The 71,636-nt window shown below is 36.7% G+C and overlaps 4 protein-coding genes and 1 long non-coding RNA gene across 9 annotated transcripts; 1 reads left to right on the top strand and 4 right to left on the bottom strand.

Moving 5' to 3' along the window:
• Window positions 1-3,602: 3,602 nt before the first annotated feature.
• Window positions 3,603-10,298, bottom strand: LOC105054034 (beta-fructofuranosidase 1). Its single transcript, XM_073245580.1, has 7 exons — window positions 9,658-10,298; window positions 9,501-9,509; window positions 8,516-9,381; window positions 5,482-5,643; window positions 5,160-5,395; window positions 4,923-5,010; window positions 3,603-4,423 (listed from the first exon to the last, which is right to left on the bottom strand). The coding sequence occupies exons 1-7, from the start codon at window positions 10,034-10,036 to the stop codon at window positions 4,229-4,231; spliced, it is 1,935 nt and encodes a 644-aa protein (XP_073101681.1). The 5' UTR covers window positions 10,037-10,298; the 3' UTR covers window positions 3,603-4,228.
• A 3,254-nt stretch (window positions 10,299-13,552) lies between these two features.
• On the bottom strand, window positions 13,553-17,709 carry LOC105054033 (uncharacterized). The gene is made up of 3 exons (XR_833551.2): window positions 17,231-17,709; window positions 17,036-17,141; window positions 13,553-14,030 (listed from the first exon to the last, which is right to left on the bottom strand). It is a non-coding gene; the product is annotated as an uncharacterized lncRNA (long non-coding RNA).
• A 4,586-nt stretch (window positions 17,710-22,295) lies between these two features.
• Window positions 22,296-33,435, bottom strand: LOC105054032 (small ribosomal subunit protein mS47). 2 transcript variants are annotated; one of them, XM_010935409.4, is made up of 14 exons: window positions 33,154-33,435; window positions 32,958-33,038; window positions 32,729-32,797; window positions 32,506-32,569; window positions 31,501-31,580; window positions 31,005-31,088; window positions 29,426-29,510; window positions 27,808-27,893; window positions 27,568-27,689; window positions 24,489-24,549; window positions 22,980-23,078; window positions 22,801-22,902; window positions 22,651-22,692; window positions 22,296-22,570 (listed from the first exon to the last, which is right to left on the bottom strand). In XM_010935409.4, the coding sequence occupies exons 1-14, from the start codon at window positions 33,274-33,276 to the stop codon at window positions 22,451-22,453; spliced, it is 1,218 nt and encodes a 405-aa protein (XP_010933711.1). In that variant the 5' UTR covers window positions 33,277-33,435; the 3' UTR covers window positions 22,296-22,450. The 2 variants fall into 2 exon arrangements, 1 of the variants encoding a protein (XP_010933711.1); XR_012135348.1 differs by lacking the exon at window positions 22,296-22,570 and adding an exon at window positions 23,726-23,805.
• Window positions 33,436-36,413: 2,978 nt separating this feature from the next.
• LOC105054031 (beta-ureidopropionase) lies at window positions 36,414-40,665 on the top strand. Of its 3 annotated transcripts, XM_073245798.1 has the most exons (8): window positions 36,458-36,597; window positions 36,866-36,973; window positions 37,599-37,727; window positions 38,216-38,408; window positions 38,853-39,041; window positions 39,402-39,629; window positions 39,725-39,949; window positions 40,067-40,665. In XM_073245798.1, exons 2-8 carry the CDS (start codon window positions 36,957-36,959, stop codon window positions 40,427-40,429), a joined length of 1,344 nt encoding a protein of 447 aa, XP_073101899.1. In that variant the 5' UTR covers window positions 36,458-36,597; window positions 36,866-36,956; the 3' UTR covers window positions 40,430-40,665. The 3 variants fall into 3 exon arrangements, with proteins under 3 accessions (XP_010933708.2, XP_073101899.1, XP_073101900.1); XM_010935406.4 differs by lacking the exons at window positions 37,599-37,727; window positions 38,216-38,408 and having other exon boundaries at window positions 36,414-36,597; XM_073245799.1 differs by lacking the exons at window positions 36,458-36,597; window positions 36,866-36,973 and having other exon boundaries at window positions 37,645-38,222; window positions 38,360-38,408.
• A 3,878-nt stretch (window positions 40,666-44,543) lies between these two features.
• Window positions 44,544-49,866, bottom strand: LOC105054029 (probable trehalose-phosphate phosphatase F). 2 transcript variants are annotated; one of them, XM_073245971.1, is made up of 12 exons: window positions 49,649-49,866; window positions 47,443-47,600; window positions 46,896-47,363; window positions 46,667-46,807; window positions 46,459-46,530; window positions 46,214-46,342; window positions 45,744-45,800; window positions 45,551-45,652; window positions 45,351-45,428; window positions 45,077-45,217; window positions 44,871-44,963; window positions 44,544-44,769 (listed from the first exon to the last, which is right to left on the bottom strand). In XM_073245971.1, the coding sequence occupies exons 3-12, from the start codon at window positions 47,169-47,171 to the stop codon at window positions 44,716-44,718; spliced, it is 1,143 nt and encodes a 380-aa protein (XP_073102072.1). In that variant the 5' UTR covers window positions 47,172-47,363; window positions 47,443-47,600; window positions 49,649-49,866; the 3' UTR covers window positions 44,544-44,715. The 2 variants fall into 2 exon arrangements, with proteins under 2 accessions (XP_073102072.1, XP_019709409.1); XM_019853850.3 differs by having other exon boundaries at window positions 44,544-44,772.
• Window positions 49,867-71,636: the final 21,770 nt, after the last annotated feature.

Here is a 71,636-nt window from a genome sequence, read left to right on the forward strand (position 1 = left end):
ATCTGTTGCGGCCAACTCCCTGTCGCTTGTCGTCGGTGATGAGCACTTGCAAAACAGCATCCTCACAGATCGAGGTTGTGTCCGGCGAGGACCCTCTGATACTTAAGTTAGAAAGAAAATTGATGAACAGTAAATTTGAAAGTTAAAAATAGCAGAGTTCTCACCCAGAAGTGTCTTACCCGTACTGTTTCCTTACCTTCTTTTTATAGATGAATCTGATGTAACCGTCGAGTATGTGATTCCGCTTTTTATGGTGCTAAATTATCGGACCATAATTATGGAGTTAGTGCGTCATTAATTCTCAGTAATTGCTGTAACACGTAGTTGATAACCGTTCACAACGGTTACAGCACGTTGAGCAGATTAGCCGATTATATGTCAGTAATCCTGGTATATCGATAAAATGTCCGAGTGACCATCGGTCAGTAGCTCTGATATATGGTGGCCTTAGATCAAAGATTGTTTAAATTGTCTGTGCTTTTGATCAATTTGTTGATCGGTAATAGCCGAGTGTCAGTCAATGTTACGATTATGAGTTGATGCCAGCCGATGTAAGGTCGGAGTGGTATGTTCAGTCGGTCGGTTTTTGTTGAGTCGAGTGTGGGGTGATTGACTTGAGTCAGGGATCGATTGACTTTTTCCAACAGGTGATAACAAGGAGATTTGAGAATCTAACAGGTAATCACTCTATTAAACTTTTAAGTGCTCAAAGTGGGAAGAGATTGCAAAGATCTCCTCACCTGTCAAGACTACCATATAACTGTAAAATCAAAGCTCAAATAACTTGCAAAAGGTTTCTAACAGTCACTATCTAGCTTCGTGGACACATCCTTAGTTCGGGGTCGAATCTTCCATGTAAAAGAATAGGATTCACCTTCCTTCATGTGATGATCATCAAATGATAGCTTGAAAATTTGGACAAGCAGACTTTACGCTTTGAGATTTGTGAGGTGGGTGATCCAATGGCAGTTCGCACGAGGGATGGTGAATCCCTCTTTCACGTGAAAGATGCAATCCTCATCGGAGCAAGGATTGATGAAAATCTTTAATCTCTTCCCACTTAATGAATCAGATGTAAGCATGAAACACCACTATTGATAACAATCCATAAAAAAATTACAGAAAAGTATATTCATAAAATTCTAACACAACCTGCTGATAAGTTGCAGAGGTAGTAGGAATTTCCTGTAAGTAGTGTTGTAGAGGGTTTGCACTCGTGAAATGTTTGAATTTTAGAAGCTTATTTAATTGCTTCTTAAAATTTAGATCTATTAAGACTATTTGGCTGGTTAATAGAGCTCTAGATAATCCAATACAAAGCAGAAGAGAATCCCAGGTGTTGTATAATGTAAAATGGTTACAGAGGCGGCTCAACACATATGGAGGCCTAAAGCTAAATATTAAAATATTTTTATTAAAATTTATATAATTTTTTAATTAATTTTTTATTTTTTTAGCTTTTTGAGATGTAAAACTTTTAATTAAATTTTTATAATCAATTGATAAAGAAATAAATAATTAAATAATTAATTAACTAAATAATTATTTAATTGATTAAAAATCAAAGAGGAGGGAGAAGAGTCTTCTCTTCTTCTCTTCTTTTTTTTTTCTCAAAATAGGAGATTCTTTCCCCTTCTCTTCCTCTCCTATGCACGCCCGTGAAAGACCAGGGCTAGCCTCCACGATAGCTCCTGGCAATAGTGAAGCCGTAGCCCCCTGGTGACGCCCAAATGGTGACCGTTGCCGGTTGCCCTTGGGAAAAAATCAGAATCTAGCAAGGTCTAATAAAATCCCTCTTTTACCAAGATCGACAGGAGAAAAACTCGAAAAAGAAAAGAAGAAAAAGGAGCTGAGGCCTCTTACCAAGATCTGGTAGGCATCATGATGTTTTCGGCAAGCTCTTTCTAACAGCAATCCCATGGAAGAACCCTAGAACAACCCTCTAATCACGGTGATTTCTCTATGAGTTCTTAGCAGTGATCTAAGAGGGAAAGAGGAGAGGTCTCGTAGAGGTGAGTCCTAACCTATTTAGGACTCTCACTTGCTATGTTTCCATCAGAGATGCGAAAAGAAGTGGACTTCTTTCGAGAGTCCGTTTCTCTATTTTTTTCTTTTTTTTTTTAAGGAGGTTCAAAAAATCAGGATTATTACACCCTTGCCCGTCTCGAGGCCTTCCTGTGCAAGCTCTTCGATGACCCCACTGTCCAGATTGCCGATTTTTTTGACCTCACTATCAGATCCGGCGTCGGTGAGCGGCAGCATCCTCGCTACCATGGTTTTCACCCGTTGTCCCGACGGGCACCCGCTCCTCTCCGTTGATGGTGCCCTCCGTGGCTCTGTCTCCTCACCAAAAACCACTCCCGTGACCCCGTCTCGTCATCTTCGAGCATTCTTCTAGGCAGCACCATTCGTCTTCTCGTGGGTGGACGCGGTGGAGATAGATGGCTACTACCTATTAGTGGGGGGCGGTGGGGGCCTGAGGCCTAAAACAAAAGGGGGCCTAAAACAAGGATTTTGATCACCTTATCCTTCAGCCGGCCCTGAATGTTTACATAACTATAGAAGTGGAAAGATCTTTCACACACAAAGCATCGTGGGACAATCGACTATCAAGACATTGAATAAGTTTCCAAGATTTTTGACGGTCATCACCTTTCTTATTATTCTATTAAACAATCTGAGGCTTTCAATCTCGAAAGAATCTAGCATTTTGTAGAAGTGATTATAACATAATTTTCTATTAAACATCAGTGGAGCGCCCTTGTACGGCTGCCTAAGGCATCCAATAAACAACAGAAAACTATGTCATCTCTTTTTTTCTCCTACATCATCTCTTTTCTTTTTTTTTTTTTTATCTTGTAACCTATATCATAAGTAGAAATTCTCATGTTGAAAGTCAATGCTCTTTTCCAAAAACATCTCAAAAATGTGAAGTATGACAAACTCTTGGTTTCATCCAATCATGTGAATTGTTGGATAGCTTTTAATCTTCACTAGTGTAGGCAGCAATTATGTGCCCAACTGCATTGATGTTGATTTGTGAATACAAGCTTGAAAGATGCAAAATTTATTACTATCCTTTGGCTATCAAGTAGTTTAGAAATTAGAAATTTCAGGATATAGGATATACATATTAATTTTGCCCTCTATTATTTTTGTCCCACACCTATCAGCATATTTGACTTGTTGAGCACCGACATGATGTGCTTCTCCAACATCTATTGAGATGCGCTGGTTGTGTACTCTTTCAGTCCGAATTCATCTAAATGACAATATAGATCCAACGTCCTCTAAAATGACTACTTAAAGGAATGCATGACATTAATAAGCCCACATTAGCACCTAGCATGTGCACTTGATTTCAATATGGGTTAACAAATCAAATCCAAGCACCATGAAAATTTACCACTATTGGACATTCCATGCTGAAACTTTATGCCATTTGGATTTCTGTTTATGCAATGCAGACGTTGGTTGAAAATAGGCAACTAAATGACAACCTGTTGGATTCTTTGGAGTACACCACTCAAGATTCCAACTCAGAATATCTATTTCTTAAGAAGAGTGGTGCGACTGATGAGGCCGTTCATATGAACATATCCTTAAACGTTAAAATATAATTAATTTCAGTAGACTATGCATCACCATCAAGAATGCTTCAGTCTCATTGGATACAATATTAGAGTGGACACATACAGTTAAACATTTAGGGCACCAAGAAATTAATCTCAAGAATTTACTGTAGACCCCTCCTCTCTCTCTCTCTCTCTCTATATATATATATATATATAAAATCAATACATAAAAATGTCGATCGCCTTTCTGTTTGAAATCGAAAACATCCGAAGAGAGAGATGCCCACCATCAGATCAATTTCTGCGATCTTCACATGACATGAATGTTTTCTCCACCAAGCAAGTAATCCAATCACAACCCCAGACCACTTAGGGCATCTGGAAAGGAAATTGGCGCCATGCTCCGAGTCGTAAGGTCACAGAACTAATAAGAAATATGATCATGGGCTTATAAATATATCACCCTCTACAGCATTGAAAGAAGAATACTCTCCAAGGTTGCCCAGTTGGAACAAATACAATTCCAACACAAGGCCATCAACAAATGAAGTGTAATAACGAACTTAAAATAAGGGGATGTTCTAGGATCAATGGTGGCTGAGTAATAGATAAAGGCTGAGCAATTGGTATTGAATCACCAAATTAACTTCAGCCTAGGCCGCGTATGGATGAATGAATGCAGAATTCATCTGCCATATCTTAATCGATTTGGCGGTCACAGGAGCGCCGGTTGCATTGTTGAAGAGGAAGACTCGTGCCCCGCCATAAATTGCTTCAGTTGGATACACACGCGATGTGATGCATGTCCTCCCCCCTTGAGCAAAGCTCTCTACTATGGAGTGATCCACCTGACATGAATTGCAGCAATGTGAGAAGACTTCATACCATCTATGTCTAGAACTAGTTTTCTTGTTCAGGAAAATGTTATACATGACACATGCATAGAATGCTAGAAATTAAGATCTTTCTTCCGAAAAAGTGGCCTTGGGGATTTGTGGCAAGTGCCTCTATTCCCATAGTGGGCCTGTCAATGATTTGATTGAAACTAGTTGATTTCAACTTCCCAGTGTATTCTTGAATCTTCACGAACCCTAGTGGATCAGACAATGATCCAGTAACCTAACCCATGCTGATGGAAAAGGCTCGTGGGTCAAGGTTAAGACCGTATGATATGTAATGTGTCAGTTTTTGAACATATCATATTGTTTCAAGCACACACAACAAAACGCAGTGGTTAGTGGGGAAAATACTGATACCTAAGCCAAATCCCCAAGCGACTCTACCCATTTAGAACATCAGACGATAATACAAAAGCAAAATTAATTTTTACCACGTATTCCAACTTACCAGAATCCTCACTGTCAAGCTTTCACCATCGAGCACAGGAACCGAGCTACCGTAAACCCTCTTGACAAGGTCATTTGCCAATGACGACCTGCAGTTCAGCAAATTATAGACTCTCAGATCCCACCATTCCGTTCTCTCAATTACAAGAGAACACCGCCACATAAATCTGTATTATATATCAAGAAGGTACAAAAAAAAAAGAAAAAAAAAAAGAGAGAAGAAGTGCAGGAACCATGCCTCAACTCATCCTGGCAGAAGAAAGTACCAAGGCCGCCATCCGTCCCCCTCCCAAGGTAAAAATACACTGCAGTCTGCTCACTTAGGTCCTGGTCGGCCAACACGAGCAATCCAAAAGGTCCCAATGCACCACGCCCAGCGGCACCACCGCTTGTGCTGCAGTTGTACCCCACGTCGGCCTCGATAGCCCGTTCCAAGGCCGACGCATCTATCTCGAACTTGGCCTCGATGTCCAACTGCAATGCAGATTGCCTAAACCGTGACTGGGAGTGACACAAGGAGCAATTCAGTAGTTTTTCCAGCAAGAAAGCAAATAAACTACCTGTGTGGCTTTGCTGATGTCCAATGGCGCTACTGATCCGACGCCGAGTGTGATGTTGCTGAACTCTTGGCTGCTCTGTCTTAGCCTCTCTACCTCGTCGACTGGCCACTGGAGTAGGTTTCTTCCCGTTTTATCATCATAGGTTACTGTCCTTGGAATGGTCTGTAATGTCAAAATCGACACAGTTGAGAATACTTGGTTATGGGGAATTATGGATTTTGGGCAAAGGCAGTTCCAGTTGGCTTGAGTAAATGGATAATTAGTGGGGATTAGACCCTGCTGAAAACCAGCAGGGAACACATCGAGCAGCTCATCACATTTCTTATTTTCCACTAGATTCTTCCGTTACAAAGAAAAGAATAAGTATTTAGATTGAATCATTGAATCCACTTAAGGGCCTTTTTGGATATTTCTGTAGGGTTGAGTTAAAAATCCTTCAAAAATCAGATTTGGCCCATCCAACATATATGTGCTAAACTATGTGCACAAATTGTATTTAATATTATAGAATATAAATAAATTTAAAAAAATATTATAGAATATAAGGCCCGACCCAGCCCACATCAGCTGGACCACTTCTAGTCTATTCCCGTAGGATAGAGAAAAGATCCGATGAAATCATTTTTTTCTTCCTATGAAATTTGGACCAACCCCTTTGAAAAATTTTTGTAAATAATGTGAAACTAGTCTTGTATTGCGTATATTCTTATTTAATTGGGAGGCTGAAGGGTACCCATCATTTATTAAAATCAAAAAATATATACAGAGTCAAGGAAAAGAGTGGACTGGCCTATATTTTTGTGAATCCTATAAAATTGTACAAGATTGCTCTAAACCGGAACAATTTCAGTTGTATGAGGAGAAGACTAGCTGAGTACGGCTATCCATGGAGGTCTATGATATGTTAATTAGATTCAAAAACGATTCAAAGTATAGGGTATGGATATAAAAATTAAACCCAACAAGCTATTAGGTTTGGACTTGGTCCCTCTTTTAGATACACATAATTTTTATTTTTTCTTTATCATTATCTTTTCATATTTCTCAGTTCATAATATGGTATTTTATGTACGTTAACAAAATTCAAAAGAAAAGGTCTAAAAGTATAGCAAAATAACTTGTTGAATATCTAATTTTCATTTGAGACCCGATGTAATACCTGATCCTTTTTTTGGACAATATTGGTTATGGACAAAGAGTTTTAGTTGGATTTGAATTTGGGATTGGACCTAATATACATAATACATGTACTTTGTGTTTGGGTATGGATATGAGTAAAACTGACAGCAATTGACCCAATCCAAGTGCAAGTACCAATGATCTATCTTTCTTTCTCCAACATCAAATTCCTAATTCCTTCTCACCTACAGGTCAGCATTAGCCAGGCGTAGATATATATTATCATTTTGTTACATCATAAACTTTAAGCAATGGACCCAATACATCTAAATGTAAGTATCAATGATCTATCTTCCATTCTCCAACATCAAATTCCTTCCTTCCACCTAAAGGTCAGCATTAGCTAGGTATAGATATATATTATCATTTTCTTACATCATAAACTTTATTACATTAGCATACTATATTTTCATCAAAAAAAGATAGGTTAGCATATTATATTTATTCACTCATCTAATACATCTGAGAAAGTATGTTGCAGATTGCAACAGCTGTTATTAGCTACTAGAATGGCAAAAAATAGATATGTATTTGAATGGTAGCATCATTGATTATTACTTGATCGAATTGAGGCTTACGTAGGTTATATCTCTCTTCTCTGCAGTGATATCAAGTATTGGGAGCTAGATAATTCTAGTGTAGGTGGATCTCCTCTCTTTTTTCAAAAAAATACGATAGAATAAAATAATATTTCTTTAAGATGATATATATGAAGATTTTATTTGAACAAAATATGATATGAAGTTTTCTACTTTAATATGTAATTAAAATCAGATAAATGACAAAAATGTTAAGAATGATAAATATATATTATTTCACCATAAAGAAAATGTTGTTTATATACTAGTTATATTTTGCATATCAGGAATTGAAAGCTGTGGACTTTTAGCCAACCTTCCACTATGTCACATTGGAAGCCTGCAGATTCACTAATGCAAATAAATGACTGCTAGCTATCCTGCATATACAATACAAAATCCTCTGGCTTTAGCACCAAGGCCGAGAATGGTAAGCCCACCTAACTTGAAAAAGAGAAGCATGTAAATATGACAAAATTGATCACATTTCACTCGACTAGAGGAAGTAATTAATTGAGATGTCAGGCTGCCGGAAGTGTGCACATCGGGGCCACTTATCAATATTCTTTGGACCGGACAAATGGCTTTATATATACATCTCATATTCTTTCATCTGTTTATAATATTTCTAATTTTTCCCTAACAAGTATCCACGTCCACGTACGGTCTTCTATCCTATCATAAAATAAAAAATTACGATCCAAAAATCATGGAATCAGAGAATGATATCGTTCAAAAACGAATTTTTTATGATATTTAAAAAATTTTATAAGATATTATGTATATTTTGAAGATGTCCGTCAAAAAATTGGATGTTCATGTATATATAAATATTAAAAAAATAAAAATAAATAAATTTAATAAATATTTAAAGAATTAAAATAAATATATTTTTTTTGATGAATTTTTTGAAACATACGTAACATTCCATGATACCTTTTGAATACCGCAGTCGTTCCTACTTACTCATACATGGCATCCTTGGCATCCTCTCATGTCCCTGTCAAATACCACCGTACTCATAGAACGTAATGACTGGTGCAAAAGAGTGCACGTTTCGCCATCATTATTATATAGGATACGTACGCTTGTCGTCCATGAAGTGCCACGTTAGCATCACGCAAGAGGGTAACCAGTTGAGCAAAATAAGGTTCATGGTGCTTCAAACGTCTGTCTAATCCCCCACATGTGACTTCTAAACATATAACACCCAAACGATCCAACCCCACATAAAAAGTTCTCGACAAAATCTTTAAAAAAAAGCTCGCTTAGTTTACCTGTACGGAGGCCCAGCCCTTGAGGAGGTCCGTCTTCTCGCTGTCGGTCTCCCCGCTCCAACCCCACAGCACGCGCCGCTCCTTCACCGGGTCGTAGAACGTCTTCGACGCGTAGTATTTGCCGTAATCGTACCTCAGCCCGATCCCCACGTCCATCTCTTGGTCGTCCGGCGTCCACGTCCCCTCCTCCCCGTCGTACGTCCCGATCGCGTAGTAGTCGTGCTTGTTGTCGTCCAGGCTCGCCTTCAGCACGTGCTTCACCCCCGGCCCCGGCCCGGTCGACGTGTCCAGCCCCACCTTCGACGCGGTCGACACCGGGTAGAAGTCCACGCACTCCCACATCCCGGTCCGGTTCACCGAGTGCAACAGCCTGGGGATGAGCTCGTAGGTTACGAAGTTCTTGGTCCGGTACACCAGCGCGATTCCGTTGTGGTCCGCATCCTTCGATCCGATGGCGATCCGCCAGGCCGACTCGGTCGGCACGTACCAGGCCGTGGTCGGGTCGCGGAAGTCGGTCAGCCCGATCCAGGAAGGGGGACGGATTACCGGGTTGGACTCAGACTTGTTCCACTTGAGAAGGAGCGGGTCGTCCGGGTCGGCCGGGAAGGCGAGGTTCTGGACCTGGACCGACTCGGTGGTCGAACCGGTGTAGACCATGGCGATCCGGCCGTCCGGCAAGAGCGTCGCGGAGCCGGTCCAGACGCCGTTGGCGTCGTACCAGTGGCTGGGGACCATGGCGAGGGGAAGGTAGAGCCAGTGGATGAGGTCACGTGACACGGCGTGCCCCCACGTGATGTTCCCCCACACCGCCGAGTCCGGGTTGTACTGGTAGAACAGGTGATACCACCCCTTGTAATACATGGGCCCTGCCAACCATTCACAGGCCAATCCAATCCGACGGTCACAATGCATTCCACGATTCCATGCCATAATACACTAAAAAAATAAAACAAGTTCATTTCTTTCTATCAAACATTAATATTACCATCAGGGTCTGAAGCATGGAAGCCAACGCCAGAGAGAGGCACCACGAAGATTGGAAATTCAAAGCGAAGAAGAAAAGAAAAGAATCAGTCGTGAGATCTATTTATTTTATTTTTGAAGCAATGAAGCGAAGGAGAAGGGAGTAAAAAGAAAAGAACCATTCATCCAGTTCTTCTGCGGCTGGAAATGGTAGGCCGTGCGCTGCCAGACAAGCATGGCGTTGGTCCAGGGGTAGACCGGGGTGGCGCCGAGGATCCGTCCATTGGACTTCTCCGACACGCCCTCGGCCGTGCCCCGGGACAAGGTCCATCGTTCCAATGGAGTCGCCGGTGCCCGGTCGGACGCCAATTCTCCTCCATGGTAAAACGGAGAGACGAGGCCCAGCAATGATACAGCTGAGACGGCGAACAAGACTAACATCAAGTACCTCCTCGGAGGTCCAGGAGAGGAGGTGGGAATGGAGGAATCATCGACTTGTTGGGAAGGAGAATAGGAATCTGGGATGAAGATGGGGGACTTGAGATCCGGGACGTCCATGGAAGGGTGAAGAAGAAAACCTTAGAAGGAACTGATCTGAATTTATTTAGAACTACAATATAAAACTATTATTACACTATGAAAACATATTTGTTTTTATACAGAAAGAAGGGCAGATGAGGCATGGACATATATAAAAGTAGTTTCTCGAAAGATGAGGCCGTGGACTGGTTGGTTCTCCGGGTGCACGGGAGCTGGATGAGGAACTGGTTCAGATGTACCTCCTCAACTAGTTTTGCGGTCTATAATCTATGGATTACATGGCGGAGGGTAGAGAGAGGTGGTACCTATGTGTTGAAACTTTGTCTTTGCTTGCTGGAACATGATAATTTAAATTAATTCCTCTGCATGAATGCTGCGGGCTTGCGACTGGTCGACTTTTCCATGGCGTCGCGGCGAAGAAAATAGGCATGTGCTGCATGAGAGGGGTGGGGTGGGGTAAATATTTAGAAACTTAGGTTTGTTTCGCCAAATATATTGGAAAAGATAAGAAAGGCCGAAAATGTAATTTTATGGACCGGCCCTCCCATGTGGTGGTCCTGGAGGCTGAAGATGCCAATTATTGCGTTAGATGGGACTGGACTGATTGCCACTCCGTTGGTCGTCCAGTCAGCAACAGGCCGTCCAATACAGTTCACGTATTCGGGATGGAAAACGGATAAGATATTGATGTATCTAGACTTATATCTATATTTTTAATAAATGTAAATATTAAATGAGTATTAAAATTAATTATAATATAAATAAAAATATTCAAAAAATTTTGTTGTTAATGATCAAGCAAGAAAAATATATATAGATATAGGAATACATATTAGTTATTTATATTTTTAACAATAAATTCTAAAAATATTATAAAAAAAATATATATATATATATATTAAATAAAAAATGATTATTTTTTATTAAAATTAATACTTCAAATATAAAGCATCATAACATGCATCAAATGATTATAATATATATGAATAAGTAAAATAGAGTACCACTGAACATTTGTTATTTGAGTAAAAGGTTAAAATTTGTCGGTAGATATTTGAATTTGTATCAAGATATGATCGGATGCAAAAAAATTTTTAAAAATTTATTCAAATCAGATATGAAAATGGATGTGGTTAGATTTTATCAGGTTCATTTTAAACTCCGTGCGTAGGCTATGCTTGCGCTGGTCTTGATTGCAACCTCATATGCGACTCATCTTGTATTTGTACAAGTTTTTAAATGGCAGTCGAACAAAATATTAAATGTCAAGTTTCCTTCCACATGACCTCCTCTTTCTGTGTACATGTTCTGCTCGTTGGCTGGGTTATTTCTGCAGTTATAATCTTTCTTGATGATTCTAATAAAAAAATAACGATAAAAGTAAGTGCAAGAATATAGGATTTTTTTTTTTTGATAAACCAAAAATGTAGTTTTCTATCAGATGTCATGTTTTTTGATTGGTCAAAATGATGATCCCGATTTACGTGGAGGTCTCTTTTTCTAACAGAGCTTCCGTGGCACTGACAACTTTTTCTGTTCCTTCCAAACTCACAACTTGCATGGATTTGCACATACGTGTAGCATAACTAGAAGAGGGAAAGACAAGAGGCGTGGAAGAATAATCCGGTTCAGAATCTTGGTTGCTTTCACTTGATGGTCAGAATTTTGATTTCAATATCCTTTTACGTAATGAAATTTTAATCTTTCTTTCCGTGCCAACCTGCTGCTAATAAGCCAGCTTTGACTCTAGGCTATTAAATATTAATTTCCTTTTTTTCTGGTAGGAAATATATTATATTAATTTCCTTGACAGAAGGCAAATTAGTCAGAGTTGCCAGGTTGGAATGGTTCAAACATATTTTAAATCCGAAAAATTGAAAATATTCTCAACCAATAAGAATCTTTCATGTTAACTCATTTAAAAAAAAAAAAAGGTCGTGTTGCATGTTTTTAGACCTATGCCGTTGTTTCCGCTAGCTGTGAGCTGTGACGTGGTTACCCTGCAAACTACCATGCATCAATTGCATATAAACCATACAATCATATCCTTGGTTAAGGATTGTTTTTTTTTTTTTTTTGAGGGGTGAAATATTCCATGTCTGAAGATCAAACGTGACAAAGCTGCACGCCATAAGGCAGCAACCGACCTTTTTGACTGATTTGTCAATGATCCTGTCAGGAACACATCAGACCAGAAAGGTATGATCAGGTTTGGTCAGAGTCTATGACCACTTTACAATTCGTGATCTAGATCCAAATCCAACATATCCACTTGGGGATCGAGTCAATTGAAGTTTTCGGTTGGGTCCACGTGTGATCAATTTTACTGTTACATCTAGCCAGATTAATTACTAGATCATATCCAGCATAGCTGGAATTTTTCATCCTACCAGACTACAGGACCACAGGGCTTCAATAAGCCACCGGCTTCTGGCTGCGTCACATATATTTTTGCTAAGAAGAATCCGAGTCATCAATATTAAACAAGAATGAAACCATTTGGAAGTCTTATGAGGATTTTGTTATTCCATTCACGTGTGGCTTCTTCAATATGACCAGCATTTATCTCGATTATTGACCTAGGGTTTCTCAAGATGTATACGCTTTCACCCAACCTTATTGTGATCAATTGAAGCACGCCAACCATGTTTCATCCTAATAAATGCATTCTTTCAAAGAAAATTCAGAGAGAGATGAAAGGGACCGATAGGACTCCAGAAGGCACGCAAAGCATGCCAATTTTTTTTTTTTTAATAAACTTGATGACCCCATCAATCCAAATATTGTTCAAGAGATCCTCATGCCACCAGGATCTGTAGGTGCAGTAACTGTGGATGGTGAAACCTGTTCCAATCTCAAATCACACTTTTTAATGCTAATCTCAATCAAATTAGACGAGGTTAAAGGACTATGTATGATTATTAGCCAATAGAACTTTAGATTTTTAAAATGGTCGAGAACCATGGCTAATTTGTTAGCCATTTAATTTAGTGAAGTCGACAAGGCAACCATGAAGCAGCATCAGGCCGACGAACCCCACATGTTTAATAACTGAAAACATAGGTTTTGAATTTTCTTGTCACGCTATCAAGATTGGAAAATTCAATGAATTGACTCATGACTCAACTAATCCTTCTTTCTGTCTCACTAGTTAAGATCATGCATGACATGGCTAACATTAGAAAACAAACATGACTACCGTAACCGAGCCTATCCTGACTTGAATGACTAATCTGAATTGAAGAAACTTGTTTGAGTCATCTTCTATTTCTTTTAATCAAACTAAAGTTCCAGATGTTAGCAATTTTTTCCTACTTATATGCATAGAGAAGCCAGACTTGTCTGAGTTGCTGAGTTGGCTTGTGCGACTAAAGCAATCAGAAATGGGCATGTCAAGTATGCATAAGAGTTTTCCAACCTTGCAAACTACTACATCATTCCATATATAGAGAAGCAACAATCATGTTTACTTGGTGCATCAATGACAAATGAATCGTAGGCAACAAGTCAAATGATTTTGTTAGGTCATGTTTCTCTTGTGCTCCAGTCTAAAATCTGAACTCAAATCAAACAATTGGAAATAACTGTTTCACCTGTGATAATCTTTCATCTATTGGATAGGAGTTAAAGATGGCCCAAATCAAAGAATTAAAATAAAACATTACGTTACAACAGCGCATTGTGAATTACACCAAAGCAATAGTCCACTGGTAATATGTGGGTGGCAATGAAAAATTTAATCCAGCAGTAGGGATGCTGAATGGCATTAGGATGCAGAGCAGCTCCAGGCAAGTTCCATCTTAACAGGCCAAGCCACTTTATTCTTTCCACTAATATCTCAGAGCTTCCGTAGAAGAGAAGGAACACGTAAGGGGGCAGCCATATCTTCCCAAGAAGCTCCTCCAAGCGCTGTGCTTGGTTCACATACCCTTCCAACAAGGAGCCAAAAGCTCTTTATCACCAGGTCCCACAGATATTGAAAACCTCTTTTAGTCTCACATCACAAGCTGTACTGATAACAAGAGCAACGAAATTTCAGAGCAAATTGTAATCAAATTCTAGGTGCTGACAATTATAGATTCCCATCCAATGAAAGCACAGGCCCCACACTGTAGCATACCAATGAGACATAATCTTTAATTACTTAACCTAATATTTGATGTGTTTTAAATGTGTATATATTTGTGTTAAATGCTTAGTCAAATAATGACCTGTAGCATGTTATTTCGCCAAAACATGTTTTTATTTGTACAGAAAATGAACTTTCACAGCACCGTGACAGCATGGCAGAACAAGTACAGAGAAGCGCAAGTCCAAAACTACTGGATGTTTGGAACTTGTTTTCAGAACCAAAATATTGTGCAGCATGCACGTACAAATAGATATGTAATAACTCACCTTATAATATTGATTGTAATGTTGATTTCAGTAATTCTATGCAAGCAGTGCTGTTAGTGGCATTGTCAAAACAAATAGATAAAATTTGATTGCTGCTGCCATATGTGCCGGTAGTTTGCATTATGGCATTAGCTATGGCAGATGTAGTATGAAGAAATTCAAAAATTTTAAAACTTAAAATATGTTTATTTAAAAGTCAACTTTCATCACTATAATGTCCAGTTATGCAAATATAGGATTCTCCATTATGTTAAGATGTCCAAATATCGCATGTTAATGGTACTTTACAATTAATATTTAGTTAAGAAGATTAACTAAATTATTTTTCATAATAAGATACTCTTTTAAAGCTTGCCTATGGATAGTTTGTCTATTTACCCATTTGTATTGCAGTTATAGTGACTTTTGAATATATGCCTCGAATAGTCGATCATCCGCCATAGAAAAAGGTTGCTCGGCTTGTACAATATAACAAGCTAATGCATTTCGCTAGCATTTTTGGTTGTACTAGAAGGAAGAAAGCGAACCTCCTTGTAAATTGAGGATAGATTGAGCACGATCCTCATGCACCTTGTGACTCTTTCCTTAGGTGACCAGTGCCGGAACGTGAGTCGCAAGTGTAGAATTTCATATATTTTTTACATTGCACTTTCTCCACTCCCTCTACAACTATCCGATCGAAACCTTGCCAAACCTCACTAGTTCTCTTTCTTCGGGAACTAGTGGCTCCACCATCACACTCCCCAATCTCTTGAGTTTGAGACGGTAATGGTCCCTCACAAGGTGGTGGTGAGATTTGGAAGTTGCTCTCATCAGAGGATGTTATTATAATAATATTATTGAAGAAAGTAGAATAGGTTGGAGAAAGTAGAATAGCTTGCGAGGTTATAGAATAGAGAAAATGAGAGCTTGATGATGAATAGCTTGAGAGATTATAGAGTAAAGAGAATGAGAGATTGGATGGTGCGGTGGAAATGGTGAGGATGAAGGGGTATTTATAGTTTTTAGAAGCTTTTCCACTTCCCAGTTTACCCTTGCAAACTAGCCGTTGTGAGAGGTATATGGGTCTTTTGTAAATTCTTTTTATCAAGAAAATTAATTCTTTTACAAAGGACCATCAAACCTTTAAATATGACCGTTTTATAGCTATTGGAGGGGTTAAATAGATAAATTTTGCATAAAAAATGGAAAAATGACCGTTGATTTTCAAAATATAGCCATTGCAGGCGTGGCCCGGCACGCAACGGTCATAGTCGTGCCGGGCCAGGCCCGGCACTAATAGGCCATTGGGCCGAGCTAGGCACAACCCGAAAAATAAACAGGCCGTGCCATACTGCAGACCCAGGATCCTTAGGCCCAGCACGGCCTGTTACTGTAGTTCAGGCTAGGCATGGCCCAGTACTGTAGATAACCGGGCCGTGTTTGGCCTGGCACGACATGAGCTGTGCCGGGGGTGGGGGGGGGGGGTGGTGGCGGGCTCACGGGCGGCCCGGCCCGTTGGCCACTCTAGTTTCCATGTATACATCCTTCATCTTCTCCTACAACTAAGAATAGTTACTTTTCCTTTTGCTATGAGTATCTTATCAAAATCCACCACACCACTGATCTCAATGACCTTTCTATAGCTTCCAAGCAAACAATGGTAAACCAAGACTTACCTCCACCGAAATTATCTGCCAAACAACTGCTTGAAAAATGTGGAAAATGGTTTTGAGATCAATTGTATCGTATAGGACTGATATTACTGTTAATACTGCAATCATTAAAAAAGTAGGCCAAAGATAACAAATCATGGGACCTAAAATCTTATGTGAAAAATCATCTCTCTAAATGCCAGACCAATGATCCTATTTATATAGAAATATAGCATCACTGAGCTTGTATAAGACAAATAACAGTTGAAGACAAAAATAAAAGGCAGTAGACGCATTTGTTGCTGCCTACAATGGCCAATAATTGCCAATAAAATAGTAAACAGAGTTAGTCATCTCATGGAACTAAATTAAAATTAGTATAATTATGATAAGCAAAAGAATGAATTCAAAAAGTTTGGTCGAGTAACTTGATCAACTTGACCCATCCTGGCATGCACTTTAAAAGAGCCCAAAAAAAACAATAACAGTCAGCAATCTTGTGACATGTATGATACTTGAAAAACAAAAAAAGGAAAAACAATGACACAATTGAAGTAGGGTCGGTGGAACCTAAACACAGGTCAGCCTATCACAGGAGACAAGAATTGAAAAATTTTAAAATCATTAAAAGACAAAACAAAAACGAAAGTGATCAGACAAAACTCCTCCATCTTACAAAAAACAAGACACAATCAAGTTAAGAATTATAAGATATGAAATACTGAACAGTCTATCATGTTACAACACTTTGATACTCATTAGTACATAATTAACAATTTACAGAACATACTTAACATGCCACTACTCAGAGAACACAACATGCTGAATGACTAGAATGCCCATCCTGATTTCTTGGCTCACAGAAGAGCTGGCTATTATTTTCTATAAGCAATAAACACCAAATAATGGCCTCTTAGCAATCAATTTGGATTAGTCTCTTAATAAGGGAACAGTAGAAGGAGAATTTCTGGAGTTCTAAGCATACCTTCTGGAATGATACCATGTGTATCGTAACCCAGACAAGCATCCACTTCAGTGGAGACCTGGCAAGGAACTAATTTAACCAAGTCAGCTTCCACATTCACCCTCGCCTGTAAGCCAATGGAATTAAATTTTCTTCTTGAAATCATGAGAAACCAAAAATTACAACCCATCTTATCATGGAAGCAGGACACACTACCATTGGGATTCTGCTGCTCGTAGCATTTGCTATCTGCCAACGAGGTCTCTATACAACTCTACAACTCAAAAATTCAGTCATAACTACTTAAAAAAATAAAAAAAAAAACTTCTTTCCTTTATAAATATTAATAAGATAGCCAATTAGATTGTTTCCGACAGCAAACTTCCAATTATAAATAACTAATTCTAAAAAAGCTTGAACATTGTCCTCACCCTGAACTCAGTGTCAAGAAGATCAAAAATACATAAGAGGAAAAACTCCAACCCACTCCAAAAAAATTAAAAAAAAAAATTTCTTTCCTCTATAAATATAAATAGGAGTAGCCAATTAGGTTGTTCCCAACCATAAACTTTCAATTATGGATAACTAATTTCAGAAAAGCTTGAACATTATTCTCACCTTGAACTTAATATCAAGAAGACTGGAAATATACAAGAAAAGAGAAAACTCCAACCCACTCAAAAAATAAAAATAAACAAAAATCCTTCTTTCCTCTATAAATATTATAAGAGTAGCCAATTAGGTTGTTCTCGATGATAAACTTCCAATTATAGATAATTAATTTCAAAAAAATTTGAACATTGTCCTCATCGTGAACTTGGTGCAGCAAGGCCAAAAATACACAAGAGGACGAAAATTCCAACCCACTTGAAAAAATAAAAAAAAATCTTTTTTTTATAAAAATTAATAGGAGTAGCCAATTTGGTTGTTCCTGACGATAAACTTCTAATTACTGATACTTAATTTCAAAAAAGCTTGAACATTGTCCTCACTCTGAACTTGATGTCAGAAAGGCTGAAAATATACAAGAGAAGGAAAAACTCCAACCCACTTGAAAAAAAATCTTTACTTCCTCTATAAATATTAATAGGAATAGCCAATTAGGTTGTTTCCGATGATAAATTTTTAATTACAGATAACTAATTTTAAAAAAGCTTAAACATTGTCCTCACCTTGTACTTGGTGTCAGGAAGGCTGGAAATACACAAGAGGAGAAAAAACTCCAACCCACTCGAAAAAATTAAAAAAAATTCTTCTTTCCTCTATAAATATTAATAAGAGTAGCCAATTAGGTTGATCCCGATGACAAACTTTCAATTACAGATAACTAATTTCAGAAAAATTTGAACATTGTCCTTATCCTAAACTTGATATCAGGAAGGCCTGAAATACACAAAAGGAGGGAAAACTTCAATGCACTCAAAAAAAATTATATATTTTTTTCTTCTATAAATATTAATAGTAGTCAATTAGGTTGTTCTCCATAACAAACTTTCAATTATGGATAACTAATTTCAGAAAAGTTTGAATATTATCTTCACCCGGAACGTGGTGTCAGAAAGGCCAAAAATATATAAGAGGAGGAAAAACTCTAACCTACTCAAAAAAAATTAAAAAAAAAATCTTTTTTTCTCTATAAATATTAGTAGGAGTAGCCAATTAGATTGTTCCCAACGGCAAACTTCCAATTAGGGATAACTAATTCCAAAAAAGAGCTTGAACATTGTTCTCATCCTGAACTTGATGTCAGGAAGGTCAGAAATATACAAGAGGAGGAAAAAATCTAATCCACTCAAAAAAAATAAAAAAATCCTTCTTTTCTCTATAAATATTTATAGGAGTAGCCAATTAGGTTATTTTCGATGACAAACTTTCAATTACGAATAACTAATTTTAGAAAAGCTTGAATATTATCCTCATCTTGAACTTGATTTAAGAAACATCGGAAATACACAAGAGGAGGAAAAACTCCAACCCACTCAAAAAAAATAAAAAAAAATCCTTCTTTCCTCTATAAATATTAATAAGAGTAGCCAATTAGGTTGTTTCTGATGATAAACTTCTAATTATGGATAGCTAATTTCAGAAAAGCTTGAACATAGTTCTCACCCTGAACTTGGCGTCAGGAAAGCCAGAAATACACAAGAGGAAGGAAAACTCCAAACCACTTGAAAAATTTAAAAAGAAATCCTTCTTTCCTCTATAAATATAATAGGAGTAGCCAATTAAGTTGTTCCTGATGATAAACTTTCAACTATGGATAACTAATTCCAGAAAAGCTTTAACATTGTCTTCATCCTGAAGTTCATGTCAGGAAGGTCGGAAATACACAAGAGAAGGGAAAACTCCAACCCACTCGAAAAACATAAAAAAATCTTTTTTTTCTCTATAAATATCAATAGGAGTGGCCAATTAGGTTGTTTCCGACAACAAACTTCTAATTATCCATAACTAATCCCAGAAAAAGTTGAACATTGTCTTCACCCTGAACTTGATGTCAGAAAGGTCGAAAATACATAAGGGGAAAAACTTCAACCCACTCGAAAAAAATAAAAAAAAAAATTATTCTTTCTCTATAAATATTAATAGGACTAGCCAAATAGATTATTTCTGACGATAAATTTTCAATTACAGATAACTAACTTCAGAAAAAGTTTGAACATTATCCTTATCTAAATTTGGTGTCAAGAAGGCCGAAAATACAGGGGAGAAGAGAAAATTCTAATCCACTCGAAAAAAAAAATCCTTCTTTCCTATATAAATATTAATAAAAGTAGCCAATTAGATTATTTCTGATGACAAATTTTTAATTACTGATAATGATTTCAGAAAAGCTTGAACATTGTTCTTACCTTGAACTTGATGTCAAGAAGATCGAAAATACACGAGAAGAGGAAAAACCTCCATCCATTTAAAAAATTAGATGACAAGACAAAAAAGATGGATCAGATCACACCAGAGCTGAGAATAATGGACGGAGGAGAGCATCTTGCATTTGACGGTGCCCGAAACGGTCTCGCTAAAGCTTGACATTGCGTACAGCTTGGTGTAAATCTTGACACCGAGAGTGGAAAATCAGAAAATAAAGCGAGACAGATGAAGAAAGAGAGGCGAGGGAGGAGGGAATATTTACGATTGCCGAGGGCTGAGGATGCGTCGCTGATGGGGCATAGACGCTCGGCGAGGATCGTCGCTGAAGACTAAATCCGAGGAAAATCGGAAGAGGGGAGCGATACGGCCATTTCCGCTACCTACCGGTGCTCGGTCTCGAGGGTAATCCGGTTTCTCACTGTTTCTATGTTGTCACCCCCCGTAATTATCTTGCAAATTGCAGCACTTACAATGAGGAATTAGATGAGATATACTAATGGTTAGATGGCACATGAACATGGTGCTGCAACCAAGATTCGGCCGTGCGCTACTTATCACCTTTTTTTCCCTTTTGGTAAGCAAAAGAGCCAGAGGCCATATTAAAATGAAAGTAAGTATGCTACATGAAGAATGTACAAAAGACAGCAAACCTCCACAAAACCTAGATAAATTGTAGTGCATATCAAAACAGCTCATTACATGAACATAACAACGTTTAAACGGTATCAGAGCAATATTTGAGTAAAACATACTTGATAATGGATGACTTGATCCTCGATTTTTTTTTCCCTCGGAGAAGCTCGAATAAGACAGAAAGTGTATCTGTTGCTTGGTGAAGCAGGGATGAAGAAAAGCACAGTAACATTTGAGAAGAACATTGATCTCTATAAGTATCGAAATATGGAAGATATGGAGAAGAAGTACACTTGTACCAAAAAGAAGAGAGCCATAGCAGCATGTAAGTAGTATTGAAGCAACATTTGAGTCGAACACAGCAGGAATTAGATGACTTGCACTGGTTATCTTTCGTTGCCGCATCATGACAAGAATTCAATTCGTGCCTAGAAGAGATGATTGGATATTTAATAGAAATCTCTCTTTTTGATGTGAATATGGAGGAAGGAAAAACTTTCCCCAGATTTATTTCGAATGAAGATATTTATAGAACAATTTTACAAAGAGCAAGAGTAGAAGAAACTCACAGCAAAGATAGAGGCAAAGCCTGTAAATCAACCTGTCAAGATTATTAAGCTTAAAGACTAAACTGAAAATCCATGAAAGAAACAGGATATTTAGGGCAGATCGATGTTAGGATGGCTCGGTTTCGACTCTCGCGGCATAAGACTTCCAATGGTGAAAATTGAAAAGGGTTTTATGCAACATCAAGTTGATGGAGCTTTCCTTGTATCGAAAAAAAATGGGGGCTGCGTTCCAAATAGATGTGTCAACACACCGTCAATACCAATTGATCACATCCCTTTTTCAACTCCCTCTTGATTTGTCCGGCTTTCCATAATGTCCACAGGTCACTGTCACATTCAGATTCTTTGGCCAACCAGATATATTGAGATAAAGTTTCAAAGGGAATCAAATGCTCTTGGCAAAATGACAAAGGGCAGAACTGACAATTGAAGTTCAATCTATCTTTCAAAGTCAACCATATGAATACTCCAATCTTTTCTAGCACCTCAGCATTCCAATTGTTGTAGAACGGCCAAAGAAGACCTTGATTAATGAACTTATAGGAGCTAACAGCGCCCATGGCTTGTGAGCTTCCACATAAATCTGCCCGCTAATCGCAAAGGATTAATTGAATCAATAATACGAAGAAGAGCATTCACTAGCGTTGATTCTGAATGGATCAAAGGACCAAAAAATTTCAGACCAGCTCCTTTTCTTCGAAGGACCAAAAATTCGAGACCAGCTCAGATCTCTTGGATAATTAAACCCTTTCTCATCTTGAAGAAAAATTTCTTAAAAAACTATTATCCGCTAGAGGGCAGAATAAGGTACAACGTGTGACGCACCGTACAGGGTGTTTTTCGTTTTTTTTTTTTTTCTTTTTTCTTTTTTTTTCCAAGAAGCATGGTCGCAGGTTTCCTTGAAAACACGTATAGTTGCAAATTTTTTTTTTATCTATTTACATGTGAACAATTATCAAGAGGCGTCTATGCTAGTCGCCCTCGCATCTTCTTTTACCGACGTGAACGAGGTCAAAAATAAGTTTAAGGGTATTACAATGCAAAAACCCTCCAGTTTCTTCTCCTGCTGCTGCATAGTCCAACTCTCTCCGGTTTCTTGTCCTGCAAAAAATCTAGCTCTCCAAGAATAGAGATCACAGCCAACCATCAGATGGCCCATGGATGAATCAAGTCACCACACATGCTGAAATCTAGTAAGAGTAACGCTCTGATGCAAACTATTCCTCAAGATTTGATATTGTTATCAGCACGGTACTGTAATTATGATACAAGACATTTCCTCAAAAGTGAAACAAAAAAAAAAAAAATCTGCTTTCCACTCTGCTGAAGAAATGTATGATGATCCAATTTCCACCATCCAATATCAGATAAACGCCTCTCGCAAATTGGTGGGTAGCTTTAGTTCAGGCTCAACCTCACCAAGAGGTGAGAAATGGTACTCAACCATGTCATCTGACACTTGTTCTAATGACGGAGGATCCCACTGAATCAAGTTTAAATCATGAATGCACTTATTAAATCCACCACTAAACATATTGATAGTCCAAGAATCGAAGTTCATACCTTTGGAGCCAAGTCTTTGTCAACCAATCGTGCCCGAACACCCTGTAGAATTGGGAGGTAGGTCAGTAAATTTTTTTCCTGGAAGAGTGGGTCTGTAACAATAAGGAACAAATTATAACACGTTTCTTGAAGATGGATGATTCTGAATACCTCAGAGAAATCATGAGAAACCTGTTTCGAGATACCATGAAGAGACATACGATATTCACGAACAAGGCATTCATCCAGCGTTTCAAATCTACCTTCTCGTATCTATTGAGTAGCCACTAGCAACATCAGCAGACATACCACAACAAAGAAGCAACTACCAAGGTGCTCAATTTACTTACAGATCTCAGGGTAACTTTTAAACTCAAAGGAGAAGCTTCTTTGAGTTTCTTAAGTGCAGATGTACACCAATCCTGATTTGATCTAGCTGTCTCGCTTTCCTGATCACATGTACAAACAAGGTATCAGAAGAGAAAATAATGACACTTATGGAGAATTTCTAAGTGGCACAAGAGGAGTTGTTGCATCTTATGTTTAAATAATAATAAGTGCATAACCAACACAGACTTTTCTGTTCTCTGGATTCACCTTTCTGACATGTAGTCTAAGCATGTAAACTTTACTTCATTTCTACTTCAAGAAGGTTTCATTGTGTGATTACCAAAAAGACTTCAGTTGAAGTTTCACTCATCTTCCAAATCAGTTATGAGAAGTTGAGAGCAAACTCTGTTTTAGCAATTGAAAGCTCAAGGATTTGGCCAAAGCTGAAGTTGACTTCTTCAAAAAGTCAAAGAGATATTACATACTCTTTGCTAGCACATGTTTAGCAGACATATGACATTGTGCATGCAGGAACAAAGTATAATTAAAAATGTTTAGATGAGAAGAACATAAAGGAAACTACACAGTATCAAAAGTGCATATAGGACATGTTTAGTAGACATGTCACATGGTGCACATAGGAACAAAGTAGAAATAAAAATGTTTCTATGATGAGCACAAACCCAGGAAACTATACAGTTCAAAAGTGCATTTCCTGGAAAGGAATTAAGTTAACTGACAAAGTGCCAGAGAACCAATCACTTACTTTCTTTTGTGAAAAAAAACCACTGCTGGATTGAAGAATGTCACATCAGGAATGGTGTTATGAATACCTGGAAAGTCAAGCTGATAAAGAAAATACACATCACAGAGATGGAGAACATGGACCTTATAAAAAATGGATGGTAGAATAGAACTCTATTACGATGGCAGCTTTGACCGGTCACAAATTAGACTTATTCAGTCCCATGCTGATAAGGAATGTAATAAGCATAATGGGAAACAAATAGTGCAGCTAAAGGACTTCTATTCAATCTGGATTTGGGATTGCCCAGTTATCAAGATTCCTATAAAGAGTCTTGGGAGCAAATCAAAAGGTAAATAAAGAAGGAAATCACAGCATATCAGCAATAAACCAGCCCTAGCTATTAGGGATTTTCTTTATTTCCTTATTAATCCTAGCTATAGGCTATAAATAAGCCTAGCCGGCTATCTTGAGGGAGAAAAAAACTAGATTGCTATTTTCTTCTTGTTCCTCTTAATTTCCAACATTAATAATATTGCTTTCGGAGGCCTTCTCATCTTTGAATTTGAGAGACTCTTGTTAGGGAAGTATAAATCTTAACAAACTCATAATGGCAATCATAGTAATGTAAGGTCATTAGCAGGGTTACATTCGTTATTCTTTTGGTTCCATTTCTCAATCAATAAATTGAATCATGATGCTAAGATGAAGATGACATTTGCATAAGTTTTAATTCAGCTGTCAATAGTCTGTGGAGATTAAAAGATAAAACAGGAATACTCACCAAAGCATCCACAATTTCCTCAACTGTATCATGGCCAAAACATTTATCGATGACCTCCAGCCTAAACAAAATACATACAAAAGTCAACACAAGGATATGTTTTCTATGTATTCTACATGAGACACAAGTTGCAAACAGCATACATGAATAATGGGTCCAAAGCATGTGCAACATATTTAAAAGGCAAGAAAAAGGGTTTCCTATACTAATGTAATCTTGACACAAATACATAACAGCAGCTGGCTAAACTTTTAGTGTCTTTCCATGCAAAATAAGCACATACAATTCTTAAATCCACAATGCCCTTGAAGAGTTTTTGCAGATAAGTTGCTTCTATGGGTGAGGAAAATAATTTGTCTCCAAAGCAGGAAGTGCAAGGTAGCAAAAACCCACTGCCAATTGTAACAACTTCTCAACATGCTTTAACCGTGGATGAAGATATTATCTAAGGGTGAAGATATCATTCAGGTCGAGACAGATCCTGAAGTTTATATTACAAAGTATTTTGATACAAGCAAGTTATGTATGGATGCTTTATTTATGAGGAAGTCTCTTCATCAAAAAAACTATCCATAGAAGTGAAAAGAAAAGGGTTTTCTTCAATCTCGTTATTTGGTTTTATATCAGAAATGCAAGGTCATAACCATCTTTTAGTAGGTTGTCCTTTTGAAGCCTGGATCAAGCTGTCTAAACTAGAACATGTGTTACATGCCTGAACTCTCAATTGAGTAGCTGAAAATCTGAAATTAATGGTTCAAACTACCATCAGTTTCAGGAGCAATGAAGCAGAACCTCTCAAAATTTTAGAATGTGAAGGTGTTTCTGTAGTTAATATTACAATCACATATTTCGCGGCAATAGCTTTTTCACTAAAGCAAATTTAGTTATTTTATTTCAAGAAACACAAGATATATGAATATTAAAAAAATCAGGACATCAAAAAAATCACTCTATCTGAACCAAGTTTCATTTTGTTATGACATGTCAAACAATGACCAAGTTAGAAAACATAGTGTCCAGAAGTGGGTGCAGGTATGAGAATCCAGAACAGGCTTGCCACTAAGCAAAAGGCTCCCAATGCTAAGTTCGAAAGGAGTCCTACCATGTTAGAATAGGTTTAGGCTACAGCGTTAGCAAAAAAAGGAAACAATATGAAAATTTTCAAGAATGAGGACTCTATTTGAAATGATATTAAAGGAAAATTGGATTGGACATGTCAAAAAAGTTTAAATAATTGTACTCTTGGATGATAACACAATAGGCAACATAATCTGGTTAATGAAAATCACCTCAGGACCCAGGATTATTTTACTGTTTGATATCCTTAATAGAATTCAAAATGATAGAAGATGATTCCCATCAATCTTGAATCAGCTGGAGTTATCTTAAGGTTGTCTAGCAGCGTAATCAGTTGTCCATGAGAAGCAAATCATGATCATATTTTTGACAGATTGGACCACATAAAAGGTGAGAAAGAAGTCTAGAACCTAGATATTGCAAGGGAGGAGCAAAACTAGAGATATAGATAAGGAAATTTATTAAAAGTAGAATGGCATGTTTTTGGTGATAGACACGGAAGCTTAACCGAAAAAGAGAGTCCCAATGCACAAGGCTCCTGCCATTTCAAGGTCTGAGAAGGTTCAAATGTATGCAGCCTTAGCCCTGCATGCGGAGAGGCTGTTTCCGTACTTCCAACCCGTAACACATAGGTCTCAATGAAGGAACATCACCATTGTGCCAAGACCTGCCCTCAGATGAGGAAGCTTAACCAAGATGGATAAATTATTTTCTAAAATAAGATCGGCCAAAGGAAATTCAGAAAATTGATTAGTGTTTCCGAGTTAAAGGGTGAACTACAAATAGCCCTGACACCAAAAAAGGTTTGGAAATTATGAGAGAAATTAGGTCCAGCTACCAGCTTAACAAATAAAAACTTGGAAAATCAATCCAAATGTTAATATTGTGATATAAGAACAAATGCTATGTTTAAAATTGCATCAAATATTCTGGAGTCAAAGTGATAAAAACACAAAGAAATCAGAATTTTTTTCAGGAAAAATGAAAATTCAGAGAATTAATTTATATAAAAAGAGGCTATGTTCCTACTTAGGCAATTGAAGTACTTACTGAAACTAGTGTAAGCGACTGAATAGAGAACACCACCACGACAACAAGAGGCAAGTTCTTACATCAAACAAACCAATGCTCCGTAAATATATGCATTTAGTTAAATGGCCGCAAAACCTCAAAAGAAGGAGAATTTGACCAAATTCAGGATTTTGGCCTACTCAACTATTTTGGATAGATATTAAATATACACTAGGCCCTGAAAGCTTCATAGCTGTCATATATAATAAACTTTTGAAGAACCAAGGTCCAATAAGTAAATGAAAGATACTAAATATTACACAATTGGTATCTAATAACTTTTCTTGGCTTCTTTTAATTTACACCTAGTTTTTCTTTTTTCCCCCTCATTTTTCCTTTTTTTAACCAAGACAACTTGGAGTCAAACAATTGAAATTAACATAACTGCTGAAACTTAAACTCCACAAGCCCAACTGAAATCAAGTTTTCTTGACCTTGAATATACAAATCTGAAATCTATGAAGCAGTAATATTGTGTTTGCTTATAACTTCAGAAATTAAATTCAGAAAGTACAGATTATCATGTGAAAAAATAAAATGTTTTTTTAGGTTGAACTTGCGAGTGATTTTTTTTACCTAATCCATAGGGCACTATCAATGATATTTTCTGGGTTTAGGTATTTTCAGACATAATGTATGGTGATGCTAAAATTCTGGGAACATCAACACTACCGTACGTAATACAAATCCGACAAACTTTATATAACTTAATAAGCATCTATATTAGTCATTTATATTTCCACTCTCTTTCTGACCACCAAACATTTGGTGCTTATGGAAGAAAATCAACTATCATATGATATATTTAGATTTCAAAATCTGCATTTGTAAATATGTGTTCTATCTGATAGAAATGTTTGTTGTTAATGATCATTCAATCAAAATGAACATGATTTAAAGAACTTCAAAGAATTTAGAATACGAACGTCACCTGTGAAAAATGCTCTTTTTATCTGGATACACAATGTCACCATATTGTGCAAGAGATGAGTCTATGACAGAAGGATCATCAGTAACCAACTTAGCAAGCCTTTCATCAATCCAGTTAAGTCTCTGTTAATTTTTTTACAAAAAAAAAAAAAAGAGCATTAAAATGGATGCGAAAGAAGAAATTTGTATTATAAAGGCAGAGAGAGAGTTCCAAAATAGAGCAGGGGCTGAAGGAACAAACAGCACTCATTGAATAGTGTGTGGCAAGGCCAACTGCCAGCATGTCCACTCCATTGAGCCTTTCACCAGTTAGAGCCAGGTATTCCCCTGCAAAAACAGCATAAGCATAGGAATCATATTGCACAACAATGATGAGAAAAGAAAGAGAATGCAGTATATGCCACAATGAACTATGCTAGTCAAGATGGCTATTAAAAGCAAAAGACAAATGATGTGATTCAATAATATAGGCTTTAATAGTACCATGCAAGAGAATATAAGTACAAAATAGATTTTCTTGAGTGCCAAACTTGTGATCACATGCAGCTCAGATGAAATCTTAGTATTTATCTATTGTACATGTTTCAACAACATCTGCACCAGCACAGAGAGGCACATGATCATAGCAACAATGATAATCAAAATTGAGTTTCTGCCTTTCTAGAATTTCTGAGTTATTAACATAGATTTGCAAAGCATCAGTTATTATAAATCCTTATCACACCATGTAACATTAACATAAACAATGATTCAAGAATATTAATCAGTCGAAAGTATTTTGCCTAAAAGTTATAAAATAGCCCTTTAAAAAAATCCGCAAAAGTTTCACATATTCCCAGCGATGTTCTCCGGTAAGAATGCATGTCTGGTATGAAGCTTGGTAAATGATAGTAAACAAAAAACATTCATTTACCTGGAGGGCTTAGAACATGTCTGTTCATCTTTAAAAGCCTACTGAAATCATCTAGTTAAGACAATATAAAGTTTTATTGGCATATATTAAGACAAAGCTACATAGATTTCAAGCTTTGCCAAGTGCCAATTGATGCTTTGAAGCTTATGATTTATTAAAAAAGGGCTTGAAACCGTTTTCCAAGTAAAAGGTGAATCATATACCAAAAGCTTGCACAGGAGGAGGTCAAAAGTTATTGGCAGTTTGAGGCCAGGGATTAAAAATTTTTCAGGAAAACTCAAAAAGAAAGTGGAACTTAAACCAGAAGTTTTTGCATTGTAAGAAGGAAAAGTTCTTAGCATCATAAACTATGAATGAAATATTTTCAAGAAGTTTGACCAAGCAAGGAATCAATGTCAATCATAATCCCCATGGATGTCAATAATATGCTGTTAGCAAGCCTGTTGATACTACATGAGGAAATTATATATACCACAAGTAGGACCAGAAAAAAAGAATAAAGAAGTGATTTCGGGAGCAGAAGGATGGACTGATACAAGGGACATTAGAACGAAGAATATTTATCCATTTCCATGAAGGCCAAATGGAGAATATTAAACAACAATTTATAAAATATTATAGAAACAAAATAACTACAGTTGATTTGTTAATTGGAGTGTAAAGCATTCCTTTAATTACAAAAATATGAGAGTTCTAAAACAAATGAGCACATTTTATTAAGTCTCCAGCCACATTATAAGTACAGCTTGAAAAATTACAGTATCACTTAACTTTCATCAAATTAAAATATCAACAGCAAAAAAGGACATGCATATGAAGATGTACTAGTTTCAAATACCACATACAATCACAAATGATTATACCTTCAAGAAGTGGACTATCACAATAATTTCTTCATGTATTGTAGTTATAAGCAAGTGCAGCAAACTCTATCACAAGGGCTTACCTACATGACCAGTTAGATGTGACAGGTAAAAGGAAGCCCCAGCATCAGGATGGAAGCCAATATGAGTTTCTGGGGTAGCGAATATCTGAAATTGTTCATATAATCTTAAAGGATTTTAATTTTAAATAAATGACAAAAGTTAAATATACTATGTTCAGCTAAAGATGACATTGTTGAGGAGACAGCTTAATAGAGATTCATTTTAACTCAAAAGCATGCAGACAAATAGGGTATTCCAATGTATATACTAAGCAACCCATTTGTGGTTCATCATGGAGCAATTAATTCGCAAGGAAGCATAATATCAGATGCACATCACTGAACATGCAACTAAATCATTCCTCTCAATAAACATGCACCTAAACCAAGCATAAATCCTGCACTGAATCCATAGCACGGGCTTGAACTTTAACTCTAAAAAGATGTTGGAAGTAGTGCACTCTATCATCCATAAAGTATTTGCACAAGCCAATTGCAAAATCCTTTTATTGCTACAACATGCTGGTAGGCCTCTATTACTAAGTGAATAACCAAGTCCTCTACGAAATGATTTCTTGCTGTATACCTTAAACAACCTTTGCCTTCCATGATTGTTGGACTGTGGAAGTGACAAAATAGTTATATAATGAACAAGATGACCGAAACCAAGAGAACATCCCAAATATGGATGAAATATTGATAAAATAAATGAAAAGTCTATTAAAACATTTGCCGAAAGAAACATCAAGTGTTGGCCAACTGCTGCATGTTATCTAAACATTAGTTCAGCTAGAAAGGTGGATCCTTATTAGCAAAATTTATGATAAATGCATTTTTGTGATCTTGATTTCAACTTGGGTTGAGGATATATTGAAGTGTCCAGTACACAGACCAGAAAAGTTATGTTGATATGCCTGATTAGCAAAATGGAGGGAAATAGGAGGAAATGGAAAGAAATGCATGGCTTGGTATCAAAAATGAAGAAACAGCATATAGTTCTATGAGGGGAAACAGACCAATATACATGATATGTGGGTCTTGCTTGCTTGACATATAAAGCGATTCGACTCCTCTTACAACTACATAGGAAAGGAAGTATTTGTCAAGATGACCAGCCCTAGACCTAAACTAATAATGTCTGGCTAGGAACTAACAGAATGATAAAGGATTCCCCATGGACTTCTCACATGATATAAAAGATCTGCAATTAGTGCTCCTACGGCAGCATAAATTGTTATGCAAGATTTTGTTTTCTTGTATAAGAAACATCAAAATATTTATAACCTTCATTTTAATATACTATTTTTTGTCCTGTTGTGACACAAGCATCTATATGCTCATGCATAGATCTCTCTCTCTCTTGCCCCCCCCCCCCTCCCTCCCAAACCCCCCTTCTCTTCCTGGTAGATTTGCAAGGAGGCACGTCACCCAAATATAAGGCATGTTGATTTAACCTGCAGAAAGCATAAGCACAGAACATGCTTGCAGAACAATATGACATCACATACATGAAGCTAGTCTACTTTTTATTAATATCTCTAGTGCAGAAGTAAATAATACAGCATTATAATTCTTTTGAGCAGATATATATTACTCATACAGTCTTATCAGTTGCAATACGAAATGTCCCAGGAACTGAAACTCCTGCTCCACCCCCCATGGTAATACCATCCAAAATGGCCACCTTCATGAAATAACAGAAGTATAAATTAGCATATCAGCCAAACTGTTGAGAGGCAATTTCAAAATGTCTATCAAACATCTTTATCTTTTTTAATATATATATATATAATATATATATATATGTTTGAACAATAAGTCAAGCGATTCTACCAAGTATAAATGTTATAGGAGGAGGAGAAATGTATGTTGCAAAATACCATGCAAGATGTAACTGAAAATGATAACAGAACAGAAAAACAGGAAGGAAGAAAGAAAACAAGCGAACAAGGAAGAAAGAAAACTAACTCCAATAATATTATACGTATATCTTTATCAGTTGTTTTAAAAATAAAATTTAAAAAAAAAAACCTCCAAGGTCTGGATTAATTGACACATTTCCAACATTTGAAGATTTCACTGAGTCACATACTTACATGAGGCTTCAAATATGTGCCTAAAATGTAAATGAACATATATAAGTTCCTGAAAAAATCCTTGCAGTCTTCCACCTTCCCTGCATAGAATTATTAATAACACATAAGACAGAAGAATGATAAGCAAAATTGATCTACTAAAGCTACAATATATAAATCGTACATGCGGAACCACAAGTGCAGTTGGTGCCATGTATAGTTCTTTATGTAATAGAAATGTCCATAACCATGGACTAGATCTATGAGTGGTTAATTCATGCAGACAGCATAAGAAAGAATTAAAATTTCTGATGATGAAATATAAAAAACAGGCTGAAAATCTGTTCTGTATGTGCATATGTTTCCATCTATCCTAATCATGCATCTGGAGTTGACGATTTTGGCATTGAATTGATTAGAATAATTTGTTCTTTCTGAAAGTCCATCAGTTTCTCTTTTTTTCCTTCAATGAAAAGTTTGCTTACCTATCTTATCTTAATCAACAGCTTTAACTATCAGGACATCTGGTCCAAAACCTGTTTCCTGTGTGAATATCACGGTTACTACTTCACCCCCTTGACTAGGGCCAACAGGTAGAGTACCCCCTTGACCCTCTCTCTAACTTTTGAAGTACGAAAAACGGCTTCCATGCTTATAAGTTAGTTGTTCTTTCCTGACCCCTTAAATGTCGTTTACCCAACATGCCTGCCTATTCTAGGTTCAAAGTTTGTGCATGAGAAGAGTTTCTAGTTCAGTTGGTGATACTCTGAAATCGTATAAAGAAGCAACATTAAATTTTCTTAGATGCAATTCTTCTAGACTTATACAACTTCTAGTGGATGGAAGTAAAGAGATCTTCTGTTCCGTTCAATGCTTTCTTACAAAACTAGAAGTCCCAATTCATACATAAAAGCGGATTCATTGGCACAGAAATAAATCACATTATATGTGCTAAGTCCAAACATTAAAATAAAGCAAGCCTTCAATCTAGACCAGAACAGCATGCCATTAGACTCAAAGACCAACCTTCTTGAAGCAATTGGTAAAGGGTGACGATATCTCCACCAGCACAGAATGCTCTGCCACTGCCCTTCAGAAAATTAAAACCACATCTCAGTTTTACTCCTAGAGCTAGAGAACGGGAGAATATTTGAAAGAGGGGGAACGGGTGTAGGGTAACAAGTAAAACAAAAAAAAAAAAAATCAACACAAAGAAAGGAAACCATCAGCCAAATGGACAAGAGTCTACCTTCATTATGACAAACCCGATATCAGGATTATCTTCCCACGACTCATACAGCTTCTTCAACCTAAGCGCCTAAAAGAAATCATCACCGACACGTGACCTTTTTTATCGAACAAAATCTAACTTCACATTCATTGAGTCAAAAACCCAAACACCGCGACAGCATAGCACAAAGAAATAGAAAAAGAGCCATCACAGAACCAAGCACGGACGGGGTCCAAGAAACGAATACCATGTTCGTATTGAGAGCATTAAGAGCAAATGGTCTGTTGAGAATCGCAGCCCTTGCGCTCGCCTTGCCTTCCACGAGTACCTGAAATCGATCACTACCACCAAAGTTAGAAACAAAGATACAAATAAAGAAGAGAACGACAGAGAGGGAACAAAGAGCAAAAAAAAGTGGCCAATGGCAGAGGCGGCGAACTGACTTCGTCGCGGAGAGGGTCGTCTTGGGCGGCGAATGGTTGGGTGGAGAGGGTCCGGGGATTGGGGAGAAAGCGGAGAGCAGGGAGGGACCGCCTCGCAAGCGCTAGGGCTCTCAGGCTTTGCATCCTCGCCGCGCTTACGGGAAGGAGCGGGAGTACAAGGGCGGAAGGGGAGGAGAAAGGAAGGTGGCGCTTCTCCTCCCGCTTGTCCGACTGTTTGACTCGACGCGTAGGGTTTTAGGAGGACAAGAAGTACCAGGATCAGACCGGAGTTCATAAAGGGCCAACTGGCTGAGGCTTTTTTATCAAACAATGGAAAGCACCTCGCCTCCCATTTATGCTAATATCCAATGCGAACACGAGAACTTCAATTCCATTTCTATTTTATTTATTGTACTTTTTTTTATAGAAAAAGTGCTCCGTGATATTTTGTTTCTTGTTATTTAGAGCCACATATAAAAATCTAACGTCACATGAAAACAAGCTTAGCTACATTATGCATTGATATCTGGCACTTTGATTCACATAGTTATTTAGGTCTTGTAGAGATTATTATAATTAATTTAATATTGTCAAAGTTTAGAGCATATTAAATATGCTATGCTAGTTATATTCAGGGTGATGTGCACATGTATTGAATAAATTAATTATCCATCTAAATTTTTTTAAAAAATATTTTTTGATGGTCAAACTTGAACGAATAGGTAGCTGCTTAACTGAGAATTCCCTCAAAATAATTGTACAAATAGTGACAATTATCAAGCACAAATGTATGACAAAATCTAGATGTTCATACAATATTTTTTAGGAATATTTCAATAAATATTTGCAGAGCATTTGACACCCTAATTAGGGTACATAGGCCGACACATGGCTAAACGAGAGGTCAATTTTCATAAAATTTTTATTTTTCAAATTGATTCAGATGAAGCCAACAAGTAGTCTCTTACTCAAACTCAGATTCTAAAAAGTTTAACTCAATGAGATAGATTTTTCATCTACAAAAAGAGTTCAAGATCCCAAGTATGCAAGAGATACAGTTATTCTATAAGATTTTTTTTTTTTTCATATTATTTTCAATGCATTGTCTGGCTTAGAAAATAGAAACTCTAATTGCAACCAATCCGATGTGCTTTTTTTTTTTATTTATTTACATACAAATCAACAACTTTCCATGATAGATCGTCACTCTATCTTCTACCATGGTAGACCAATCAATGCCCTCCTCATCTCTTTTGCTTCTCTTTCACCTTGTGTGTAGATTAACCGATGCCCTCTAAACCTCCACTATGTCAAATAAGATGTTGGCATCACTGACGTCATCTGTGAAAAACGAGAATATATTCCACTTTTTTTCTTAGCTAAATCCAAGCATCTGTAATAATGGTTTTATCGTTAACACATTAACACATTTGCGAGTACCTTGATAGGTGGCTCCTCTTCCATGACCACCCTTGGGCACTACCTTTTCTTCACATAGGACGTGCATCCATGATCTGATCATGGGTGAGTCCATGGAGGTCTCTTTTCCATGCCACTTGTGACACAAATTCCAATTGCACAGGACATGCGAGCATGCATCATACCTATCTAACTCATCGCTGCCACAGCCACCACGACATGCCACCACTACAGCCACGTCATCTTTCACTATTATGTTACTAGTTGATGGTTTGATTTCGTGGAACATGGTGGCCATTAGAATTGTATATAGATGTATTATTTGAGAAAGCTATCTACTAATCAATTTAGTTTGAATTTTTCCAACATGAAGGCATCAAACTGGCTTAACATTTGAGGGAGATAGCTTACCAACTGATAAATTTTTGATGGTCATAGCAAGTAACATGGGATCAAGTCCCGCCTTCACCATTGTTCGGAAGATTGAGGGTTTCGGCCTTGGTACATTGGGCTTGGACTTGTTATATTGCCCACTGTACCTTCCCCAACAATACAAAATATTCAACATCTATATGCCCAAGAGGATTTGGTTCCTTTTTTTCATATATGCATCAGGGAAAGATCTTAGGTTTGGATTTAAATGCAATATTTCTATTATATTCGTTAGAGGAAAAAATGTTCAGAGCATATTAGGATAATTTCGTTGGATTCATGGGATTTGGAATAAGACTTACCATATTAACATATACCGGGCCCAACTTAGCCTATAACAACCGCCTATATATTGTGTTCAGTTTGATCGCTCCTTCTCTTCGATCTGGTATTTCCAACCCCCTCGGTCAAATTTGGCAACCTTCCATGTAAATGAGTGCATGCAAGAATTGCTTAGCCAATTGAAATCTATCATATTATATTGATAAAATAAGGATTATAAATGATATAATGCTCTTTTGCTTTTGGTGGAGCTTAGTGGATGCGCTATCTAAATCTAAATGAGTTTAGGTTCTCTACGATATATCTCTTGCACTATAGAAAGCTGTATATGGATTTCACATACCATGCCATCCATTTCCGAAATGGAAGGTTGCCATCCATTTGGGAAGAGCATGAAAGCGTTTGCTTTGCATTGCCGAGTGTTGCACGGCATTTGATGCTGTTTATCAGGAGATAGTTCGCTATGGAATAAAATAATCGTACGTGCCATACACGACACATCTTTGCCGATAGACATCCATTTTCTGAGGGCAGCTACGTGCATTGCATAATGTTTCAGTATGCAAACGGTGCACCATCAAGGATCATTGCCAAGCGCATCAGGGTAGGTGATGCACGGGAGCATTTTGTTTTCAAGACGGGATGCGGCGGCAATTGGACATGCACCGCCCCGTGCTAAACGTCTAATTTTACTTGGACCTGGTCCGATGGACCACGCCAAATCCCACGGTGATTAAAACGCCACGTTATCCATTGAATTTCACTAATTCCCGATTTTGCGTTATCTACCGTGCATATGCTCCCAGATTTGCCCCGGTCCAGGCAATAATTTCTCGTGCAAAAGTGCACGGCAGAGGGTCGGATCTCGATACCCTCTCTGAACAAAGTGCACCCATTTCTGGTTGGTTTGCTGTGGACCACCGAACAGCGAGACGTCATCGACTCCATCGTATCCGTTCAGAAGGCTTGATTAATTGTCTTCAGGGCTGGACTCCAACGAATCCAAGCAAGTTTCGAATACTTGGACGACTAGGATGGGTTGAAAACTTTCATCGCCGTTCGGAGAAAAACAGTAAACTCTCTCGCCGTCACCAAAGGAATCTCGTTGACCCGATCCTTATTATATCCTATGTTTCCTTGCGAGTTCTCTTCAGACCTCCTTCCGTGCTCGCTCGAAAACAAAGTAAAATGGAAGGCCAGCTCAGCGACCAGCAGCGCGAGGAGAACGGAGGAGCGGAGGTGAAAGAACAGATCTCGGCGGGTGGATCGATTCATGGCTTCGAATCCCTCCATCGCCTCCTCGAAGCCAATCTAAAACCCCAAATCTTTCAGGTTCTTTTATCGTCCTCGATCCCCTCGCTCTCAATTCTTCTCTTTTCCCGTTATTCTACGATCGAACGAAAAATTGTTTCAATCTGATGATGTTGGTTTAAGGTACTTATCATCATCACCCCAAGTCGTCCATAAATTTTTCTTATTTATAGTTTGTCTTATTGCTCACGTTTTGATCGTCTTACGAATCCCATCTTTATTGGACCCGATGCACAAGTTATTAGGTCTATCGATCGGTACTGATCTCATCGCTTTAATTTTGAAGCAGGAAGTGAGCCGCTTGCTAGTGGGGCTGAATTGTGGACGCCCCCTGGAACGTCTTGCTTTGCCGGAGCCTGCAGCTTCTCTCTCTACAAAACATGATTTTGATTTGCAGGTAATGTTGCCATAGCCCATAACTGACATGCCTTTTGACCTGATTAAGAGGTCTCTCTTCTTTCCTTCAATAAATTAGGTATTGCGATGCGACCATATCTGACCAAATCTTGTTCGCTTGTTTGTCGAACTGAAAGTCCAAATTTTGTTGGTCGTTGAAAGTAAATAAAAAAAAAAAATTATTCGGGCATTGTCTTCCTCTATGATCCACACTGGATGATGGTTATTTGTGATAGTTATAGGATATGGTAGTGTTTGATGTTGATAGAAGGGGCTGCAAAACTACTAACAAAGTTGAGCATGATTAAAGTAAATATGACGTTAAGTGTTGCTGTGCAAAAAATTTCTTATAAAAAAAAAAAAGAAAGAAAGAAGAAAACTGAAACTAGAATGAGAATTCATGTAATGCTGACTATGGTTAACAAAAATGGGCAAAATCTTCTGTCCGTTGCTCTAGATTGTTCATGTAGCCATTCTAGCGACATTTCACCTGGACTCTTAACTTCTGTATTCGTCTATTCTTATACAGTTCGATGGTCAAATTCAGATATTTATATATTAATTTTTGCTCTTCAAGGACCTGTGTGTATGTCTTGCTAATGTAACCATGTGATATCTCCAATAAGGTTGGAAGGGATTAGAAGAGGAGGCAAGAAGATGGAGAAGAGAGGAGGATTGTCAGACTTATCAAAATTACCCTTCCATCTTGCATACGCCAGTTTGCCCAACAATAATACAAGGGATTGGAATTCTACGTATCTTTTGGTTCCAAGATCTCCACCTCTTTTTTTTTTTTTTTAAGAATATTTTAATTGAATTCAATATTATCAAAATCCTTGGTTCTGAAATTAATAATGGCCTTCGTTGTTCCTCCTACTTTTCTCTTGTTTTCTTCCTCCACCTCCTTGCTGCAACTAATTTCCATTCATGTGAGAGATAACACATGCTTTTGGTGGCTTGGCATATGCACAGTGATGAATGGACGTTGAAAGCATGTGTTCCTGGTTTTCATATTCTCTATATTTCATTCATGAGTAACGATTGGTTGAAGAGAGAAGGTGCAAGGATGTAGGGATTGAGGAGGCCACTAATATGCACTCTTAGGATATTCAAGAAACCAGGAATCACCATCAAAATGGATCACAGAACCCTGAAAGTCACAAGCTTGCAGGATTAATGAGCTTCCAGTTCTTTCTACTTCAACCTTACTCTGTCTGCTTTCCAATATCTTATGAATCTTCAGATTGCAGGTTCAGTGGATTTCCTACTCCCGTCTCCTTTTCTCAACCAGTTCCCACTTGTGTCAGATATATCATATGGATGTGGTAGCTGGGTTGAGGGATTTGTTGAGACCATTGATCTTGAAAATGACACCCCATGATTGCAGGATATTGGGATCTACCCAAGAGATGATTTCTGATAATCTAGAATCTCAGGTTTGTAAGATCCCCTGATCACCTGTCCTTTGCCCTTCTTTGCCTCCTCTTTCCCATGTGGAGGATGTTCTTGGAGACATAGAACTTATGATTTACTTCTTGATTGTTTCATGCCTGTCTTCCATCCATTGCCAAGATGTTCTTAAAAAGCCTTGGCAATTAAAAAGACTAACATGTATTTTTTATGTTCGATCTCAATAAATGCAAAGTTTTTTCCCGCATTTTTTGTGTGTGTGTGTCTGGTGGGGGGTGAGCCTTACTTGAACATGATGCCCAACCATGATTACCTACTTAAAAATGTCAAGCTGGCAGTTGCAGGTTTGCGGAGTCAGCCAACTATTAGCTCAGTGATTGTAGCTAAAGTGGAACCTAGTAAAGGAAATGCAATTACTGGTGCTGATCAATTTCATGTAAGCTCATGTACATGGTTATTGATTTTCACAGGCTTTCTGCTTCCATGCTGACAAAGAGTTATTGCGTCAACCACGAATTGTTCGTGTTGGTCTTATTCAGAACTCTATTGCCCTTCCAACTACTGCCCACTTTGCAGACCAGAAGAAAGCAATCATGCAGAAAGTGAAACCCATTATTGATGCAGCTGGTGCTTCTGGTGTCAACGTTTTATGCTTGCAAGTGAGTTCCATGCAAAACTGTTTAGGTTTTCCCTCTTCCCTTCATGAACTCCAAAAGTAGCATTTTAAGTTTTGTACATGTTATCTAGATGGTTAATTTTCACCAGATCTTTCTTTCCCTATATTATGTTGTCATATAAAATCTATTTGATAGTTTGGCAACTTTTGTAATTATTTTTACAATTTGTTGTGAATATTTACACATCATCCTGAGTCGTTTCTGCTAATTGTTAATCTACTTCTCTTTTTTTTTCTTAGAATTATCAGATCTCACACTTAATTGTACCCTAGATATTTCCCTGATTAGCTACTTATCCCCTTGATGGAGTTAACTGAAACCCAACTTTTTCTCTACAATTAGGAGGCTTGGATGATGCCGTTTGCCTTCTGCACCCGTGAGAAGAGATGGTGTGAATTTGCAGAGCCTATTGATGGAGAGTCAACTCAATTTCTTCAGGACCTTGCACGGAAGTATAACATGGTAATCGTGAATCCAATTCTTGAAAGGGATGTAAACCATGGAGAAATAATGTGGAATACTGCTGTCATAATTGGAAATCATGGTAACATAATTGGCATCCATCGCAAGGTAAACTATTATGCAGCTACTTGATTTTTGCTTGCAGAATTAAGTTAATCAATCAGGTAGCCTCTGTGCACATATCACTAATAAAGTTTCATCAGAATCACATTCCTAGGGTTGGGGATTTCAATGAGAGCACATACTATATGGAAGGAAATACTGGGCATCCTGTGTTTGAAACTGCTTACGGGAAGATTGCAGTAAACATTTGTTATGGAAGGCACCATTCTTTGAATTGGTTAGCATTTGGACTCAATGGAGCTGAGATAGTTTTCAACCCTTCTGCTACCGTTGGAGAACTAAGTGAACCGATGTGGCCTATCGAGGTATTTTTGATTTGGTTTCTTTTCCCATCTTCTGATTTATTTTTTTCCTTCTCTACAAGTTTCACAATTTAATCTCTTCATGGAAGAGAAAAATTATTGATGTTTGTGATGTCACAGTCTCGGAATGCTGCAATCGCAAATAGTTATTTTGTTGGGTCAATCAATCGTGTTGGGACTGAAGTGTTTCCAAATCCATTCACTTCTGGTGATGGAAAACCCCAACATTCTGATTTTGGGCATTTTTATGGCTCTAGCCATTTTTCTGCTCCTGATGCATCTTGCACCCCATCCCTCTCACGCTACAGGGATGGCTTAATGATTTCAGACATGGATCTCAACCTCTGTCGGCAGATCAAGGATAAATGGGGTTTCAGAATGACAGCTCGTTACGAATTATATGCAGCAATGCTTTCTGAGTACTTGAAACGAGACTTTTCTCCCCAGGTTATTGTTGACCCCATGCTGCACAAGAGACCATGAAGTCTGGTTGTAGATAAAGGTGTTGTGATATATATGGTCGTAGATGAAATACTACATAGTTAGAATTTGAATGTTCTCGCAAGCAGATAATGTGATTCTCTCTTATCAGCATGCAGACAAATAACTTTACCTTGCCACTGCAGTTTGATGACCATCATGTGGTGTTCTAAATTCTAATTGTTGGATCTGCTTTATGATTGTTATTATTTTTAATGGTCCAATGTGAGCTTGTTTTATACTGTAGTATAACTAAAAGAATACGGACCTTCCTCATGTCAACAATAAGGAATGGTGGTGATGAAGTATTCCTTTTTATTACATTTCATGCGGTAAGGGATTCATGTCAGAATTATGCAGGATAAATCACTTTGTTCTCGTCTCTGCGTAAACAGGGAAGATTTTATTTATTTATTTATTTATTAATTTGGGAAACAGTATGTTTTGGGAAATGCAGTGAGATTAGGACTTGAATCCAACTCACTGGCAACCATTACCTTACCAGCTACACAAGTTGGTAGCCAACTCATTGACTCTTACGTTTGGACAAGAGAACCCTAGTAAAGGATGATCCGATCCACCCAATTTTAATTCATCATAAATAAATTTTAATTTAATTTAAATAAATTTAGATCACAAGATCATAAATAAGTCGATCTATTTAATCTATTTAATATTTAGATTAAATTTAATTTTTTATTTGATCCGTTAAATTCGTGCAAGGATGTGTTTAATCTATTTAAACTCTATTCAATCTGTTTTTGATCCATTTAATTGATATGTTTAATTTATCTAACTCGTTAAAAATTTATTTAATCTATTTAATTTAATTTAATTTATTTAATAAATAAATTAAATAAATTAGATTGAATTATTTGTTTAATAAATAAATTATTTATTTAATAAATAAATTAAATTGATTGGATGTTGATTTAAATTTTTAATTTATTTAATAAATAAATTAAATTTAGATTAATAATTTTTTCGATCCAATCGATCTGATTTAGTTGTCATTTGAGAAATCCAATATCATTTAGTGGGACCATGATGCAAAGCCTATTCAGCAGGTAGATTTTGACGAGGATGATACGCGAATTGAGGATTGTTTTTATGGCCCTACCTATCTGCCACGGGAGATCTTGGGTTCGAATTTTGGGTGGTACATATCTAGGAATTTGGATGTACTTTAACTGCATCGTGATAATGCCCGGCCAACCCATACCCAGGACTACACCGAAAGTCTTGGTTATTGAGGTAGCGTTATATTTCGTGATGTCGGGAATTATTAACAAAACATGCAGGCCCAACAAATTATACCAATGGGTATGATGCTGATACAAATGCAAATAGTCGCTAAATATTTTAGATGTAGGAAAATATAAGTAAATTTAATTTTAAAAATGAATATTCATTGAAGGGTTGTGCGTAGTATTAAGTTTAGGTAGGGCGGAAATAGGCATTAGGATTATGGAACTAGGCCAACAATTAGGAAGTGAAACTGAGAATAGAGGCGTGATTTGTTTAAGAAAAAATAAAATAGGGGGAAGTTGAGAATATCCCCTATATGATAAAAGAATTTGAGGTAGGATCTAAAGAAATTAAACATGTTTGACCCAAGATAATGGTTTCTAATGGCACTACCAAAGCCGGATACATTTTCTTTGATCAAAACACTGCAATATATTTCTAATGAATCCATATCCACAACTGATATCAATTGTTGAGTTTCACAAAAACTTAAAACCCATATCAAGTGTGACTTACAAGCATGTGCAAGTTTAACTCAAATGCTGTAATGCCTTCCTGTACCACAGCAACATGAAATATTTGCCGAACTATTTCGATACCAAGATCTATTATAAATGCTTAGGATGTATAACTTGCAGTAACGTTCTTAACTGAACACCATAGGGCCATCCTTAAGCCCATACGCAAACATCAAAGCGCAAAAGCAAATCTGACCTGCAACCTGGTGCGTGTAAAGTTAAATGTTGCAATGCCTGGAGTGGTGCAGCAACACAAGAAATATGCAAAAAAAATTTGATACATGAAGGGCCATTTTAACTGAATTCTATGGGGTTTGTGGATTTTGAAGAAATAATAATAATAATAATAATAATAATAATAATAATAATAATAATATAATAATAATAAATAATAATAATAATAATAATAATAATAATAATAATATGCAAAAAGTAGATTTTTTTACAGTTCGGTCTAATTTAACCCTAGTCAAATCAAATTACCATGCATATAACACGGCATATATCCTTGACCTACCCAAAATATGGAGAGGAAGCAAGAAAGATAAGTGGAGATGAGAGAGTGTGGTATCCAAGGTTGTGTTCGAGAAGAGAGATGCTGTTGAAGATGAGCAATAATATGTTAAGAGAGCAGGTGAGGTCACCAGAGATGAGGCAATTGCAGGATTGGTGTGAAAAGAAGTAGCAAAGACATCATAGACGAGTGTAGGGCTACAAGCAAGTTGAGCTGCTTGCAAGTTACTGGAGCTCGACTCGATTCGATAATTATCGAGCTTGAGCCGAACTCGAATAGCTTTTCGAGTCGAGCTCGAGTAGCAGGATATTCGACTCAAAAGCTCACAAACCTACTTGCATATATATATATATATATAATAATAATAATAATAATAATAATAATAATAATAATAATATTATTATTATTATTATTATTATTATTATTATTATTATTATTCTAAGGTTTGATTTCGAATTCGAACTCGAGTATGACTCGGTTGATATTCGAGTCGAATCGAGTTGATCTCAAGTTTTGTCTATTTTTTATCGAGCCAAACTCGAATTTGGAATATTAAAACTTGATCAATCTCGAGTCGAATTTCGAATCCGAGTATTTTGAATTGAATCGAAATCAAACTTTTAGTTATTCGACTTGACTTGATTACGCCCTAGATGAGTGTCAAAGTATTTGCGAAGGAATCAAAATGATAGAGAAGTAGCAATGGGGGAGAGAGGATGTGTTATCGTAGCCGGAGGGGAAGGGAAGGAGGTGGCGATCAATGTATGCTCCGATGTACATATACTAGTATTACTATTTGATGCATATTTGTAGTTTTAAGTTGCATTAAATCAGGTCCTCGATGTATTCTTGCTCTCTTTTTTATATTTTGTGGGTAGAACGTGTGTTCTTGCTCTTTACTTTTCCTAATATATAATGATGTTTTATTGTCGACTTCTCTGGTGCATGTGCCGAATGACAAAGGTTGGATCAGCAGCTCCTCTGAAATCCGCACATAGTTCCTCCGCCAGGACTCACCTCCCCCTCGATGCCTTCTTACTCCCTCACTCGCACACGGCCACACGTGCCCCTCGCAGCATCTGCCCTCTTCGCTAGCCATAACGTCCACCACGCTTTTGTCAACCCCTGCCAACATCCCCCTCCTCTGCTCCGCGCACACACGCCACTTCCTCTCTCCCTCCTGAGCTCGGCCTTCTCACAGATAGTGAGAACGCCACATCTTTCCCTCACCCCTGTGAACTCCTCACCGCCCTCCTCCCACGAGGCCTCTGCCTCGAACCACCATGTATGATGCCATCCACACCAAAGAAAACCACCGCAACTTCAACAAAACCACTTCTTTCTTTGGCAGCCCTGTTGACTAACGATTATGGGCATCGAATTTGTTCTGAGCACTATATCGAAGAACTAAGCCACCAGTTATAAACTTTGGTTCCATACTGAAAAAAAAAAAATAAAAAATGACTGTAACATTCCAATAGCTGACAATGTACTTCAAACGGGGCCAATTTGGCGGAAGCCTTCGCTGCCAAAGGCAAGGTCCAAACTAGCAATTATGTCCATACATACAATTTTCAAGGAGAAAGGATCCTGCACTACCAAACGCTTCGTACGGACGTAGACTGACCTGCCTGCTGACAGAGTAGTAGACGAGGTCCAACCACCAACCCGGAATAGGTCGCCCGTGGTTATATCGAAAGTCTCCGGTGTCCAACCAAAAATCAGCTTGATCAAAAGAAAATTCCCATCGTTCTAATTTGAGCAGATACAACCTCTCAAAAGATTCTTGAAAGTTGTATCTGCTTCTTTGCAAGCAAGTTTAATGGAAACGGAGAAGTATTTACAAAGGAACAACCGACTAAATTTTGAACTGTCAACAATGAATAAATAAATATAAATGCGATATGAAATGAAGATAGGCAAACAACTGGAGAATTTACTAGGGAACCAAATGAAAGAACATAGAAAAGAACTCCATGGCTATAGAAGCTCGAATTATTTGAAATCCCTTATGATGAGGCTGATTTCTTCCATTTCACCAGAGAATTCAGAAATTCCATCACCTGCTGAAAAGAATGTAGGACACATTACATGCGGCTATGAATTGAAAGATATAAGTTGAGCTAGCAACACAGATTTGAAAGAAAGAGAAAAGTTATCTTACCTCAGATGGGTCTCTAAGAGAGTAGAAGGCATTGGAATCTTTTGGCACTGAAGACACTAAAATACCATGGCCACAGTCTCTTTCTCTCAGAACCTATTATGAACATCAAGAAACAATAAATAACCCTATCCAATGGTGGTCACTATATAAACTAAATTCAATGCCAAATTATTTACTTGTATTTCTAAATCAATCATTTTTAATACCTTGAATGCATCCTCATCAGTACGGTCATCTCCAACATAAATCGGGAACACATCATCAGTACCGCTTAGTCCAAGGGACTCGAGCAGAAACTCAACAGCTTTACCCTTGTTCCAGTCAATCACTGGGCGGATCTCTAAAACCTGATCCATAAGGAAAACCACAATGGAAATTTATTTCTTTGATGAAAAACCACAATGGAAATGATGAGAACATTAGCTTCAACAGAGACATACAATGCAAAAATATCTACTAAAAATGTTGTTCTGTTTTTACCTTCCGCCCATGGGTCAATCGCAAACGAGGGTAGTCCTTGAGGAGTTCATGCACGCGCTGTGCAACCAAAAACCAACTCTGCAGACCATATAGACCAACAATGAAAAGCTTTGATTTAATTCCAAGCTCAACAACATGAAAACATCATTTTCATAATAAGCAGCAAAATCATGACACCGACTCTTAAATTTAGCATTTACCTTTTCATCTACAAGGCGGTAATGTACAGAGACACAAAACTTGTTGTTCTCAACTTTTGCACCTTTGATATCTTTAGTATTATCAACGAGGGAGCAAAAAACCTATCATCCCAAATATGGATTCAGGAATCAGTGGTACAACTAGAATCGTGTGATGAAAGAATTGTAGCTGTAGATAACAAGGACCACATACCTCGTCGATCAGTGGTAAGAACTCACTAGCAGGCTGGAACAGATTAACCTCCTTACCCTAGAAGGATGCACCAAAAGAGTCAGCAATTGAATAGACATAGTACGACAACTGCAAATCAATTTTGCATGCAGGAAGAAATCAAGAATAAAGTATGATCTGTGCAAAAAATAGCCTATCATTAACATCTTTTTGGTTGATGACCATGAAAAGGAGAATCAGACAAGAAGGACAGAGATTTGATTTGACAGATCTCACATGAACAAATCTCTGATTCAATCTGCATACCCAACAAAGCAACTCATAGATCTTCTAGTTTTGCAGGACATCATAGAAGATTTTTTTTTTTTTTTTTGGGAAAAATAATATAACATTGGACGATATGGGACAAGGTTCAAAGGAACAAGGATATAAAGGTGTTTATTTGCCAAGTTGCTGGAAGATGTAACCTGAGATGTATAAAGGATTTTTACCTGCTTGTCAGTAGACCTAATGCAGTTTGGATGGTCACCAATGGACTCAGATTCTCTTACTGGGCCCATAATGTCCATTCCATGACTACCAGCATAATACAATTCTGTTAGTTTTATGAATTCATACACCTGAGAAATATCCAAGAAATACTGGGTATTAGATGTTGAACGGCAAATGGGCGATTCAAATAATACTCATATACGTACGAGAAAATAAATTAAAAAAGAATAACAAGTAGCATTACCTTATCACGACTTCTTCCACTAATAATTGCAGTTGGAAAACATTTTGCAACACCTTTGACAGCAGTACGCATCTGAAAAAAAATCAAATAGTCAGAGGCAAATAATTGCAACTGAAGTAGTACCCAGCAGATATTTATGAATATATCAGAAAATTAATTATCTCTTAATTAGTGTTGTAATGATTTCAAAGTAGGGAAAGGATTTTACCGCGCTGGTCATATAAGCATGGTCAGGGTTGTCCACAATAGGTGAAAGAGTTCCATCATAATCCAAAAACAAGGCAATCTTCTTGCCTTTGGCACGAGATGTAATTTCCTCCAGTGAAGTTAATGCTGATGGGTATTTCAACTGTAAAAAGAGTTTACTTCAGTTCAATAAATTGCCATATACATTAACTTATTATGCTTTTCTATATTCACCAGCAAAGTGAGCATACCATCCAGGTACGATATGCAATATCTTGTTCAGCTGATGAGCTGAAATCCTTGTTCAGCTTTTTGCGAGGAGGTGATGAAGATTTCATGGCATCCAGCCAACCACTATGACGGACATCATCAAGCTTACCAGGTCTGGGCTTTCTTCTGTGAGCTGTTAAATACGAACCAGAAGGAGGACATATAGGTGTCTTCTTAGAAGGCAATCCTAATCTTGACTTGTTTACAGACACCGGCTCAGTGAGAACAGGGGAACTATTTTTTGTCTTCAAATCCATTGGATCAATATCACTACCAATATTATCTTCAGTAGAGGTACGATATTTAGCTGCCAGCTCTGAAGCTATTAAATAACCTTTTCTGCTCCTATATATTCACCCAACCCTTTTGTCAATAAAAAACCACCTTTTTAGCGTCTTCTTGTCGCTGCAGTCGTGGGTACAGTCCATTAAGCGAAGGCAACCTGAAAACTGATAACCAAAATTTTGTTAAAGCGAAAAAAAAAAAAAAAAAAACTGCATAAAAATCTAGGATCAACTGAAGACATACCTTGTCATCGCCAGAACTAAAAAGCATCTATATCATGCAATCAAACATTTGAGCTGGAAGTGGTCTAGACAAAAGAATCACTTTGACCAAATGAAACTGTTCACTGCACACGGGTAAGGTTCCACGCTTCGGCTGATCTTACCAAATGAAACTATGCACTGCACATATTGGAGAAGAAGAACAAATTTAACTCGCTGAACATGGATGAGTGCAAATAACCATACTTATGAGAAAACAAGTACTACATTAGCAATGGTAGAATACTATGAGTAGTCTGTATGCATTTGAAGGTTTCCACCAACCTATTATTGTGGTAGTGATATATAAAGAGACCCAAAAAGGAAAGAGAAAAGAAACAGAATAAAATTTACAGTTAGGAGGGGAAGAAAACGAGTCTTCCTCATATAGTGCGTGAAATATACAAATTCGGAGGCAACCAACCAAGTTGGAGTCAAACCTTTAAAGAGGAAACAAGGCCAGACAATCATATTATAAAAGCTGGGTCTTTAGTCCTTGAGAGCTGTTATTAGCAAATCTAGTGCTCAATACCGTAAATTTACTGTAGGAAAACCAATCATTTCACTAATTTATCGTCATGCAAAGAGGTTGGAGTCCGAGGTGAGAGGTATGAATAAAGGGCGCGGATCCTCTGCGGTACAGCGATGCATGAATAAAAGCTTCATTTATCTATATGTGTTTAAACATATTGTCAGATTAGATAATAATATATGAAAGCAATATGGCAAACCAAGGGCACTGCGAGCTTCCAGTGATACATAACGGGAACCCACAAATGACAGCAATTTAATGCTAATGCACCATGATCATAATATATATATATATATATATATATATATATGAAAGACAGCTCAACTTTGAAGACCTTTCAGCTTATATTAATTCAATGAGATGGACGTCTTAGCTTCACCACATCTGGGTTCTAAAGAAAAAAAAAAAAAAAAAACGCATAACAAAAAGACCATGCTACCGTGAACATTAGATGACAAGTTTCTGCACCTAACAAAATCAAATCTCTCCATAATATTTTCCCAGCACAACTAACACCCCTAATGAAATGGTTATGGGACCTCCATTAAAGGACGCTTAAAAAGATAACCAACCTAATTTGGGACTTGGGGAAAAAAGGTATTCGCTTTGAATGACACCTAACATAATAAGATGGTACACATTCAAACTAATAAATGCTTAAAAAAAATCTTGAGAAAAAGCCGTGCACCATACGCCGTGAGAAAGTAAACCTCGTCAAAAACCCAAAAAATCACATATTGAGGTGGCAAAAAAAAAAAAAGAGATAGCAGGAAGCGTTGGGCAGCCCACAGAGGCCCACATCACATATAATGAAGAAAGATGTAGCAGACGGATGTGCAACGACCAGGACAAAGTACCTTTGTTACTAAAAACGCAAGGTAAAGAACGCTACTAAAACGATTTAACAAAGGGTACGGATGATGAGGGGGGACCCTCCTACAGCTACAAGAAAAAGTAATCTAAATATAAAAACGTAGGCATCACAAAAACAGTAATTATATATCTAACTGCTTGTTTTATTAGACGCTGGGGTTGCATCAGGGAACCGGACTTGGGACCAAAGTGGGGACGGCTGGGCTCCCCTGGTTTTGCCCACTAGATCTATATGCCTCGTGACAAGACACACAGAGAATCAATGGGCCGCCAAAGAAGAACGGAGACTACGAGGCAACGCGAGCACGGGCATCGCTCCAGTCTGGCATACGGAAAGCGCTGCAAGATTGCTTTTTGCGGCAACCATAGGCTGGGGAAAGTGCCCTCGATTTCACAAATTCTACCAAGGCCGCCAAGGGCGGAATACCTCCAGAGATCGAGTAAAAGACAAGAAATATTAAGATCTCACCACCGGATCCAAAGAGAAGGTACATACAAATGATGAAGCCATCAAACAAACAAAAACCATCAGGAAGACGATTAAAAATGAGAGAAAGAAATTTTCCCTTAAAAAAAAAAGAGAAAAAGAAATCAAAGCAATGTCAAGTCACAGCACAAACGATTATAGATCGGAACGATAAAACAAAACAACAAATAGTGGCACAAGATATTAAAGATTCGACATAAAAAATCCGAGAAAATTACATGAATCTGTACCTCCTGCACTAAAAATCGAAGTCACTGCCAGCGGATCGAATATATAAGAAAAAGAATCATATAATACCTGATCGAGAATCCAAAAAGGATGAAAGCTGGCTTCAAGATCGACGCGATCGGATCCTCGTAATGCAGCGGGAGAGGGGGAGAGATCGGGCGAGGTTCGGAGAGAGACCAAACACTGGAAAGAAAGAAGCGAGCGAAGAGAGCAAGGGGAAGAAGAGAAGAGAGCGGAAACGAGGGAGGAACCGGTAAAGATCGTAACAAACGCGAGAGAACCACGGAGGAGGGCAGGGCGATTTAAACGCAACGAAGGCGAGCCACAGGAAGGAAGAGAAGAAGAGAAGATGGGGAAGCGAGGCACGGTATTTATAGTTGTGCGGCGGAGGAGACGTGCTCCGCAAGGAAACCGTCGTTGATTTAGGAAACGCCCGCACCAGGAAATATGCGAATCTCGAAATCTGTGAGCCCCACAAGTAAACGGTTGCTGATTTAGGAAGCACCCACACCAGAAATTTCACGGAAAAGCACGAATCTCCATATTTGTGAGCCCCACGAACCCGTGCGACTCCCAATTCACGCAAATCGAAACTATTCGATCTGACCAACCAACGTGGCGCATTCTTTGGCTTCATATATGCATGGGGAATCATTTTTGACGAAATTAGTGGGGCCACAACGTATGATGGTGGAAAGACGTGGCGCCAGCTAAGGCTATGTTTTAAGTTCCCGAGGAAACCACCAAAGTCAATCTCGCGGCACACGGAAAATCCGTGTACTCTTATTATATATTAGATTAATTACCAGGTCCCCCTTCGCCATCTCGGCCACCCCTTCGCCCATGCCCAACAGTCTATGGAGCCTGGCGACACTTGTGGACCCCATGGCTTCTCCGCGAGCGGCGTGGCATCCCGCTGGATCCGTTGTTCCGCCACGTAAGGGCTGATGCACTTGGCTCCACCGTCGTTTTTCTAGAAAAGGCCAACTAGTCAACCACGGAGAGACCCGCACGTGCCGATGGCGGTCAAGTGCAGGAACCGAGAGCCGACCAATCACGTCCAAGCTCGTGCATTGGGGCCAGGCGGAGCTGGCCGCGACCTCGCGTTGCGCCCGGTCCAATGGCGAAGGAAAGGTCGGAGAAAGTTACGCGGAAGCTTAAGCGGGCGGGGTCTTTTTGACCAAGCCTGATACTCTCCACTTTCTCCATGGAAAACCCCCAACAATAGTAGCATTAAAATCCCGAATCCTCTCCAAAACCTAGTAGTTGGACTTCTCTGGCTGCTTCTCTGTAAATTTTTAAATATATACTCTCCACGCTCCTTATTTTTAATTAGGTTTTGAAAAAAGCTACGTTAAAGTATTGTTTACACGCCATTAGAATATTCTGGGGACGAGAAGGTGGGGCTTAAAGTAGACTTATGCACAGTATCTAAAGCAGGGTGAAAGAAAAACGGAGGAAAGTGTGGTGGAAATTTACGAGGGGTTCCCACTAGGCACTGGCAGGCATTGGAGGGAAGTGTATAGTTTAAAGAGGAGACGCGAAACGGACTTCTGAGATCGAGAGGGACTTCTGCACGAAGGAGGTAGGTTTGGGAGTATTTGAAATAGGAATTTGGCAACGAAAGGTGTGGGTCCGACTGACCTTTTGTGGCTGGTATATACGTCGGTGCAACAGCAACGTGGCATAATGGGATTGGTTGGACCGGGCTTTGGTAAACCAATGGGAGCTAATACCATGTCGAGTTGGTGGAAAGCTCCTTTGTTTAGCAAAAAAAAAAAAAAGAGAAAGAAAGGCTTGAAGCTCCCTTCTAGATTAAAATATAATTCTGAAATCATAGAGTGGAAGAAAGCTTTTACGTACAAAAAATGTTATATTAGGGAAATTAATTTTTGAACTCATGTTGCGAGATTAGTTGGTAGGACATCATAATGTTGTGCAACCAAGTTTTCGATCGGCAATGGCGGCATTGTTAAGCAATAAGCATGATTATTATTCTTCTTTGAAATACATTAGTCTTGATTAGTGATCAAGGAAACAATATCTTTTTACTTAATAAATTGGAGGATGAAAGGGAATTTGTCACATACCTCATGTTACGTTATCTCTACGTGTAAGAACAGACTTTGATTATCTTCCTAAAATGAAATTTTGATTAGTGTATTCTGTAGATATTCAACCATATTGCGGAGATGGATGTGCATAGGAATGACTATATTTCTCCTAGCCTTTCTACAAGCTCTAGACACAAAACCATATTAACAAAAAAGAAAAAAAAATTGCCCTTGGCATATGATACAACTCATTGACAACCTTCCTTAATCTCTTTTGCTTGTTAATGAAGGTACGTTATAAGATATGCAAAGTTTAAGAGGTTTACCAATTTCCCTACTTTGAAATTAAGAAAGTGGTTTAGATATTCAAGGGCATCATAGGAATGATGTAAAATGAAACTCTTTTTTTTTTTTTTTTTGATAAATAGGACAACTAATACAAACCTAAAGTGAATACATCTAACATAATCAAAAAACAAACTGTCATGAAATTGCATCGGAAGACCATCAATATCCGTTCAAGTCCTACCGCTAGAATAATCTACAATGAATAATGCCAAAAGAAGCTTCTTTTCTTCACTACTCTCGCACAATCTTTTGAAGTGATAAGAAACACGGTAGAATATCTTGTAAATAGCAATGTGCCAATAAGCTAGAATTATCGTGGCTCCTTTATTACATTCATATATCGGAGACATCACCACTCTCTTAAGTGAGGGGAAAACCATATATATTGAATGCCTATTCTATATTTATTGATCTTATTAATATTGGCTTTGGAGGGAAGATGAAAACTTAAAATTTCTTCCAACCTTTTCCTCTAACCTTTATGATGTTTAGTCCCACATCGAAAAAAGAAAAAATGGGAAAAGGGTTTGTGTAGAAGACCTTTTTCTTGGGCCTCGGCTCGCATGCTCGCGATCGTGCCTGTATCAGCGATGCGGCAGAGCCTACATTTTATCTCTCCTTGATTTATTTTTTAAATTATTCTCTATTAAATTTTCAAATATTTATTTTAGATAAGCACAAGATTTGTTTCCGTCAATTTTGCCTAATCGAGATTTGTTAAGCCGGTTCCATCCTTTTTGCGTAATTAAGATTTGTAAGCTATTTTCTGTCTATCTTGATTGGTTACGAGATTATCGTCGGACGAGCTAGTCCGTGAGCCTATAAAATGGCCCTGTAGTGCAAGGGTTACACAACAGAGAGAATACTGCCTCCACCTCTCTTTTTAATAGTGCATAATTAGTTTTGTTATTATTAGTGTAATATTTATTTCTCTACTAATAGCCTACTGAAATTTAATATTAGTTCTGTTTATTAAGTTTCTGCTTATTAGTTCTGTTCTGGATTAAATTTATTTACCATCGACAGAAAGAAGAAAAACAAATAGTTATAAATTCTTATAAATAAATCCATGATATGAAATCACTAAAATATTTCTATCAATATTTTTAATAGTGCATAATTAGTTTTGTTATTATTAGTGTAATATTTATTTCTCTACTGATAGCCTACTGAAATTTAATATTAGTTCTGTTTATTAAGTTTCTGCTTATTAGTTCTGTTCTGGATTAAATTTATTTCCCGTCGACGGAAAGAAGAAAAATAAATAGTTATAAATTCTTATAAATAAATCCGTGATATGAAATCACTAAAATATTTCTATCAATATTTTGTCCAGCTCTATTCTCTTATAGCCTTGTTCCTTAGATTTATTCCTATGGATTTTGAAGATTCATCTAGTCTCAAACCTAAAAGATTCAATGGAAAAAAATTTTTCAGATGGCAAGAACAATTAGAAGCATGGTTGATATCTTTAGGTTTGCTGTCTGCTTTAGAAAAATCACTACCATTTGAATCATCCTTCTCTTGCAAAGATTCTAAATCCTTTGAGGAGATAGGTTATCATTATAGGTTTAGAATTATCTGATGAACTGTATAAAATTATAGAAAATATAAAACATCTAAAGATCTTTGGCAAACTTTAAAAGAAACCTACATCCAAGATAATGAGAGGACTATAAGATTCACTATTTCTGACTTTCATAATTTTAAAATGATGGATAACATACCCATCAATAATCAAATTCATCAATTTCAGAAACTAGTTCAAGAGATTCATAGAGGGGGTTCTATTCTAGATAAAAACTATCAAGTATCGTACTTGATAGACAAGCTTCCACCCTCTTTGTCTCAATTTATTCGTGGGCTTAGAAGATCACAATCTTCCCTTAATCTTAGGACTGTTCTTCAATCAATTAAGATAGAAGATCAGTTTAGAATTAGAGAGATTCAGAAAAATCAAGAAACACAACTTCAAACTAAGGTTAATCTAACTAAATCTCAAAATCCAAATCCAGGTCCTATAGGTCAAACTTATAGAGGTCAAAACCCAAATTTTAAAGCCAAAGAAAAGAAGTTTAAAGAAAAGGATAATGCTAGGTTTCAAAATCAAAAGTCTAAGTTTAACAATCAATCCAAAAACCCAAGGAACAAGGTAATGAGAGATTCTGCTTTGTCTGTGGTCAGGATAATCATATTATATCTAAATGCTTCTACCGAAAAAAAGAGAAAATTTTGTATAAAAAAAGAATATGAAGAATTAAAATCAATCTAAACCTCGATTCAATATGATAGAAGGAGAATCATCTTCTAAAGAGTTCTTGAGAGTAGAACTATTAATCTGAAGTTTACTTCAAAAAAAAATTTTACTCTTCAAAATGTGCAGCATATATCTATCATAAGAAAAAATTTATTAAGTGGTTCTCTACTTATTAAATTAGGCTTTAAGGTTGTTTTGGAGTCTAATAAAGTTGTTATTTTGAAGCGAGATGTTTATGTTGGAAACGACTTTGTGTCGTATTCTCTCCTTCAAATATCAATAAAAGTTCAGTTTATTCTTCTTCATCCCTTGTGCTAAATTTTGAATCTTGTGGAATATGGCATGAAAGATTAGGACATGTTAATCTTAAATCAATCAAAAGATTGTCTTATCTTAATCTAATTTTAAAATTTAAAATGTGAAATTTGTGTTCAGGCCAAACAACCTAAAAAATTTTTCAAGCCTGTAACTTACAGAGATACTCAAATCGAACTGATTCATAGTGATGTATGTGATTTTAATAGAGGACCAACTCATGAAGGTAGCTGTTATTTTGTAACTTTTATTGACTTCTCCAAATTTTGCTATACCTATCTTCTAAAAACCAAAGATGGAGTCTTAAATAAATTTAAGATTTATAAAGCAGAAGCTGAAAACCAACTTTAAAAAAATTTAAAATCTTAAGATCTAATCGAGGAGGTGAATATACTTCAAATGAATTGAGCATATTTATAAAGAAAATGAGATAATTTATGAAATCACTATATTTTATTCTCCTAGATCCAATGGCATGGCTGAGCGAAAGAATCGAATCTTACTTGACATGATCAATGCCATGATTATAAGTTCTGATGTACCTCAGAATTTATAGGGAGAGGCTCTTCTATCAGCCTGCTATATTCTAAATAGTGTTCCATCTAAGGATAAAAAAAATATCCAATGAACTTTGGAAAGTGTTGGAAAAGGTGTAAGGTTTCATACATGAATTTCAAATAATTTTGAAATATAACGCAGCAGAATATGTAAATTAAATAATTTAATATACAAATGCATGTAATCAGATTACTAAACCCTACAATTAGGATCTATAACATGTCATATTGCATTTATAAATTAAAAAATAAAAGCTTTGGTATTGATCAAATCAATACCCTAGATCTAAAATAGTTTTAGATCTAAAATCTAGATCACATCTAGATAAGAGAAGAGATCAGATCTCTTACCTTCATGCAAGTCGAGAACTCCGTGATTGATTTTTTTTGTTGCCTTTAAAGCCACACACGCGTCTGGCCTCTATAGGTGATCTACACGAGACTGCAATAAAATCGAAGGTTCGTCGAATGAAAATTGCTCGAAGTGCTAGCTTCTTGCAGATCTCTCCGGATGGTTAATCTAAAATTATTCTTCGGATCTCTTAGATATTCCAAGAGATGAAGAATATAAGGAGGAATAAGGGAGAAGTCAAACCTTTTGACCTCCTAAAATCAAAATAATATGTAAAAGAAAAGGATCCTAAGAGAAGACAAATCTTCTCTTTCAGTACATCAATGATTGATGTCCTGAGAATATCTCTATGCTAGAACATGAGAAGACCTTCTTCTCTAGATATTTCTCAAATTTTTAAATTTTATGATATCTATTTTTCTCATAGAAAAATCTCATGATTTATGGAGAAGAAGGGTTCTAAAAAAAAACTTAAGAGAAGACATTCTTTTCTACTTCTTCTCTCATCAGAACATGATCAGATCATGTCTAAAATTAGATCACCATGCCCCAACTCATTGGAGAATGAATCCACCATGCGATCCCTCTTTCTCACTCATATTTTTATCATATAAAAATATAAAATAAAAAGAGAATAATCTGAAAGGAAAACAATAAAAGAAAACAATCTTCTCTCTTACCTTTCTTTCTCTGCAAGACATCAACTTTTGATCTCTTGATAGAAGACTCTCCTCCATGGATATTGGTGCCTCAAACCACCCATGCCATCCTCTTTCTCCTCTATTTTTTCTATCAATAATCCAGCAATTTTTGACTCTCTTTTTTTGATAGCATATGGGGCGGCAACTTTTTATATGGCAGATTAGGTCAAAAGACCTAATCAACAAGGAGTCCATGGGGCGTCCAACTCTTGGACGCCCCCTCCCTTATAAATTTTGTGGAGATCAGGATAAGATGCTTAAAAGGGGGACAAAATGATAGAATAGACTTGGGAAAAGTTGGCACAAGAGAGGAGGGAAGAGTCCTTGTGAAGAGCACTCTTTCAAAAAAAGAATAAGCCTAAACCACTTTCCATAATTAACCAAATCACTTTCCACATTGAATCAAATCAAATCTGATTCAAATCTCTAGAATAAGTAGTATGAGATAACATTCTTTGGATGTGGATATCATAGAAAAATATCTGAAAATTAATTAGTGAGCGTGGGCTTGAGATTTCTTAGGTGGCACAAGAGATGATATGGAATCCTAGTCTAACTAGGATTCTTATGTAGATTAGGTCAAACACTTTAGACCCAATCAAATTAATTGTAATCTAATTAATGGTGATCCTAGTCCAACTAGGAGTCCAATTAAATCAGATTAAATCATATTTAATTCTGATTTAAATCTAACTTAATTAGGAATTAGGTGCATACAAGTCCTAGTCGAGCAGGGACTTGTTCTCCCTTGCAATTGGCTTATCCAATAAATCAATTAGACTTAATCCAATTAAATCCAAGCTAATTCTGATTGAATCAAATTCAATTAGACTTGATCTCAACCCAATTGCTCAATCAGATTGAACCAATTAGCAATCCAATTGTGAATCGATCCTCCTGCAATACTTGCATTAGGTCAAACATCAATCACATTGATCGTTTAACCTTAGAATGATTCTCAATCGTCGATTAATCATCTGATTAGGTTACAACCTCTTATGTGTGTGACCCTATAGGTTCGAATCTAAGCTGATAGCACAGAAATCAATTCTTATACCAGTCGAAGTAACCATCTAGCAATGATTTCCGACGTCCAGATAGGTCGAATATATGCAAAGCAACATTCTAAGAATTCTGACCCATGATTACCGTATAATTCATCTTTTTGATCAATAATACTTAGGACGACTTCGAGTATATTGTCAACACTCATATAAGTCATTTTTATTGTGTCTCAAAATTTTGCAAATCTCGTGACTCCTCACGAGGATTACCCAGGCCTAGATTTTGCTAAATTGAAATACAGCGAGACATTCTCTTCCTAAAGTTAATCAGAAGTGGTCAATCCTATCTTGACTCACACATCAACTTCACAAATACTTGACTGTACCCAAAACTTTCGAACCTATATTAAAAATACAGGTAATCCGACACCAAAGGACAGTGAGTTGCTTGCAAGTCACATGGTGATCTCAGATCGGAGGGATACTTATACCCATTGACCTTAACTAACTACTCTTGACAGTAGAGTATTACATTGATCACGTTCATGCAAATATACTCTTACATCTCATCTGGATGCCATACCAGTGTCTCCACACCACTTGGTTATGAGGACAACCAACGCATATGGCATACAGTGACCTACACTTGATAAGTTATCGTCCTTGTTAATAACTTATCATTTGGTTGTGAACAATTTAAGAACCATCCGATAAATCCTCCTTTATCGATTGATTGTGGTTCTAAGAACTTCGTCATAATTTAGAGTTCATTTAAAGAAGATAGAACTTTTATGATGAACCTGTCAAATAACTATTATTATTAGATAATTCATATACTAATTTCAATCATCTACCACTTAGATGATTGACTTTAGGACACTTAGATAATTTATATACTAATTTATAGGGAGAGGCTCTTCTATCAGCCGCTATATTCTAAATAGAGTTTCACCTAAGGATAAAAAAAAATATCTTATAAACTTTGGAAAGGACATCCTTCTAGGCTTAGTTACTTTTGAGTTTGGGGGTGCTTGACTAAAATTAAAATTTTTGAACCAAAAAAAGTTAAGATAGGACCTAAAACTGTTAATGCTATTTTTGTTGGCTACTCTTTAGATAGTAATACCTATAAATTTCTTGTTGTTAACTTTAAAATTTCTTCAATATCAAATAATATCATTATTGAATCTAGAGATATAATCTTTTTCGAAAATATCTTTTCTTTTAAAATTTAAATTTTTAAATCAATCACTGATCAATCATTCTCTTCGGATTTACCACCATTATCTCCAGTAGAATCAACTATTGAACCTGAGCTTAAGAGAAGTAAGAGAACTAGGATTGAAAAATACCTTGACGATGGCTTCTTTATCTTTTTGATAGTAGATACCCCTACCTCTTTTCAAGAAGCCATGAACTCTTCTGATGCTTCATTCTGGAAGGAGCCTATTGATAGTGAAATTGTATCTATTATTTAAAATAACACTTAGATTCTCACTGATTTACCTCCTAGAAACAAAAATTTAGGATGTAGGTGGATCTTCAAAAAGAAAATGAGGATTGATGGTACAATTGAAAAGTACAAGATAAGGCTTGTTGCTCAAGATTTTGGATAAAAAGTTAGAATTGATTTCTTCGATACCTATTCACCTATAACTCACATTACTACCATCCGAGTCCTACTTGCCTTAGCTTTCATCCATAAACTTGCTATTCATCAAATAGATGTTAAGACTACCTTCTGGTATGGAGATCTTGAAGAAGAGATTTATATGCAATGGCTTGAGGATTTTTCTATATCAAACCAGGAGTATAAAGTTTGTAGACTTATCCGATCCCTTTATGGGTTGAAGCAAGCTCCTAGGCAATAGCATAAAAAATTTGATTAAGTATTTTTTCTTACAGATTTTAAAATAATGAGTTAGATAATTATCTTTATTATAAACAAGTTGATGATCGATTCATTCTTCTTTGCTTTTATATTGATGATATCTTGATTCTTGTTTCAGATATTGACTTAATCAATAACATCAAGAACTTCCTATCACATCATTTTGATATGAAAGATTTAGTAAAGCTGATACAATTTTTGGTATAAAAATCATTCGTATTTCTGATTCGATCTGTCTATTCCAATCTCACTATACTCAAATGGTTATTAATAAATTTAGATATTCTGATTATACTTCTGTATCTACTCCTTATAATCCATCCATCCATCCGTCTCTTAAAGAACATAGAAAAATCAGTAAATCAAGAAAATATACTCAAATCATTGGTTCATTAATGTATCTATCTAATAAGACTAGATCTAATATTGCTTATGCTATTTTTAGACTCAGTAGATATACTAGTAATCCTAGTCTAGTTCATTGGATTGCTTTAGAGAGAGTATTTTGATATCTTAAAGGTACTCTAGATTATTTTTTATATTTTATAGGTTATCCAGATATACTTGACGGGTATAGTGATTTAAATTAGATTTCTGATATATTAATGTTAAACCAACTTCTAGCTATGTGTTTCTTCTAGGAGGAAGTGCTGTTTTTTAACAATCTTTCAAACAAACCACTTTAGCTAGGAATACTATAGAAGCTGAACTTGTTGCTTTTGATTCTATTTGTTTTGAAGCTGAATGGCTAAAAAAATTTCTATCTAAGATTTCTTTAGTATCTTCTCCTATTCCTCTAATAGCAGTTTACTGTGATTCAAGAGCTGTAATAGATTTTTGTAAAAAGAAACTTGTGAATACTAAAATAAACAGATATATTAAATTAAGACAAAAGTCTATAAACAAAAAAGAGAAACTTCAAATACTTTTTTTAAATCATGTTGTAACTAATTTTTACCAGGCAAATTGCCTTACAAAAGGCTTAAATAGGACTAAGGTCCTAGAGTTATCGAGGGGGATAGAGTTTAGCTTATAAAGACTTTCCAGCAGGAAGAATCCAATCTCTGTGATAGGAGATTCTTTGAAGGAGGTTCAATGTGGTAATAACAAGCTGATTGGTTGGTCGGAGAGCACATGTGATTTATTTGATATAGGAGTCATAGACTCCAGCCCATCTCTATGGTGATTAATACTCCTATATAGTGGTTAGGAAGAGTTTATCTTGGAATGAGATCCAAAGGTATTCTTCGAGATGTAACATTATACACATCTCTAGAGAGGCTCATCTATGTGAGAGTATCCGTATTTGATCGCAACTAGAAACATAGGTAATCTCTAAAAACTCTCATGAAATAGTCAAGATACCTGCACACAGCCATTAATGTGCAAACCTGCAATTTGAGCTTCTGTATTGTATGCTAATAGAAGAAATCTGAATCAAAAAAATGTAGTTTAAGATCTAGTTTACTCCGTTTCCTTCAGATTGATACTATTAATATTAGGTGAAGTTAAGTCTTGAAAGGTATTTCACCTACTGCATAGTATATATATATATATATACAGCAGAAAATTATTTTACATTATTAACTTTAATTACTATAGGAATTTTAAGTTTAAGGGAGATTGTTGGCTTTGGAGGGAAGATGAAAACTTAAAATTTCCTCCAACTTTCTCCAACATTTTCTTCCAACCTTTATGATGTTTAGTCCCACATTGGAAAAAGAACAAACAGAAAAAGATTTATGTAGAAGACCCTTTTCTTGGGCCTATGAACATGTGCCGGCCCAGTCTGACTCGGCTTGCACCTGTGCGATCGCGTCGTGCCCGCATCTGTGGCGGCGCCTATATTTTATCTCTCCTTGATTTATTTTTTTAATTATTCTTCATTAAATTTTTGAATGTTTTGTTTTGGATCAGCCCGAGATTTTTTCCGTCGATTTTGTCTAACCGAAATTTGTTAAGCCGTTTCTGTCCATTTTGCGTAACCAAGATTTGTTAAATTATTTTTGCCTATCTCGATTAGTTACGAGATTATCGTCGGACGAGCTAGTCTATAGGCCTATAAAGTGGCCCTGTGACGGAAGGGTTACACAGTAGAGAGAATACTGCCTCCATCTCTCTTTCGATCTCAATTTTTTTCTTCATTTTTTATCTTTCATCCGCTGGGTTGAAGCTTTGTTTTTCTCTCCATGGTGTATCTGTAGGGAAGGTCTTCCGATTGTATCTTGGGATGGATTACTCGAGTTAGATCCCACACGAGAGTCGGAGATCCCATACGAGAGTCGGGAATCGTCTTAGAATAGTGCACTGCACGCCTCGATCTATAAGCTAGGATAATTTTATTATTAATTTTCTATTTATATTAATTAATTTAATATTAATTTTATTTTGTATCTATTTATTAGTTTAATTAAATTACAGTCGAGGGATGTAATATTCATAATAATTAATACTTACATGGTCATATGCACCTATAGATTACCTTGACAGTATTCTGCTAGTCTATATGATAGCATGACAGGTGGGTGCGGAAGATGGGTGTCAGACATGTTTGATAATGACATGCTGTCTTTCAACCAAGACTATTCGCCAATGAAGACATATATCCAGTCATGATTCTTAAAGAAGGACATAGTAACAAGTGATTTGGAATTCCCGTGTCACAGATTACAGACTAAAGAGCAAGAAAGCTAAAAGCCTAAAATCTGAGGCAAAAACGAGGCTGTAATAGGAAAATTGGCACAAGAGATTATGAGGTTTAAATCCATTCGATTATGTTGATTTAAAGATCTTTGCGGAACAAAAAAAAGATTAATTTTGAGACAAAGAGAAAGGCATGTTAAAATTTCACATAAAAATGCTGTAGGTGCTGGGACAAGATTTGACAATATACATTAAAGTGAGATGTTGACATGGTGAATAAAATGCGCAAGGTTTAGATCTGCTGTAAGGTGGAATTGTTATTTCCACATTTTTGTTGAATGCAATTATGAAAGATTTGATATTTATGGTACATAGGAGTTTATTTCCTGCTACAATCATTGAGATAAATACTATGATTTAACCAAGATTACAGTATAAGGGAAACTGAAATGAGGCAGCGTAGGTGATAGGAGTGAGAAATTCTTCTTCTCTCCTCCTTAGAAAAGAGAGGAAGTTTTTCCTTGTCTCGTCTAAAACTCTTTTATCTTGACCATCTGCATGGCACGGTCCTCTGATGCTGTGAGTTCACCTAACATATGGGCATAAAACCTAGATTTTGTTACAACAGACGAAAACTTTAATGTTTCTCACCAGCTTCTAGTAAAGAATTATGGAGATGTCATCCTCTAACATTGCATAATTAATTGGTTCCTTCATGTGAAAGCAACTTGAAAGGTTGCCAATATTCCACCAAATACTTTTATGGAGTGGAATGCCATTCATGTGCCCCTTGACTTTGTGGTTCTCATGTGTCTATTGTCAAGAGGGATTGCTTGGTTTAGATTTATTGTTCTATATAATATGCATGTTGGTGAGGTGCTATATAATTAACAAAACTCCAATGTTCCTTGTCAAGCTCCATTATGGTAAAATGTAAACCTCCAAGACAGTCCATCTTGCAGTCAATAACTTGATATTTCATGCAGATGTAAGAGTTGCTAATGTTTTATCAAATGTGGCTTTCCAATTTTTATGGAGTGGAATTCTATTCATGTGCTCTTTGACTTAGGTATTCTCATGTATCTATTGTCTATTCATGTGCTCTTTGACTTAGGTATTCTCATGTATCTATTGTCATGGAGGATTGCTTAACGTAGGTTTATTGTTTTATATGAGATGCATCTATGGTGAGAACACTTGGTTTAAATTGTAAAGACATCATAAAAGCAGTTTCTTATGTAAATGATTCACAGGAACTAGATTGAATTCATGCCTAACATCATTTCAATTTGTGGATCATATTTATCAGGATAATTTGATCTTGTTTCTCTATCGAGTCATTCTTTCCTTGTTTCTTTTCTAAAAATACAATGAGTGCCACCTTCCAGGTTCAAACCTCAGACATCTCTCCTCAATGCTTGTAGTAAGGGAAGGGTCATTAATGGGGTAAGATGATTCACCCTAAGATTCATTCTAGATACTTGGTCATTTGTGGCAGAGAAGGTTGACACAATGCAACTAAAATTTTGTTTTTTTGTTTTTTTTTCTAATCTCAATAAATATGGGTTGATTATTCCCTCCCATCCATCCTAAGTAAGAATTAAATTTTTTGACAAAAAAGACAATGACCTCCAATGTTGACAGATATCTAAACCTTTTATCAGATCAAATTTATGAAACTTAAATCGAACAGCTCTTACCTTAGAAAAGTAATAGTCTTTGACTAGTCGGCTGCATAATATTAAGCAGTTTAAGCTTTCAAATGCCAGAATCTTTCCATCTTCTTTCAAATTTTTTTTTAAAAAAAAAAATTTGTATCAAGAATCTAAAAAATTTTTTAACTTTGAGAAAAGCTGAAATCCATAATTACATCCCAAAATAACCATTTAGAACATACAAGGCCAAGCGTCGATGATGGTTACTATTTATTTCCAAACACAAGCCATTCTATAATAAATTATTTTCTAATAATTAATTAAATATATTAAAATGATATTTTTAAAAAATAATTTTGTAGAAAACTACTATGCATAAAGTTGGTTTCTCGTAAAAGAAGTTCTTTCTGCGGCCAGAGGAATCCTTACTCCCACGGAGCCCTGGTACTTGTTAGGTTACAAGGAAAGAACCGCGTTTCATTAACAGACACGTACAAAACTCCAACCTCCTAATCTTCCCATCAGGTGATGTAACAACCACCGTCCAGCCTTTTGACTACACGAAGCAACTAATAAAAATTAAGTTTCTTACGGTCTGCATGGGCACAAAGAATTGAACGCAACTGAAGATTAAACGGTTCCATTTTATTAGATTTGACCAGCGTGCCGTCGTATTACGTCTGACAATTGGCGACCGGTAGGGAAGGGGACCACGGATCCATCTCGGGTTCACGGGACGCGACCAGCTCGTTGTCGACCGGACGTTGCCGGGCCCCACCATCTCCAAGCATCGCGGTGCTCGCACCAATCATCGAAGCCGACAGCCGTGTACGGCGCCTACGTGGCACGCTACCGGAGCCCCCCCAGGCCCACCCGGCCGTTCCCCCTCTCGCGCCCTTCCAACTAACTACCACCCTGGGGCCCGCGACAACCCATACCTAGCTGTCTCGCTGACGTGGTAGTGACGCCGCACACTCTTGACTCGGAGCTGACGAGGACCGACGCCGGATCTCCACCGCCTCCAAATCCTACGAAGAAGTCGTCGCTTCAATTATAAACGCTTCCATTGGCAGAATTGACAAGAAGAATCTAATTTGCGCTTACCGTCACCTCGGGTGACAATTACCACAAATCATACACTGTCGTCTTCGAGAGTCACCGGAGGTAACGTATCCCATGGTCTGCAACTATATTGTGAATGGAAGCTTCATCGAAGTGTCTGCAAAAATGTCACTGAAAGCTTCATATGTTCGTAAGCAAACATCAAAGAACGACTAGATCATCAGTTAATTAATGGCAGCCCGATGGGTCCGACATGAATATGTGTACTTGTTTCCAGTCATTTTGGTGGACGGATTCTAAGGTAAGTGATGCTACTTTAAATATGACTTTGATTGCGCTGGTGATTTGATCTACATTGCATAGGGTAGGTGTGCCTAACGATGTAGGTTAAGTAGGCAAATTGCATACCAAGAATCTCTGATGGAGTGGTTGCCAACACTTTTTTCAGAGTCATCGCCAACTCATGGAGGAGTCATAGAGCACATGGGAACAAGAAAGAAGTGTTTGATATGCATATATTAAAGGTGTAGGTAGCCAATGGTGTTAGGTTGCACTTGGTCTGCTTTTTTCTAAAGCATGGAGTTAGATCGGCAAGGGGGTAATTTATTTAAACACATCACGTTATTGTGAAAAGATCTTATGACAAACACCAATTATGCATGACAAAAAGATGCAGCTTGGTCCATGGAAATATGTACCATTGATTCACACTTGCCTAACCAAATTTGGATAAGCAACAGTATGAACGGGGATTCTTATTGTACAAATAGAAAATCTAGGAGGTTAGCCTGATATTTCTTCTCTTATTAACTTACTGCACCGAGCTCATCAGAGAAGATATGATAATAAACAAGTACATTAAAATAAAGTTTAAGACATGCATGGTTGCTTATATTATGCTCCCACACACTATAATTGGCAGAGTAACTGTAGCGCACTCGTCTGAAATTACCTGAACATAGATTCTATGTTGGCAGAAATGAGTGGTAGTGCAGATGTTGTTATGTCTTTTCAAAGATGTAACGTAGACAATAGCAAAGTACAGAACTTACAACACCTCTTTGTTTTTTTTTTCTTGATGGAGTACTCACCAGACATGCATGATACGCATCTCGACTGGCAACGGGAGACAAATATCTAGAGCTCCATTTCCCAGGGGTTAGAGCCGCTGATTTGATCGCAACTGTTTCCTCCCTGCATTTCTGAATCATGGAGAAGTTGTTGGTACTACTAAGAGGAGCGAGCTATGATATTTTTCAAAATATTGTCACCCCGGAGTCCATTACACATGGCAGTAGGCCACAGTACTGTCCATCATCTTGTTCTCCTCCATCTCCCAAGCCTGCCGGCTCTCAGGCCACACCTAGCATGATATGACGATATAATATAATTAGAGAGAGAAACAGAGAGACCTGTGCAAAAAATACAAACGTAAAGGGCCACATCGCTAAAACTATTATGCATAATTTTAAATATAGGCATCCTAATCATACTCCTAGACCTGATTAAAATTAACAGCTAGCAATTTGATACTACTTTCGCATGTTTGCGACATAAATCAAGTTAAATCTGAACTCTGCGTGGATGTTAATGCTGCAGAGAACTTTTCCTTTGATTTATCACCCTTGTACAAAATTCCGGGTTCTAAATTCATATCTAGTTAATTAGGAGATGGTAATGAGTAAAATCGATGGTTCACTAATTATCCACGTATGTGTCGGTAGAAAAGAGGACGGAAGAAGTTCTGCTGGAGGTTTCCAACCAAGACTATTATTATAAGATCTTGATACATGCATAAATTTATCTATAAAAATATTAATTTATGAATCAAATTATTTTTATTTTTTTAAATTTAATATTTTTTTATATATTTTAAAGAGATAATCAATATGAAAATTCGATCATAAATTAAAAAAAATTAAATAAAATAAAAAATAAATTTAAAATTAAAATTAAAAATCTATCAAATCCAATCAGTAATCTAGTGGTCCTGATCACGTTGTTCATGAGGAAGGAGATGGTATTTAAAATGATGGGTCCACGGAGGCATAGAAAGCAGTCAATTTCTTCACAAGGAAATTTAAAGGGCCCAAAAGCACGTTGACACGGTGAATTAAATGCAAGTGGGGTCCAGAGGTTTTAATTGGGATAATTCAAATAAGTGAAGTGGCTCATAGCAAGAAGCATTCTACAAATTTTCCTCATGCGGCTCACATCAGAGTGGGACGCGCGGCTGAAATGAACAGGAGTTTAAATCCTTTTAAAGGAGGGGAATGCACATCGGAAAGCAGAGGCAAAAAAAAAACAGAGAGCGCGTTGGGTGGGCGCATGGAGAAAATTCTTTTTGAAAGTTTTTAACAAAAATCCTACACGATCTTCCTTTCATCTCAACCATCCATCTTTTATTTTTTTTTTAATTTTATATTTAAAAATTATAAAAATCTCTTCCTTTTTACACCTATAAAAAAAAGCTTCAATACTTCTCTGAAGGGTATCTCTCTCCACACCATACTTTTTGTAGAGGCCTATACGAAAGCAGCTTTTATTTTTTTTAATCATCTTATTTTCATTTCTTCCATCCTTCCAATACATGAGAAGGAGAGTTAGCCAGAAAAAAATAGCCCCAACAAGAGAGGGAGAGAAGTCAGATTCTATGAGAAATTTTATTTTATTTTTTATTTCAACTCCAAGGCTCGTTAATGCGTAGGAATTAAAAATTTTTATATCAAATTTTTTTCAGTAATAAATTATTTTTTTTCTATTTAATTTTATAATTTTAATTTTGTGATAGAGTAGTTTAGATTTCTGCATCTTTTAATTTTATAATTTTTAATTTTATAAGTTAAATTCTAGCAAGTAGTATAATATTTTATTTTATTTTATTTTATTTTTGAGCTTCAAATCAAATTGCTGGCTAAGCAATCCTTCTGGGGTTTGCGATGAAGCTAGATCATGAATAGAACCTTCTCCTTAGAATTTCTCCTTTCAACTTTAATTTATGGAGTCCTTCTTCCTTCGTCTCTCTTGTCAAAAGACTTGATGGGCTATCATTAGATCAAAATTTTTCATAGTCCATGCTTGATTCGATACAAGAGGGATAATTGGTAGAAGCTCACAAATTTTTAAATCCTTTCTTCTCTTTCCGTGTGAAAATCCTGATGGGTTATAGTTGGGTCAGAATTCTTTCGTACCAATACTTAGGAAACAAGAGAAAAAAGAGAAAGAAAAATCTTTTAATTAAATGAAAGCAAATACTTAATGGATCATAGTTGAATTAAATCTCTTCATGATCCATACTTACTTATGTTTTATATCTTAATCAAGGAATATTATAAGAGAAACCATAGGAAGGCTCCCTAATTTATTGGTCTAGTGGATTCAAAAGTTTAGATTTTTTAGATAATTTATCTTTATATTTGATTAATTTACTACTTTGATAGTTCGTAATTCCACAAACAATCTCTTCTTTTTTTTTTTTTAAAGCTCACCTAGCAAGTATTTGAATATATATTTAAACTCAATTTCTCATGGGATCGATCCATACTTGTCGGACATGCTACATTGCACACCATGTACTTGCGGTAAATTTAAGACACATCAAGTTTTTGGCACCGTTGTTAGAGAAGTTGGCGTGTTTAAATTGTGTTTCAGATCTTGTTCTTCGTACTTTTAGTTTTAGTTTTAGTAATTCCTTTCAGTCTTCTTTTAGTTATTTTAGTCAAATCAAAATCTGTTCTGACATAAGATTGCTCTGACGTAACAGGAAGTTATATTGTATGATTGTCCTAGGATAGATTTTAATTTACATTAAAAAAAAATTTATTACTTTAATTCTTAGATTTCTCTTTAATTGCTATATTATTTGCTTAGTTAATTTTCTACCTTTAATATAAATTAGAATTCTCACATTATATTTAGATTGTATAAGTTTTTTTTTCTTATTAGTGATTTAATTTCATTTTATTTGAATCTTTTTATTTCTTTCATAACTCATTAATGTATTCAAAACTTAACATTTACTTTAGTTTCATAATTAGATTAACATAAAAAAAAAATACTAATCATATAAGATTTAAATAATATAAAAAATACCTAAACTTTAAAAATCTTTCACTTTATTTGGCCATCTTTCTTTCTTTGATTGTATTTTCATAATATATCTTAAGGCATCACCCATTAATCAAATAAGATGAGATTTGATCACCGTTTTTTAGCCCACAAATCACCTCTTTGCATCTACATAACCTAACTTTTAAATAAAATTGATTAGATGCCAATCCTAGGACATCCGAGCTCATTAGAACAAAGAAATCTAAGAGTTGGATCGAGTTCAATTGGTTAGCCTGTTAGTATATAGGAAAGTGGTTCAGGAACTACATTCCGAAAAAAAGTGATTATCTAATTAGGTTAGTTGCGAAAATATGGAGAACCTCCTACCAATCTTACATTTATCTAGTTGATTCAGTTTGTCGATTTCAAACTTGAAGTGCTCGGAGGCAACTTTGCAATTATGAGCTATCTAGATTAGGAGAACTTTAGTTAGGATTCCTCTTCTTTTCTCTTTGCTTCTTTTTATTAAAAACTTGATTGAAAACAATAAAAAAAATAAAATAAAATAAAAAATTCAAAAATATAGAAGACAAAGTGCTTTCTCCACTTCTTTGTGGAAAAGGGTATCAGGTCGATTAGTAAGAATTGATTCAATTCTGTTTCAAACCCAACAACTTTTACAATGGGAGAATTAATCGCCCCAAACCCTTAAGATTTATGTTATCCAGTCGGTTTCGTCCATCCTTCTTGCATCAGATTGCCCCAACCTGCTATAAATAATTTTGAAATTAAATCTCAAATTATCGATATGCTTTCAAAATTTATGAGAATAGTTACATATTTATTAGAGAGTTTGAAAAGGTTTGCGCAACATGAGGCTGCAACAACTATCAGAGGATGAGGATAAGCTAAGATTGATCAATTTTGTCCTCAAGTACCAAAAAATGCTCTATAGTCTTCCAAACTAATCTGTCATATTTTGAGAGAATTTTATAAGAGTTTTTTAAAGAAGCTCTTTCCCCATCACAAAACAGCTAGGATTAGAAATGAGATAAACTAATTTTACCAACTAGCTGGTGAATCATTCTGAAAATACTTCAGCCACTTTAAGAACCTCTTAACCTAATGCCCACACATGGAATAGAGACCTGAGGCTATGCCAGATAATTTTAAAGGACTAGATTCAAATTTAAAACTATGCTAGAGTCCATGTGCCAGGGTCAATTCATGTACAAGAAACCTACTGAAGCCTGATAATTTCTAAAAACCTAGTTGAGAAAAATTTACAATGAAAAACAATGGGAAACAACTAGAGAACCTGAGAGACCAACACATTCGAGAGGTAGAATACACCAAATTCAGACCTTCCTAGCTGCAGAGGCTAAGATTGCAACTTTAGTACGTAGGTTAGAGGCCTTAAAGTTACAGAGACCAGCCAGTATGAACCAAGTTTCTGCATCTATGTGCAACATATGTAGTGCACTTGACATGTCCTTGAGGAATACCCCTTCCTAATGAACCCAATAGAGAATGAATGTGCAAAGGTAAATGCCACATACCAGAGATCAGTGAACAATCTCTATGCACCCACATATAATCCAAGATGAAGGAATCATCCAAACTTTTTATGATCACAGAATCCAAATGTAGGTGGTCCTAGCTTCAATCAGCAAAATCTCAAGCCTAACCCTATATAAACAACCAATCAGGCTTCAATAATAATGAGAAGAAACTTAGTTCTCTAGAGAAAAGCCTAGAAGTCCTAACCAAATCCAATGCTGACACCAATGCCACACTGGGTAATTTCATGAAACCATGGGCCAACTCATAAATACTAACACTCAGACCATTGCCCATTTGAAAATGCAATGGGTCAGCTAGCCTCTACCATGAGTGAGTGAGAACGAGGTGGACTACCTAGCCAACCTGAACCAAACCCAAGAAACTAAAATGGTTCACGATCCCAACAAAGAAATCAAGTCAATTATGTGAATGCTATTCACATCTTAAGATCTAAAAAATAATTAGACAATAAGATAGGTACATCTGATAATAAAGAAAACTCATCTGCTAAGTCACCTTATGAACAATCCATCTTACAAACTTAAGCTCCTGAAATTGACAGTACACCAAGTCCAGAACCCACAATTCCTAGAGCTCCTTTTTCAAATTGATTAAGATCCAATAAAAAATCAAAATATTTGGATAAAATATTAGAGGTGTTTAAGCAAGTTCAGATGAATATACTTCTTCTAGACATGATTAAACAAATTCCGACAGATGTTAAATTTTTAAAAGACTTTTGTACCAAGAAAAGAACCACCAATATATCTAAGAGAGTATTTTTAGCAGCAAGTGTGAGCTCGTACTTGTCTAGTCATATGCCAATAAAATATAAGAATCCAGGATCTCGATAATTTTATGTGATATTGGAGAAACCCACATTGAGAAGGTCTTGCTAGATTTAGGGGCTAGTATAAATGTTCTTCCATTTTCAATTTATAAGTAACTAGGATTAGAAGAACTTCTACCAACAAGATCACGTTATAATTAGCAGATAGATCTCTTAGTATCCCTAAGAGAATGGTAGAGGATGTTTTAATTAAGATTAATAATTTTATCTTTTCTGTTAATTTTATCATTTTAGAAACTGAACTAGTTGCAAATCCCAAGGTTATATCTCAGTTATTTTAGGAAGACCATTCTAAGCTATTGTAAATGCTGAAATCAACCGTCAGAATGGACTTATGAAGCTATCTTTTGGGAACATGACCATTGAAATGAATATATTCAATCTAGAATAAGAATCCATCCAGCATGCTGATGTAAATGTAATTCAAAAAAAAATTTATGAACTCATTGACATTAACGATGAGGAAGTCGATCTCGATCTAGTTTTTGGTCAATCAATGAACCTGAGGAAAACAATAAATTCCTATAGACAATAGTAATACCAGAGACAAGAACCTCCCACTGAATCAATCATAGAAATGGTTAAACCATCATCCAAGCCATCAATAGAGAAGCACTCAAATTAGAGTTGAAACCCCTCTCCGAGCACCTTAAGTATACATATTTAGGTCAAGAGAAAACCTTGCCTGTAATTATCATATTAGACCTAAATTCTAAACAAGAGGAGGAGTTGTTAGCAATCCTGAGAGAAAATCA

The sequence above is a fragment of the Elaeis guineensis genome, chromosome 11 (assembly GCF_000442705.2).
Source record: "Elaeis guineensis isolate ETL-2024a chromosome 11, EG11, whole genome shotgun sequence".
NCBI classification, from domain to species: Eukaryota; Viridiplantae; Streptophyta; class Magnoliopsida; order Arecales; family Arecaceae; genus Elaeis; species Elaeis guineensis.

What these genes read in the sequence shown, in the direction of transcription:
- LOC105054031 (XM_073245798.1), top strand. An exon ending in TAATTGGCATCCATCGCAAG is followed by an intron (nt 39,630 to 39,724) that starts GTAAACTATTAT and finishes AAGTTTCATCAG; the next exon opens with AATCACATTCCTAGGGTTGG. An exon ending in AACCGATGTGGCCTATCGAG is followed by an intron (nt 39,950 to 40,066) that starts GTATTTTTGATT and finishes GTGATGTCACAG; the next exon opens with TCTCGGAATGCTGCAATCGC.
- LOC105054032 (XM_010935409.4), bottom strand. Translation starts at nt 33,276, where the DNA reads ATGCAAAGCCTGAGAGCCCTAGCGCTTGCGAGGCGGTCCCTCCCTGCT. An exon ending in ACATCTAACTGGTCATGTAG is followed by an intron (nt 27,894 to 29,425) that starts GTAAGCCCTTGT and finishes CTGTTTTTGCAG; the next exon opens with GGGAATACCTGGCTCTAACT. An exon ending in AGGAAATTGTGGATGCTTTG is followed by an intron (nt 23,079 to 24,488) that starts GTGAGTATTCCT and finishes ACATGTGATCAG; the next exon opens with GAAAGCGAGACAGCTAGATC.
- LOC105054034 (XM_073245580.1), bottom strand. Translation starts at nt 10,036, where the DNA reads ATGGACGTCCCGGATCTCAAGTCCCCCATCTTCATCCCAGATTCCTAT. An exon ending in ACATCAGCAAAGCCACACAG is followed by an intron (nt 5,396 to 5,481) that starts GTAGTTTATTTG and finishes TCTGCATTGCAG; the next exon opens with TTGGACATCGAGGCCAAGTT. An exon ending in TTCTGCCAGGATGAGTTGAG is followed by an intron (nt 5,011 to 5,159) that starts GCATGGTTCCTG and finishes GCTGAACTGCAG; the next exon opens with GTCGTCATTGGCAAATGACC.
- LOC105054029 (XM_019853850.3), bottom strand. Translation starts at nt 47,171, where the DNA reads ATGGATTTGAAGACAAAAAATAGTTCCCCTGTTCTCACTGAGCCGGTG. An exon ending in ATGCTTATATGACCAGCGCG is followed by an intron (nt 46,531 to 46,666) that starts GTAAAATCCTTT and finishes ATTTTTTTTCAG; the next exon opens with ATGCGTACTGCTGTCAAAGG. An exon ending in ACCGCCTTGTAGATGAAAAG is followed by an intron (nt 45,429 to 45,550) that starts GTAAATGCTAAA and finishes TATGGTCTGCAG; the next exon opens with AGTTGGTTTTTGGTTGCACA.